Source organism: Hypanus sabinus, chromosome 4 (assembly GCF_030144855.1).
Source record: "Hypanus sabinus isolate sHypSab1 chromosome 4, sHypSab1.hap1, whole genome shotgun sequence".
Classification (NCBI taxonomy): domain Eukaryota; kingdom Metazoa; phylum Chordata; class Chondrichthyes; order Myliobatiformes; family Dasyatidae; genus Hypanus; species Hypanus sabinus.
The window spans coordinates 189,232,874-189,304,962 of NC_082709.1; the positions used below are offsets into that span (position 1 = coordinate 189,232,874).

The 72,089-nt window shown below is 44.5% G+C and overlaps 1 pseudogene; it reads left to right on the forward strand.

Annotated features, from left to right (window-relative positions):
• Window positions 1-35,491: 35,491 nt before the first annotated feature.
• On the forward strand, window positions 35,492-48,593 carry LOC132392201 (protein phosphatase inhibitor 2-like; annotated as a pseudogene).
• Window positions 48,594-72,089: the final 23,496 nt, after the last annotated feature.

Sequence of the window (72,089 nt, forward strand, 5' to 3'; positions counted from 1 at the left end):
CAAATATAGATTGCTCCCAACTCGCTAACCCTGACCTAGATGAGGGGAAAGCAGAGCACCCGAAGGAAGCTTATCATGTCACAGGGGGAACATATAAACTCTTTACTGTCAGTGGCGGGCATTGAATTCTGATCACTGGTGCTGTAAAGTATTACACTAGCTGTTACACTACTGTGCCGAGTCTTAGCCTGTACAGCAATACAGGCCCTTCAGCCCAACCAGTCCATGCTAACCATGGTGTCCACGTAGCTAGTCTCAACTTCCTGTATTTGGCCCATATCTTTCTGAGCCCTGTCCCTTCATGTACTTATTCAGGTGCTTCTTAAATTATACTATTATACCTGTCTCAATCACTCAGTAGTAAAGTCAGGCTATTCAATCAGTTACACTAGGGGAGGTTGTAGAGATGTAATGCCAGGCCACTGGGTTCAGTGGAAGAAGGTTATAGGTAGAGTGTAGGCATGGAGGGGACGTAGCTTAATGGATCACTCGGGTACTATCAATTACAGAGCCACAGAACATGCTGAAAATGAGATAGAATGAAGCACAAGGTGCACAGGTTTCAACTCCTCGACAAGAAGAAGTTTGAGGGGGAGATGGCTTAATGAATTTTGATTTTGAGTGCAAAACAACAACAGTGACAGGGAACATGAGGGATGAGTGAATTAATTAAAGTACACAGAACTCCAGAAATCTCTTGTAAATTCTGACATAATCTACTCAGTGAAATGAGGCCCAGCATGAGCGCTTGTCGTGTGATCTGGAACCCACATGTGTAAATATTGCAATAATGACACATACTCATTTCAAATCATAATGCCACTTCGATTGAAAAGAGATTGTTACACATTCAGTTATGTAGTTATAATTGGCAGAGTTTGTTACCTCGTTGGTAGTGATTGGCAGTTCTGGGAAATATTCCGTAGTGTGTTGAGATACATGAAGCATTTTCTCGAGATGCTGGGGCCAGGAGATGGAATTAAACAACGATCAATGGGTTGTTGATGCAGAAGAGGAAAAGTGTTTTATATTAATTAGTTCTGTGCCTAAGTCATTTTATGAGCAGGAGATTTCATTTTCTTCACTTGGGCATGTCTGTCAAAAAGATGTTTGTACAGACTCAGCAAATGGGAGCAATACAGGTGAATCTAATATCAAAGTTAATTTCTGACAAATCCTGAACCCGATCTCCTCAGAACTTCATATTACTCAAAACTACTTACCCATCTTCTCCCTGCATTCCTCAAACCTAAGACCTACTGCCTCCTTCTTTCACATAGCTCACCATCTCCCCAAAACAGAAACCCATATCGCAATATGCTTTAATATCACATTTGTTGTTTAGTGGCCCCAGTACAGTGCAATACATAATAATTTAAAAAACTGTAAATAACAAACAAGTAGTGCCAAAAGAGAGCAAAAAAAAGAAAAGTGAGGTGCTGTTTATGAGTTCATCGTCCATTCAGAAATTTGGTGGCAGTGGCGAAGAAGCTGTTCCTGAAATGTGTGCATCCTCAAGATCCGTGATGGTAGCGATGAGAAGATGGCATGTTCCGGGAGAAGGAACTCTTTAACAACAGGTCCTTCAGGGAAACCACTCCATGCCAGCTCATATCCCTCTACGTCCCACCCTTCCTTACACGTATCCGTGTCTCCTGAATGATATTGTGTCTATTTCACCTATTTCTTCATTCCATATACTCACAAGCTTCTGTGTGAAAATATTCTCCCTTAGGTTCCTCTTAAATCTCTCCACTCTCATTCTAAATCTATGCACCCTAGTTTTAGACTCCCCTATCCTGGGAAAATACTTGTTACCATCCATCTTACCCATGTCTCTCATAATTTTAAATACTTCAATAAGTTTACCCCTCATTCTCCTACATTCAAGGAGCAAAGGCCTTATCTAGTCGATCTCTCCCTACAACTAAGACCCTCCAGCCCCAGTAACATCCTTATAAATCTTTTCTTCACTCTTTCCAGTTTTATCATGATTTTCCTATAACAGGGTGATTAAAACTGTAGACATGTCTCCAAGTGTGGCCTCACCAACATCTTATACAATAGCAGCATTATTTCCCAACTCCCACACACAGTGTTCTGACTGATGAAGTGCCAAACATCGAAACATAGAAAACCTACAGCACAATACAGGCCCTTTGGCCCACAATGCTGTGCCGAACACGTCCCTACTTTAGAAATTACCTAGGGTTACCCAGAGCCCTCTATTTTTCTAAGCTCCATGTACTTAAACAGGAATCTCTTAAAAGACCCAATTGTATCCGCCACAGTCACTGGCAACTCAATCCACGCACTCAACACTCTCTGCGTAAAAAATTTACCCCAGCATCTCCTCTGTACCTACTTTCAAGCACCTTAAAATTGTGCCCTCTCACTATCTTCACTATACTTTCTGTGTAAACAATACCTACCTCTGACATCCCTCCTATACTTTCCTCCAGTCACCTTAAAATTATTCCCCATTGTATCAGCCATTCCTGTCCTGGGAAGAAGTCCCTGGCTGTTCACTTGATCAATGCCTCTGATCATCTTGCATACCTCGATCAAGTCACCTCTCATTCTCCTTTGCTCCAAAGAGAAAAGGCCTAGCCTGCTCATAAGACATGCTCCCTAATCCAGCAGCATCCTGGTAAGTCTCCTCCGCACCCTCTCTAAAGTTTCCCCATCCTTCCTATAATGAGGCAACCAGAACTGAACACAATATTCAAGATGTGGAACAGATCCAGACACCTTCAGAATCAGACTCAGGTTTAATATCACTGGCACATGTTGTGAAGTTTGTTGTTTTGCAGCAGCAGTACATTGTAACACATAATGATTTAGAAAACTATATATAAAATTAAATTAAATAAAATAAGTAGTGCAAGAAGAATTTGTGAGATCGTGTTCATGGGTTTTTTTTTTATCCATTAGATATCTGATGGCGGAGCGGAATAAGCTGTCCCAGAAATATTAAGTGTTTGTCTTCAGGCTCCTGTACCTCCTCCCTGATGGTAGCAATGAGAAGGGGGGGGGGATGTCCTGGGTAGTTGTGGGGGGGTCCTTAATGATGGATACAGCCTGTTGTAGGCATTGTCTTGTTTACAGATTTGACAACAACACTGAAGGAACTGGTCATTAACTTCAGGAATTGCCACAAACACCACTCCCCCCCCACACCCTGTCTGTATCAGTGCTGCACAGAGCCATCAAACACTTCTCATATGTTAATCCTTTCATTCCGGGGATCACTCTTGTGAATCTCCTCTGGTCTCTCTCTAATACCAGCACATATTTCATTAGGTAAGTGGCCAAAGCTACTCACAATACTCTGTGAGGTCTGGCCAATGCTTTATAAAGCCTCAGCATCACATCCTTGTTTTTACATTCTAGTCCCCTGGAAATGAATGCTGACACTGTACTTGTCTTCCTCATCACACATTCAAGCTGCAAATTAACCTTTAAGGAATCCTGCATGAGGATCCCAAGTCCCTTTGCACCTCTGATTTCTGAACTTTCTCGCTGTTTGGAATGCATCTCTCAAATGCTGAGGATGAAATCGTGATCTGCCAGTCAACTTCGTTGTAGTTATTACAGTTCATTTGACAACTCTTTCTGTCATTGTAGGACTCTATCTTGCACTGTTTTCTTTTTACTAGCTCAATGTATTGAATGATCTGCCTGGTACATAGGCAGAAGCTTGTGACAATACCAAATTTGTAGTAAAACCAATCAGAGGCAATTTCAAAGATATTCACCAGGCCAATTCCTGGGATGGAATGGTTACGCTAATAAACCAAATGTCCAGGCATCACTCATCACAAGCTGAAAGAGCTTCTGGAATCACTGGGTTTAAGTTTTTGTTTTGTATTTGTACTTTCTCTTCTCTTGTACACTGGTTGTTTGTCTTTGTGTGTAGTTTTTCATTGTTTCTATTATACTTCTTTGTTCTACTGTGAATGCCCACAAGAAAATGAATCTCAGGGCGTGATGATACTATGATGATAAATTTACTTTGAACTTTGATTACAGATTACATGGGGCACCAGGGTGGCGTAGCAGTAACCGTGACGCTATTACAGTTGGAGCATGGGGCTTAATTCCAGTGTTGTCTGTAGGAAATTTATACATTCTTCACACGAGCGTGTGGGTTTCCTCTGGGTGCTCCTGTTTCCAAAGAGTTCGTAATTAAATTGATCACTGTAAATTGTCCTGAGATTAGGCGGGTTATATCAGTGCAGCTTGTTGGGCCGGATGGGGCTGTCCCACCCTGTATCACCAAGTTAAAGGCAGAGAAAGTCATGGTTACCAGCAGAATAACACAAGAGAGTGAAGCCAGTTGTGATAAGTGGAAGTGTTGTTGTGCAGGGTGGACACCACAAAACAGAGACAGTGCAGTGACTTTCTAGTATAGGAATGAACTGTTCCAATACAATATTCACAATTTTCTTGTGGACATTCACAGTAAAGCCAAAGATAATAATAGAATTAGTGTAAAATCACACCCAACAGGATGGACACCAAGTGTGCAAAAGACAACAAACTGGAAATATACAAGAAAAAAAAATAAACAATACATATTGAGAATGTGAGATGAAGAGTCCTTGAAAGTGAGCCTACAGATTGTGGAAACAGTTCAGTGACGGGGTGAGTGAAGTTATCCCCTCTAGTTCAATGCCTGATGGGTGAGGGGTAATAACTCGTCCTGAATCTAATGGTGTGACTCCTGAGGATCCTGTACCTCCTTCCTGCTGGCAACAGTGAGAAGGGAGCATGTTCTGGGTGGTGGGGTCCCTGATGATGGACACTGCTTTCCTCTGATGATACTCCATGTAAATGAATTCAGTGGTGGGGAGGGCCTTACCTGTGACAAATTAATACCTCGTTAAGAGGTTGATGAGAGGGTGAGCACTAATGCAACAGGAAGAAAGTGTAACTGTGCTGAAGGGGACTTTCAACTGAAAGTCATAGGAAATATGAAGACAGGAAGGTTCCACATATGCCCAGCCATGCCAGGACCACCAAATTAAAAAACAGTCACTATTGCCCAGTCCATCACTGGCACCAACCTACCCACCATCAATGACATCGATACAGAAAAATGTCAGAAAATGGTCAGTAACATTATAAAGAATTCTAGCCACCCTGTCCATGAACTGCTTGCCCCAGTCCCATCAGGGAAGAGGCCATGTTGCATCCACTCCAGGAGTAGCAGATTCAAAAACAGTGACTTCCCCAAGCAGTAAGGCTGATCAACACCTCCACCTACTAACCCACTCCTCCACACCCCCACCACCACTACCGTATCACTTCCTGTCTACCACTTTATGTGCAGACACTCCTATGCCTAGTGTTTCTTTATGAACATACAATCTATGTATATAAGCTATCTATGTATTTGTATTTATTGTGTTTTTCTGAATTATTTGAAACATAGAAAATCTACAGCACAATAAAGGCCCTTTGGCCCACAAAACTGGGCCGAACACGTGCTTTCTTTAGAAATGACCTAGGGTTACCCATAGCCCTCTATTTTTCTAAGCTCCATGTACCTGTCCAGGAGTCTCATAAAAGACCCTATCGTATCCACCTCCACCACCATCACCGGCAGACCATTCCATGCACTCACCACTCTCTGAGTAAAAAACTTACCCCTGATATCTCCTCTGTACCTACTCCCCAGCACCTTAAACCTGTGTCCACTCGTGTTAGCCATTTCAGCCCTGGGAAAAAGCCTCTGATTATTCACACGATCAATGCCTCAATTATGATTCTTCCCTTTATCTTAGCGTGTATTTTTTCTGCTGCATCAGATCAGGAGTAACAATCATTTTGCTCTCCTTTCCACTGTGTGCTGGTAATGGCATGAAACAATCTTGAACGGGGACAAAGAGGACAATATTCCAAACAACTGAAAATAAACAGCATGTGAAAAGCAGAAGATAAATAAACAGGAAAATGAAGAGATTCCGAATTAAAATGTGTGTTACTTTGTACATAGAGAAATTGGGGAATGAGATTCATTAATTAAAATGTAATATTAAAAAATTGCAGCAGCTAAGTCATATTAATTTTGAAACTGTCAGAGCAAAAGGGACAGAAAGCAGCAGGGGTGGGAGTTGTACTAATTAGAAACAATATGATGCCATTCGAACAGAGGAATGTATGTAGAGGAACAGTCCCAAAAGAATTCCAAGTAATCCGAGTAACACTTGGGGATCTGTTATAGTACTGGGAGTATGTTACCAACTGTCAAACAAGAACAGCGATAGGCCATTCAGCTCCTTGAGAATCTCCCGTGATCCTAACCGACTGCAGCTGCTCTAAAACCTAAACCCATTTACTTGTATTTTCTTCACATCCCCTGAGACCAGTTACCAACAGAGGAAACAACCTTGCTAATTTAATTGCAGCAGCAATGTTTCCATCAGCTTTTATGTGGGGGAAAAAACAAGGAATGGAAACTAGGTTCTGTAATGAATCATGTCGTATCATCTGCTGGAACTGAAGGGCTTTTAATTATCCAAATTTAAACCAAGACGCAGATGATATTTGTGCTAAGCAAGGCTGGGTTGCCCCACAATATGTGCACTCGTGGTACAGGTCCCTGCTTAAAGTCCCACAGACCGCGATGGACTCGGTGCTGACAAGCTTCTAGGCTGTGTCAAAGCTGCTACACTACGGGTGGAGAGGGATTCAGGCTCACAGGGCAGAACATATAATGAAAGTTAATATCAATGGAGAGAATTTAGGAGAGGTATAAAAGGAAAGATTAGAAAGCCTAAGAGGAAATATATATAAAAGAGGTGGAAACCATTAAGAGGTACCCCGAGGCACATTAGTACCAGGGACAGATAATCAGAGTGGGAGTAGAGCTTCTGCAAGATAACAAGGTAATGTTGCTGCAGAGCACTAGGGATGCTATTGAAGTACTTTCTATCAAGAAGGTAGATATTGAAATTATGGAGTCACTGGGGGGGGGGGGGTTCAGTGAAGAGCAGTTAGTTAAGGCATCACTCAAAAAGATGAAAACATGTCTCTCAGCCTAGGGGACAGCAGATAACAGAACAGACATATAAAAATGTTCATGCCTTTATTTCCATGCCAAAGCTGAGGCTTCAAGTCCATCTCTGGCCCTCGGGGGATTGAGTCACACTCTCTCTGCTGCACCCCTACAAGGGGACACTCTGACCAATCTGAAAACATAACCATGCTGACAGGTGAAAGGAATCTACATTGGAATCCATGGATTTTTAGAATGTTTTGAAATGGAATGAGGCGCCACCGGGGGGAAATGAAAGGAAGACAGACTCAAAGTGAGACAGATCGATGAGACTTCACCCAGACACACCTCAAGTATGTCAACCACAACCACTGGTTACCTCAACCACTGCTCTACTCTCTCTGTATCTCTGACTGTGTGGCCAGGCACAGCTCAAATGTCATCTGTAAGTTCAGCATTCATACGTGTTGTAGGCAAAATCTCATATAGTGACAAGGAGAAGTGACTCTTTGAACAGTGTCTTACTCAGTGACAATAGACCAGGTGTTTGATTATGACCAAAAGTTTACGAAAGGTTCAAACAATTAGGTAGCGATAAAGATCAAGAAATTTATAAGGCTGGCAGGAAGGAGTTTAAGAATGAAATTAGGAGAGCCAGAAGGGGCCATGGGAAGGCCTTGGTGGACAGGATTAAAGAAAACCCCAAGGTATTCTACAAGCATGTGAAGAGCAAGAGGATAAGATGTGAAAGATTAGGATCTATCAAGTGTGACAGTAGGAAAGTTTGTATGGAGCCAAAGGAGATGGCAGAGGTACTTAATGAATACTTTGCTTCAGTATTCACTACAGAAAAGGATCCTGGAGATTGTAGGGATGACTTGCAATGGACTGAAAAGCTTGAGCATGCAGATATTAAGGAAGAGGATGCGCTGGAACTTTTGGAAAACATCAATTTGCATAAGCCTCCAAAACCGGACAAGATGTACCCCAGGCTACTATGGTAAGCGAGGGAGGAGATCACTGAACCTCTGGTGATGATCTTTGCATCATCAATGACAGGAGAGGTTCTGGAGGATTGGAGGGTTGCAGATGTTGTTCCCTTATTCAAGAAAGGAAGTAGAGATAGCCCAGGAAATTATAGACCAGTGAGTTTTAGTTCAGTGCTTGGTAAGTTGATGGAGAAGATCCTGAGAGGCAGGATTTATGAACATTTAGAGAGGCATTATATGATTAGGAATAGTCAGCATGGCTTTGTCAAAGGCAGGTCGTGCCTTATGAGCCTGATCGAATTTTTTGAGGATGTGACTAAACAAATTGATGAAGGTAAAGCCGTAGATGTAGTGTATATGGATTTCAGCAAGGCATTTGATAAGGTACCCCATGCAAGGCTTATTGAGAAAGTAAGGAGACATGGGATCAAAGGGGGCATTGCTTTGTGGATCCAGAACTGGTTTACCCACAGAAGGCAAAGAGTGGTTGTAGACGGGTCATATTCCGCATGGAGGTCGGTCACCAGTGGAGTGCCTCAGGGATCTGTTCTGGGACCCTTACTCTTCATGATTTTTATAAATGAGCTGGATGAGGAAGTGGAGGGATGGGTTAGTAAGTTTGCTGATGACACAAAGGTTGGGGGTGTTGTGGATAGTGTGGGGGGCTGTCAGAAGTTACAGTGGGACATTGATAGGATGCAAAACTGGCCTGAGAAGTGGCAGATGGAGTTTAACCCAGGTAAGTGTGAGGTGGTTCATTTTGGTAGGTCAAATATGATGGCAGAATATAGCATTAATGATAAGACTCTTGGCAGTGTGGAGGATCAGGGGGATCTTGGGGTCTGACTCCGTAAGATACTCAAAGCTGCTACGCGGGTTGACTCCGTGGTTAAAGAAGGCATACGGTGCATTGGCCTTCATCAACTGTGGGATTGAGTTTAAGAGCCGAGAGGTAATGTTGCAGCTATACAGGACCCTAGTCAGACCCCACTTGGAGTACTTAGCTCAGTTCTGGTTGCCTCACTATTGGAAGGATATGGAAGCCATAGAAAGGGTGCAAAGGAGACTTACAAGGATGTTGCCTGGATTGGGGAGTATGCCTTATGAGAATAGGTTGAGTGAACTCAGCCTTTTCTCCATGGAGTGACGGAGGATGAGAGGTGACCTGATAGAGGTGTATAAGATGATGAGAGGCATTGATTGTGTGGATAGTCAGAGGCTTTTTCCCAGGGCTCAAATGGTTAGCACGAGAGGGCATAGTTTTAAGGATCTTGGAAGTAGGTACAGAGGAGATGTCAGGGGTAAGTTTTTTATGCAGGGAGTGGTGAGTGTGTGGAATAAGCTACAGATGGTGGTGGTAGAAGTGGAAACGATAGGGTCTTTTAAGAGACTCCTGAATGCTTGGAGCTTAGAAAGATACATGAAGCTTAGAAAAATAGAGGGCTATGGGTAAGCCTAGGTAGTTCTAAGGTAAGGACATGTTCAGCACAGCTTTGTGGGCCAAAGTGCCTGTGTTGTGCTGTAGGTTTTCTGTGTTTCTATGTTTCAGGAAAGGCAAGTCAGAAGAACACACACTAGTCCTCATTGAGGGGTCAGTAGTGGAAAGGGTGAGCAGCTTCAGGTTCCTGGGCATCAGCCTCTCAGGGGATCTATCCTGGGCCCCAATACATTGATGGAATCATGAAGAATGCACAACAGCAGCTGCACTTCTTTAGGAGTTTGAGGAAATTCGGTGTCACCAAAGCTTGTAGCAAATTTCTATAGATGTACTATGAAGAGTATTCTGACTAGATGAATTACCATCTGACATGGAGGCTCTAATATAGACGCAGGATTGAAAAAACTGCAGGGGGTTAGAGACTCAGCCAGCTCCATCACGGCCACAAGCCTCCACTGAAGGATATCTTCAAAAGGCAGTGCTTCAAGAAGGTGGTATCCATTATCAAAGACCCTCACCATCCAGCACATGCTCCCTTCTCATTACTACCATCAGGCAGAAGGTACAGGAGTCTGAAGACACACGCTTGACATTTTAGGAACATTAGGAATAGCTTCTGCCCTTCTACCATCAGATTTGTGAACGGCCCATGAACACTACCTTCTTACTTCGTTCTCTTTTTGCACTACTTATTTATTTTTTACATATTGCAACTTATAGAAATGTATGTACTGCCCTCCACTGAACAACAAACTTCACGGCACACTGTATGTCAGTGGTGATAAACTGATGGCAATTCTGAGGGACGAGAACTTGAGGTAATGTTGACGGCATCAGAGAGGTCAGGGTTGTTCCCACTGACAGTGCTGGAAACCTTCATCTGGCTTCATGTATATTTCATGTACCAAGTCCTGTCTGGGATGCTTTGAGGTCTTTCATATGAGAGGTCTAGATGGAAGTCATCATTGGAATGCTACATCGAATGGTAGAAATACAGTGCAGGGGAAGGTCATTCAGTCCTTTGAATCCATGCTAGCCCTCTGCCTGTGGTTTGTGGTTTATCCCAGTCCCAGGCTTTACCCACAGTTCTACAATATTCAAGATTGTTTAATATTGTAAAGGAGAACAAAATAATTGTTATTCTGGATCTGATGCATAAAAAAAAGAAACAATAAGATTAAAAACACAGTAATACTAAAAACACAATAAATATAAATACATACGATAACTTATATACATAGATTGATTGTATGTCTGGAAATTGTCACTAGGCATAGGAGTGTCTGGACATAATGTGACTGACAGGAACTGATAAAGAAGTGGTGGTGGGAGGTGTGGAGGAGTGGGTTAGTGGGTGGAAGTGTTGATCAGCCTTATTGTTTGGGGAAAGTAATTGTTTTTGAATCTGGTGTTCCTTGCCTGTATGCTCTGTAACCTCCTTCCTGAAGGAGTGGTTTATTGTATTTTTCATGCACCATCTCAGTTCCCATGAGTGACTTTTCACCACCCTGATGGGGAATGCATTCTAACTGCTTGCACTTCGTGTAAAGCTGTTCTCAATATTTCAGTTCTTTTGCCAAATCGCCTTTGATTTGTGACCTTAGGCTGTCAATATTTCCACCAACAGGGAGAGTTTCTCCCTTGTTCAGGCCCCTTTGCTCTGAACACATTATACCTCTTCCTAGCCTTCCCTGCTCAGGGTGGGGCTTGGGGGGGGGGAAGGGATCAATTCCAGCTTTCTTGCCTTTCCCTGTAACCAGTTTATCGAATCAGAGGTCACCCCATTCAGAAATGGTCACATGATTACCACTTGACCTTTGAACTTTTCTATAATTTTTCCTGTAAGCCATCTGATAGCTTCTCATCCTATATGGAATATCAAACAGTATAGCACTGGATAGGCCACTCAGCTCACCATTATATTCCAATCTTGATGCCAGTATTTACTTATTTTTATTTGGAAGTTAACAGCTCAAAACAGGCCCTTCAATCACTTGAACTGGGCTGCCGGGCAACCCACCTACTCACCTGTAGCATAATCACAGGACAATTTACAATGGCCAATTGACCTCCTAACCAGTACGTCTTTGGACTGTGGGAGGAAACTGCAGCATCCAGAGGACACCAATGCGCATACGGGAAGGAATGTATAAACTTGCTTAAGAATGACGTTGGAATTGAACTCTGAGTTGTAAAAGGGTCACAATGACCATTACACCACTGTGGCAGTTCAATACATAGCTTCCTTCTCTTTTATATTTATTTATTTAATTAATTATTTTTTTGAAAATTACAAAGAATAAATGTAATGAAAAATTAGTAAGAAAAAGAAAAATAATATTAATCCTCTCCCTCCCCAACCCCCCCCCCCCAACCCTTATCTAAAGAAAGAAGAAAAAAGAAAGAAAGAAGAAAAAAATTGCCTGGATATCGGAGGATCCCCACATGCTCCATGGAGTTCAAAATAATTTTAATATTTATTTTTACTTTCCCCAATTACTTTATAATTTTATCTTCAAAGGACCTATATACTTAATCCCATCTTTTGTAGGTATTGGAGCCAAATTTTCAAAATATATCATATTCATTTCTTAGGTTATATGTAATTTTTTCAAGTGGAATACAACTATATATTTCATTATTCCAACGATCCATAGTTAAATATAAATCAGATTTCCAAGTAACTGCGATAACTTTTTTAGCTACCGCCAATGCAATTTTTATAATTTTTTTCTGATACTTATTCAATTTAAGTTTTGGTATTGTCCCTTCAATATCTCCTAATAAAAATAATACTGGACTATGTGGGAGTTGTACTCCAGTAATTTGTTCCAATAAAAGTCTTAGATTTATCCAAAATGGTTGAATTTTAAAACAAGACCAAGTAGAATGTAAAAAAGTACCAATTTCTTGATTACATCGAAAACATTGATCAGATATATTTGAATTTAATTTATTTATTTTCTGTGGTGTTATATATAATTGATGTAAAAATTATATTGTATTAATCTGTTGAACATTTAGTGTATTTATCATACTATCAGAACATAATCTTGACCAACTTTTTCCATCAATTTTAACATTCAAATCAGATTCCCATTTTTGTCTTGATTTATGAATTCCAGATTCAATTGTCTGTTTTTGAATCAAATTGTACATACAAGATGTAAATTTTAAAATTTTTCCTTTTTGAATTAATATTTCTATTTCACTAGGTTTTGGCATCAACTTTGTTTGACCCAGCTTTTCTCGTAAATAAGCCTTTAATTGAAAATAACAGAAAAGAGTGTTGTTTGATATTTTATATTTATTTTTTAATTGATCAAACAACATCAATATACCTCCTTCAAAACAAGCTTCCTTTTCTGTAGGATCCATATCCCTCCATCTCCTTCACATCCATGTGTCTATCTAAAACTTTCTTATCCACCAAAGTTCAAAGTAAACTTATTACCAAGTACATACTTGTCACCATATACAACCTTGAGTATTCATTTTCTTGCTAGAATACTCAATAAATCTATAATTGAATAATAACAATGACAGAACCAATGAAAGTCTGAACCAACTGTGTGTTCATCCAGCATGCAAAAGTGAGATTATGTCCTTTGGTTCACCAGACTGCTGATGCCACCACCATCACTCCAGGCACCTACGTACAATGGGTCACCGAGGGCTGTTGTGGAAGCCACCTGTTTAGGTCTCTGTGTAAAAAAAACTTAACTCTCACGCCAACTTTAAACTTCCCCCTTCTAATTTTAAAAATATGTCCTGTGGTGATTGACATTTCTACCCTGGGGAAGATTCACACTGTCTACCCTATCTATGTCTTTCATAATTTTAAAATAGCTTTCTCATCAGATGAGAACAACTTAAGTGCATCCAATCTTTCCTCATACTCTCTGATTCATCATGGTGAACCTTTCTGCACTCCCTGCATAGTCTATACATCTTCCCCATCCTCGTTCAGTTCAGAACAGAGAAGGCTTATCTGGGAAGGCACTGACCACTTCGAGTCTCTGTGATAGGGAAACATTTATGACTCAGACCATCACCCCATCAGATCAAATACCACCTGTTCTCCCTGTGGTAGGATACAGTGACCACAGAACTCCTCAAGACCTACAGAACCTGAGTGGAAATGAGTTAATCATGATTCCAAGATGGAGCCAGAGAAGATTAAGAGTGGTGTGTGTTTATCCGTGTGTGTGTGTGTGGTCACCTGCGCATATGCCTGTGTATTGTGTTTCAGTAGATCTAAAATAAATAAATTAGTTAAAACCAAAGTGGGTTTCAAAATTTTTTAAAATTATTTGTCACGTGCATCGAAACAGAGTGAAATGCATTGTTCGTGTAAATTAATTCAGCAATGATTGTGCTGGGCAGCCCACAATGCCTCAGGTACCAACATTGTCTGCCCACAATTTACTAATCCTAATTCATATTTCTTTGTAATGTGGGAAATAAAAATCACTGCACTCAGGGAAATTGACGGAGTCACAGGGAGAATGTATAATCTTTATATATTGGCAAGACCTTTGACAATGTGCCACACAAAAGGCTGCTTACTAAGTTCAGAGCCTGTGGTATTACAGGAAAGTTACTAACATGGTTATAATATTGGCTGATTGGTAGGAGGCAGCGAGTGGGAATGAAAGCATCCTTTTCTGGTTGGCTGTCAGTGACTAGTTGTGTTCCGCAGGGGTCAATGTTGGGACCACTTCTTTTTATGCTGTATATAAATGATTTAGATGATGGAATAGGTGGCTTTGTTGCCAAGTTTACAGATGATACGAAGATTGGTGGAGAGGCAGGTAGTGTTGAGAATACAGGTAAGATACAGAAGGACTTAGACAGATTAGGAGAATGGGCAAGAAAGTGGCAAATGAAATACAATGTTGGAAAATGCATGGTCATGCACTTTGGTAGTAGAAATAAATGTGCAGACTATTTTCTAAATGGGGAGAAAATCCAGAAACCTGAGATATAGAGGGACTTGGGAGTCTTTAAGCAGAACAACCCTGAAGGTTAACTTGGAGGTTGAGTCGGTGGTGAGTAAGCCAAATGCACTGTTAGCATTCATTTCAAGAGGTCTAGAATACAAGAGCAGGGATGTGATGCTGAGGCCCCACCTTGAGTATTGTGAACAGTTTGGGGCCCCTCATCTTAAAAAAAGATGTGCTGGCATTGGAGAGAGTCCAGAGGAAGTTCACAAGGATGTTTCCAGGAATGAAAGGGTTATCATACGAGGAACGTTTGAAGGCTTTGGGTCTGTACTCACTGGAATTTAGAAGGATGAGAGGGGATCTCATTGAAACCTTTTGAATGTTGAAAGGCCTAGACAGGGTTTTTGTGGAAAGGATGTCTCCCATGGTGGGAGAGTCTAGGACAAGAGGGCACAGCCTCAGGATGGATCGGCAACCCTTTCAAAACAGAGATGCGGAGAGATTTCTTTAGCTAAAGGGTGGTGAACTTGTGGAATTTGTTGCCTTCTGCAGCTGTGGAGACCAGGTCATTGGGTGTATTTCAGGCAGAGATTGAGAGGCTCCTGATTGCACATGATATCAAAGGTTACGGGGAGAAGGCCAGGAACTGGGATTGAGGAGGAGAAAAAAAAAGGATCAGCCATGATTGAATGGTGGAGCAGACTCAATGGCCTAATTCTGCTCCTATGTCTTATGGTCTATCTCTCATAGTCTAAACCCTTTACATTCAGTGGTGGGAATTGATCTTTGGTGCAGTAAAATCATTGTGCTAACCCATACCCTACTGTACTGTCCATTTACATTAGCTTTTGTTTGACGTCCAATGTGTACTGGATTTTTAAGGTTGTCACAGCTGGGGTGTCAGGGAGTGGTAATGGGGATAAACTTGCACTGCCCGTGAAATGCTCCCAATATCATGTGCCTCAAATAGCCTCTGAAAACAAAGTCCAACTCCTGGCCTTCATGTGTGACTTAGCTACTAAGCCCGGAGGAACTGCTTTTACTGACAGGAGAAGGGGCAATGGTGGATTACTGGCACCTTAAAGCCAGTCTCTTTGGAGGATGGGACTCATCCGCTGTGGTCGGCAGCTCATGTAAGAGAAGGAAAACTCTGATTTCAAACTTCCGCTACCTTGTGTCTACACTTACTCGTGGACTAGGCTTCAGGAGTAAATCCTAAGGAAAAATGCAGTGCCAGGATCCCTGAGGCAGTCCTACATTGAGTTCAATGCGAAGATGATGATACTAAACTATATCGGTCACTGCTGTTCCTTTGGATTCTTCAGCTGCTTGGAAAGCTGGAGCCTGTCATGGGCAACAGCTTGATCTCCATATTGTACTGCCCAGGCTTATGTAACAGAGCACCTCATTTTGTCATTAGTTATGACAGTACAAAAGTCTAATCAAAGTCTTATATTCATTCTTCATAACTTCATCATGTCCACAGTCTGCCCCTGATGCAGTATATTTAAATATCATTTTGAGCTTTTCAGCTGTACTTTTTCATGGAGACACTGCTTGTTCTGGCCAGAATTTATCATCCACCCCTGAGTGCATTCTAGGCTCTCAGTAAAGAGCTGACCACCACTGGATGAGGACAGCCACCAGGAGATGCTTCCACGAGAAGGTTGCAGAGCACATAGACCAGCACAGAGCGAGGAGCTTTGTTACTGTGGAGGTACAGCTGGGTTTAAATGTTATTGAGAAATCCTAATCATGGCCCAGTGGTGTAGAAAATGCAGAAGTTCTGACGTAGAGTTATGGTGTGGTACTGTTAAGTGAGAAGTGAAATTTCAAACATTTCTGTCAACTTTTGCAGTGTTAGCAGATCGGCTGATATTAGAGAATTTTGCTCCTGAATTTTTTGAAGGTAGAATTTGATGGGTTATGCAACTGGCAGCTGGAACCCATTAAAGGGACTCTTTACAAATTTGTTGTAGCCCCTTGGTAATTCCTTGTGTGAGGAAGAGAGTAATACACCTCTCCATGGCTGAAAACACAATGACAAGCTGTCAAACCTGTGATAAATACACATGAGTGTCAGGCCCACAGTTCAATGGATTTTTGTTTTTGCTTATTAATGGGGAAAGAGAACTGAACGGCTTCTTACTAGGGACTGCTCACCATCTAAATACAGTGCAGATCAAATGTTCACATTAATCTTTCTTACACACTCAGTGGCCAGTTTATTAGGTGCCTCCTGTTCTTAATAAAGCAGCCACTGAGTGTACGTTCATGGTCTTCTGCTGCTGTAGCCCATCCACTTCAAGATTCAACATGCTGTGTGTTCAGAGATGTTCTCTGCACACCACTGTTGTAACGTGTGGTTATTTGAGTTACTGTCACCTTCCTGTCAGCGTGAACCAGTCTGGCCATTCTCCTCTGAGCTCTCTCATTAACAGGACACTTTCACCCACAGAACTGCTGCTCATCAGGTACTGTTTGTTCCTCACCATCCTTTATAAACTCTAGAGACTGTTGGGTATGAAAATCCCAGGAGATCAGCAGTTTCTGAGTTACTCAAACCACCCCATCTGGCACCAACAATCATTCCAAGGTCAAAGTCACAGATCACATTTCTTCCCTATTATAATGTTTAATGTGAACAATAATTGAACCTCTTGACCATCTCTGCATGCTTTTATGCATTGAGTTGCTGCCACATGATTGACTGATTAGATATTTGCACTAACGAGCAGGTGTGCATGTGTAGTTAATAAAGTGACTCTTCACAAACCATTCCACAGCTATCTGGACTATATCTCTTCCTACCCAGTCACTCAAAAAATGTCATTCCCTTTTCTCAGTTTTTCCATCTCCATCGCATCTGTTATCAGGATGAGGATTTCCTTTCCAGAACAGGGGTTCCCTTTCACCACCATTAACAATACCCTCACCTGCATCTCCTTCATTTCCAGGACATCCACTCTCACCCAATCTTTCTGCCTCTGTAATAGTTATAGAGCTCCTCTTGTCCTTACCTAGCACCCCCACAAGCATCCGCATCCAACACATCATGTTCCACACCTTCCGCCATCTTTAACGGCATCCCACCAAACACATCTATACTCCTCCCAACCCCCCCCCCCCCCCCCGACCACTTACTGCAGGCATCGCTCTCTCCATTCATTCAAGTGATAATAAAACCGGGTTTGGAGTCAGATCCTGTAAGAGTAGCAAATATTCCCTTACAAAGGTTGCCGGTTAACCAGAATTGGGCAGTTCCAGTCCATGTTATCAGGAACATAAACTAGCTTTCTATTCTAACTTTATTTCATTCCTCAAATATAAATTTCCCAGCCATGGTGGGATTTGAACATGTATCTGATCAAAAGGCTAGGTGTCTGGATGTTGTACCCTTTCCTGTCATTGCTTTCATACCCTGGATGTGCCCTTAATCAAAGCTTGGAGTTCAGAGTCAGCAAGTTCTTAGGTATTCATGCAGAAAACACCATGAATGGTGTTCCTCAACCCAGCGCTTTCTGACCTTTTCTGTGTAGAGAGGACCCCTCTTGGGAACTACTCCAGCACCAACTGGCACCTTTTTAAACTGCTGGCAATCTGCCAGGGTCTCAGATCTGAAACAGGGAGAAAGAGTCTTTGTCTATATGCAGCTGAGGAATGAATAAGCGAATCAACAAATCTGGAGAAAGATTTGAAATGCAAAATTGACAGCAAACTATTTGGCACTCAGCTTTTATATACATCTTCACACCCCTCCTCTTCATTCAAATTCATAAACTCAGGATTTTAAATTAAAACTCTTCTCCTTGTTTCCTGTAGTAATGTCTTCTTGTCATTATTTCTGTAATTTTCCCTGTTCACTGTAGTGCCTTACGGCTGAGCACAGCATTTTCTCACACTGAATTGCCCACCTATATCTCTCAAAATGCCAACTTTCCATTTTAATATTTTGGTTATGACCATAACACCCATCTTCAGTGTAATTTTTCAAAATTCATTTATTCTTCTTGTGGTCAATTTGTGGCCTCCTCTCCCCACCTTTCACCTCAGGGGCAACAGCCTCTCAGTATTAGTCTTCCAGCTACTCCGAGCTTTGAATTTAAGTGTGCTTTTGACAGCCTCAGGACATTCAGATGACATTACAGCCAGCAAAGTCCTCCTGAAGGGAAATGTGATCATGATGAGATAATTTGTTTATCTTATGAGGCAACTAAGAAATTACTTCTTCACATTAGAACTAATCTGTTGTACAGGATCCAAGTTGTAGATCAGTGCAATTTTCTAATTGTTATTTCTAATGCCTGTGCTACGTGCAATAATTCCTTTCCGCGTTTTCAGCAGCAGAATAATGTACCGAGTGATTTGCGGTGCATTTTTAATTAGAACTTGTTAATGCATCATGTTGAGTCTCTCATGAATATCGGTGTGAATACAGTTCACATCTCAGTCAATTCGATCATGAGGACCAATGCCCTTCACAGACTGTAGAGTTGTGGTGAACTACATACACCTGTCTGGACATGCTCCCCCCCCCCCCCACTGACTGCTCCTGTGGCTCCTCCCACAGACCCCTGTATAAAGGCGATTGGAGGCACTGCTCCTCACTCAGCCTCCAGGATGTTGTGTGGTGGTCACTTGCTGCTGATGGTGCTTTCTTCCAGCTAATAAAAGCCTATCTCGACTCACGTCTCCGAGAGTTATTGATGGTGCATCAGGAGTGTTACTGATGCTGTGATACTATGAACTAGACACTGGCAGTTGCAAGTTTGAGATCATAACACCATAAGTTATAGGAGCAGAATTAGTCCATTTAGCCCAACAAGTTTGATCTGCCATTTTATCACTGCTGATCCATTTCCCTCTCAGCCCAAATCTCCTGCCGTCTATCCATAACCCAACATACCCTGACTAATCAATAACCTATCAACTTCTGCCTGAAATATCTGTGGCAAAGAATTCCACAGATTCACCACTCAATGGCTAAAGAAATTCCTCCTCATCTTGATTCGAAATGGACATCCCTCTATTCTGAGGCTGTGCCCTCTGGACCCAAGGTCCTCCACCATGGGAAACATCCTCTCCACATCCACTTTATCAAGGCCTTTCAACATTCGACAGGTTTCAATGAGATCTCCTCTCATTAAATTGAACTCCTGTGAGAAAACATACTTTTACAAGATAAATGGAGATCTCCTAAATATTTTGTGTTACATCCTTCGGCCAGATTAACCATGCTGTGCATGATGTGTGGACAGCCCTTTCCGTGGTGACTGCAAAATATTTCACCTGCTGTAAGTTACTTTGTGACATGTTGGGGGAAAGGTAGGTGAGGTATATACTGTATTTGAGGTGCTCTTTCAGAAGAGGCTTTCACCACACAATTGTGAGTAAGATTTTGGTTGATAAACAAAAGAGAATAAATGTCACTTGAGATCACTGTAGTGTGCAGCAGCTGAAAGATCTCTCAAGTAGCTGAGAAGTGAGAAAGAAGAGAGCCCGGGGTTCAGGCTAACAGTGTAGCAGCCCCTGTGGCAGAGAATGACAGCCCATCACACACTCCCAAACATTATCAGCACGTCTTCCCTGCCTACACTGAGTAGAATCAGCAGCAGTCTTTTCATGGGCTGTACATACCCAATTACAGCACTGCATGTAATCCCCTTCTATCTAATATTCCAATAAGGCCTCCTGCATCTCCGAAACAACATCACAATTACACAATTGAAAGCAGCTCCAGTTCCGCAGGATAATAAGCTGAAAGCTGTTAAATCGAAGCAAATGTGTAATGGGAGAGGTAAAAAGAAATTGCTACATTATGTGATGATAAACATGACATTAAAGAGATGACTTCCTGATCACACACTGAAGATAAAGATTAGCTTTACTTGTCACATGTACATCAAAACATCACAGTGTACAGTGAAATGCTTCATTTGCAGCAACAACCAACACAGTGTGAGGATGTGCCGGGGGCAGCCCACAAGTGTTCCCCTGTTTCCGGCACCAACGTAGCATGCCCACGCTCACTAACCCCAACACGTACATCCCGAAACATCGAAACATACAGCAAAATGTCTCATTTGCATCATGGGCTCCACAGTGGTTCCCACGATGCTCACCCAGACTACACCTCCATGATACTCACCCAGACAACAACCCGACCACACCTCCACAATACTCACCCAGACCACACCTCCATGATACTCACCCAGACCACACCTCCATGATTTACTCACCCAGACCACACCTCCATGATGCTCACCCAGACCACACCCCCACGATGCTCACCCAGACCACACCCCCACGATGCTCACCCAGACCACACCCCCACGATGCTCACCCAGACCACACCCCCACGATACTCACCCAGACCACACCCCCACGATGCTCACCCAGACCACACCCCCACGATACTCACCCAGACCACACCTCCACGATACTCACCCAGACCACACCTCCACGATACTCACCCAGACCACACCTCCACGATACTCACCCAGACCACACCCCCATGATACTCAACCAGACCACACCTCCATGATACTCACCCAGACCACACCTCCATGATACTCACCCAGTCCACACCTCCATGATACTCACCCAGTCCACACCTCCATGATACTCACCCAGACCACACCTCCATGATGCTCACCCAGACCACACCTCCATGATGCTCACCCAGACCACACCTCCATGATACTCACCCAGTCCACACCCCCACGATACTCACCCAGTCCACACCCCCACGATACTCACCCAGACCACACCTCCACGATGCTCACCCAGACCACACCCCCACAATACTCACCCAGACCACACCCCCACGATACTCACCCAGACCACACCCCCACGATACTCACCCAGACCACACCCCCACGATACTCACCCAGACCACACCTCCACGATACTCACCCAGACCACACCTCCACGATACTCACCCAGACCACACCTCCATGATGCTCACCCAGACCACACCTCCATGATACTCACCCAGGCCAGTTGAAAAGCTTGGATAGACTGGATGTGAAGAGGACATTTCTGATAGTGGGAGAGTCTGGGACTAGAGGGCACAGCCTCAGAACACAGGTAAGGAGGAACTTCTTTAGTGAGAGACCAGTGAATCTGTTGAATTCACTGTCATAGACAGCTCTGGAGGCCAAGTCATTGATTATATTGAAAGCAGAGGTTTGATAGGTTCTTGTTCAATAAGAGTGTTAAAGGTTATGGGCAGAAAGTACAAGAATGGGGTTGAGATGGATAATAAACTCAAAATGCGGTAGTAAATTGTATGAGACACTGGCTTTGTGGGAGAAGCCAGAGATTGGCAGTAGAGGATTGCCTCACTGACTGGAGGCCTGTGATTCATGGAGTGCCACTGTGATTGGTGCTGGGTCTGTGGTTGTTTGTCAACCATATCAATGATAATGCGGTTCACTGGCTGGCAAACTTAAGGATAAACACAAAGATTGAGGGTGTGGTGGATAGTGAGGAAGACTATCAGAGCTTGCAGAGGGAGCTGAACTAGATGGAAAATTGGGCTGAAAAATGGCAGATGGAACTTAATGCAGGCAAGTGTAAGGTGGACCAATTGGATTTTATATAGTGAATGGTAGAGCACTGAGCGGTGTGAGATCTGGGAGTACAGGTCCGTGGTTCAGTGAAAGTGGCATGATAGGTAGCTAGTGTCAGAAAGAAAGCTTTTGGTACATTGGCCTTCATAAATCCAAGTATTGTTTACAGGAGGTAGGATGTTATGTTGAAATTGTATAAGATGCTGATGAGGCCCAATTTGAAGGTGTGATCACCTTCCAACAGGAAAGATATAAATAAGGTTGAAAGAGTTCAGAGAAAATTCATAATGATGTTGCTGTGTTTGGAGGTTATAGAAACATAGAAAACCTACAGCACAATACAGGCCCTTCAGCACACAAAGCTGTGCCAAACAAGTACTTACTTCAGAAATTACCTCAGGTTACCCATAGCCCTCTATTTTTCTAAGCTCCATGTACCTTTCCAAAAGTTTCTTAAAAGACCCTATTGTATCCACCTCCACCACCATTGCCGGCAGCCCATTCTACACACTCACCACTCCCTGCGTAAAAAAACTTACCCCTGACATCTCCTCTGTACCTACTTCCAAGCACCTTAAACCTGTGTCCTCTCGTGTTAGTCATTTCAGCCCTGGGGAAAAGCCTCTGACTATCCACACGATCAATGCCTCTCATTATCTTATACACCTCTATCAGGTCACCTCACAACCTCCATCATTCCAAGGAGAAAAGGCCAAGTTCACTCAACCTATTCTCATAAGGTATGCTCCCCAATCCAGGCAACATCCTTGTAAATATCCTCCGCACCCTTTCTATGGTTTCCACATCCTTTCTGTAGTGAGGTGACCAGAACTGAGCACAGTACTCCAAGTGGGATCTGACCAGGGCCCTATATAGCTGCAACATTACCTCTCAGCTCCTAAATTCAGTCCCATGGTTGATGACGGCCAATGTGCCGTATGCCTTCTTAACCACAGAGTCAACCTGCGTAGCAACTTTGAGTGTCCTATGGACTCTGACCCCAAGACTTATCTGGGTTGACTCCATCTACCACTTCTCAGCCTAGTTTTGCATCCTATCACTGTCCCGCTGTAACCTCTGACAACCCTCCACACTATCCACAACACCACCAACTTTTGTGTCATCAGCAAATTTACTAACCCATCCCTCCACTTCCTCATCCAGGTCATTTATAAAAATCACAAAGAGTAGGGGTCCCAGAACAGATCCCTGAGGCACTCCACTGGAAAACCGGCCTCCATGCAGAATATGATCCGTCTACAACAAATCTTCTCCTCTGTGGACAAGCCAGTTCTGGATCCACAAAGCAATGTCCCCTAGGATCCCACGCCTCCTTACTTTCTCAATAAACCTTGCATGGGGTACCTTATCAATTGCCTTGCTGAAATCCATATACACTACATCTAGGGGAGGGTGGCTGAGGGGAGGTTTGTTTAGGGGTAAGATACAAAAGCAAAATGGAGGAAAATATAATTCATTATGTATTCTGTATTGTGTTATTCCTTCGATAAAAATATATTTCAAAAAGTTCAATGAGGTTCGTAAGGCATGCCTTTGACAAAGCCATACTGATTATTCCTAATTATATCCTGCCTCTCAGGATTTGTTCCATCAACTTACCAACCACTGAAGTAAGACTCACATGTCTATCATTTCCTGAGCTATCTCTACTCCCTTTCTTGAATAAAGGAACAACATTCGCAACCCTCCAATCTTCCGGAACCTCTCCCGTCCCCATTGATGATGCAAAGATTGCCAGAGGCTCAGCAATCTCCTCCCTTGTCTTCCACAGTAGACTGGGGTACATCTTATCCGGTCCTGGAGACTTAACCAACTTGATGCTTTCCAAAAGCTTCAACACATCCTTTTTCTTAATGTCTATATGTTCAAACTTTTCAATCCTCTGTAAATCATCCCTACAATCGTTCAGATCCTTTTCCATAATGAATACAGAAGCAAAATATTCACCTCTGTTGTCTCCTCTGGTTCCATACACACTTTCCTACTGTCACACTTGATTGGTCCTATTCTCTCACGTCTTATCCTCTTGTTCTTCACATACGTAGAATGTCTTGGGGCTTTCCTTAATCCTGTCCACCAAGGCCTTCTCATGGCCCCTTCTGCCTCTCCTAATTTCATTCTTAAGCTCCTTCCTGATAGCTTTATAATCTTCTAGATTCCTATCACTACCTAGTTTTTTGAACCTTTCATAAGCTTTTCTTTTCATTTTGACTAGATTTCCAACAGCCTTTGTGCACCATGGTTCCGGTACCCTACCACCCCTTCCCTGACTCATTGGAATGTACCTATGTAGAATGCCATGCAAATATGTCCTGAACATTTGCCACATCTCTGCCCTACATTTCCCTGAACACCTGTTCCCAATTTAAGCTTCATATTTCCCCTTAATCCAATTAAACACTTTCTGAACTTGTCTGTTCCTATCCCTCTCCGGTGCTATGGTAAAGGAGATAGAATTGTGATCACTGTCTCCAAAATGCTCTCCCACTGAGAGATCTGACACCTGACCAGGTTCATTTCCCAATACCAGATCAAGTACAGCCTCTCCTCTTGTAGGCTTATCTACATATTGTGTCAAGAAACCTTCCTGAACACACCTAACATACTCCATCCCATCTAAACCCCTTGCTCTAAGGAGATGTCACTCAATATTTGGGAAATTAAAATCTCAAACCACGACAACCCTGTTATTATTACACCATTCCAGAATCTGTCTCCCTATCTGCTCTTCGATGTCCCTGTTACTATTGGGTGGTCTATCAAAACACCCAGTAGAGTTATTGACCCCTTCCTGTTTCTAACTTCCACCCGCAGAGTCTCAGTAGACAACCCCTCCATAGCGTCCACCTTTCCTGCAGCTGTGACACTATCTCTGACCAACAGTGCCATGCCCCCACCTCTTTTGCCTCCCTTCTTGTCCTGTCTGAAACATCTAAAACCCAGCTCTCAAAGTAACCATTCCTGCCCCTGAGCCATCCAAGTCTCTGTAATGGCCACAAAATCATAGCTCGAAGTACTGATCAACTCTCTAAGCTCATCTACTTTGTTTATGATGCTTCTTGCATTAAAATAAACACATCTCAAAGCCTCAGCCTGAGCACATCCCTTCTGTATCACCAGCTTATTTTCTCTTTCGCATTGTCTCGAAGCTTTTTCTATTTATAGACAATAGACAATATGAGAAGGAGAAGGCCATTTGGTCCTTTGAGCCAGCACCATCATTTACTGTGATCATGGCTGATCATCCATAATCAGTACCCCGTTCCTGCCTTCTCCCCATATCCCTTGACTCCGCCAACTTTAAGAGCTCTATCTAACTCTTTCTTGGAAAGCATCCAGAGAATTGGCCCCCACTGCCTTCTGAGGCAGAACATTCCATAGATTCACAACTCTCTGGGTGAAAAAGTTTTTCCTCAACTCTGTTCTAAATGGCCTACTCCTTATTCTTAAACTGCGGCCTCCGGTTCTGGACTCTCCCAACATTGGGAACAATTTTCCTGCCTCTAACGAGTCCAATCCCATAATAATCTTATATGTTTCAATCAGATCCCCTCTCATTCTTCTAAATTCCAGTGTATACAAGCTCAGTCGCTCCAATCTTTCAACATATGACAGTCCTGCCATCCTGGGAAACAACCTTGTGAACCTACGCTGCACTCCCTCAATAGCAAGAATGTCCTTCCTCAGATTTAGAGACCAAATCTGAACACAATACTCCAGGTGTCGTCTCACCAGGGCCCTGTACAACTGCAGAAGGACCTCTTTGCTCCTATACTCAACTCCCCTTGTTATGAAGGCCAACATGCCATTAGCTTTCCTCACCGCCTGCTGTACCTGCACGCTTACTTTCAGTGACTGATGAACAAGGACACCGAGATCTCATTGGACTTCCCCTTTTCCTAACTTGACTCCATTTAGATAGTAATCTGCCTTCCTGTTCTTGCTACCAAAGTGGATAACCTCACATTTATCCACATTAAACTGCATCTGCCATGCATCTGACCCCTCACTTAACCTATCCAAGTCACCCTGCATTCTCCTAACATCCTCCCCATATTTCACACTGCCACCCAGTTTTGTGTCATCTGCAAATTTGCTAATGTTACTTTTAATCCCTTCATCTAAATCATTAATGTATATTGTAAATAGCTGCAGTCCCAGCACTGATCCATGCAGTACCCCACTAGTCGCTGCCTGCCATTCTGAAAAGAACCTGTTAGTCCCTACTCTTTGTTTCCTGTCTGCCAACCAATTTTCTATCCATGTTAGTACCCTACCCCCAATACCATGTGCTCTAATTTTGCCCACTAATCTCCTATGTGGGACCTTATCAAAGACTTTCTGAAAGTCCAGGTACACTACATCCATTGGCTCATCCATTTTCATTGTTACATCCTCAAAAAATTCCAGAAGATTAGTCAAGCATGATTTCCCCTTCATAAATCCATGCTGACTCGGACCAATCCTGTTACTGCTATCCAAATGTGCCATTATTTCAGCTTTTATAATTGATTCCAGCATCTTCCCCACCACTGATGTCAGGCTAACTTGTCTATAATTCCCTGTTTTCTCTCTCCCTCCTTTCTTAAAAAGTGGGATAACATTAGCTACCCTCCAATCCTCAGGAACTAATCCTGAATCTATAGAACATTGGAAAATGATTACCAATGCATCCACGATTTCTAGAGCCAGCTCCTTAAGTACCCTGGGATGCAGACCATCAGGCCCTGGGGATTTATCAGCCTTCAGTCCCAACACCATTTTCTGCCTAATGTGAATTTCCTTCAGTTCCTCCGTTACCCTAGGTCCTCTGGTCATTATTACATCTGGGAGATTGTCTGTGTCTTCCCTAATAAAGACAGATCCAAAGTACCTATTCAACTCGTCTGCCATTGCCTTGTTCCCCATAATAAACTCACCCGTTTCTGCCTTCAAGGGCCCGATTTTGGTCTTAACTAATTTTTTCCTCTTCACATACCTAAAGAAGCTTTCACTATCCTCCTTTATATTCTTGGCTAGCTTACCTTCATACCTCATCTTTTCTCTCCGTATTGCCTTTTTAGTAATCTTCTGTTGCTCTTTAAAAGTTTCCCAATCCTCTGGTTTCGCGCTCACCTTTGCTATGTTATACTTCTCTTTTATTTTTATACTGTCCTTGACTTCCTTTGTCAGCCACGGTCACCCCCTACTCCCCTTAGAATCTTTCTTCCTCTTTGGAATGAACTGATCCTGCACCTTCTGTATTATTCCCAGAAATACCTGCCATTGTTGTTCCACTGTCATCTCTGCTAGGCTATCCTTCCAGTCAACTTTGGCTAGTTCCTCCCTCATGGCTCCATAGTCCCCTTTGTTCAACTGTAATACTGACACTTCCGATTTTCCCTTCTCCCTCTCAAATTGTAGATTAAAGCTTATCATATTATGGTCACTACCTCCTAATGGCTCCTTTACCTTGAGTCCCCTTATCAAATCTGGTTCATTACACAACACGAGATCCAGAATTGCCTTCTCCCTGGTAAGCTCCAGTACAAGCTGCTCTAAGAATCCATCTCAGAGGCACTCCACAAACTGCCTTTCTTGGGGTCCAGTACTAACCTGATTTTCCCAGTCTGCCTGCATGTTGAAATCTCCCATAACAACCGTAGCATTACTTTTGCGACATGCTAATTTTAGCTCTTGATTCAACTTGCACCCTATATCCAGGCTACTATTTGGGGGCCTGTAGATAACTCCCATTAGGGTCTATTTGTGAGCCAACCACCTCTTCATCTGTCTCTTCAGTTTGTTTCCCACCCCCCAGCAATTCTAGTTGAAACTCTCCCCAATAGCCTTAGCAAACTTCCCTGCCAGGATGTTGGTCCCCCTGAGATTCAAGTGCAACCTGTCCTTTTTGTACGGTCTCTTGGTTGTACAACCCTATGACCTGGAATAATGTGTGCTAGTGATGCCATACACTGTGAATAGATTAACAGACCCACAAGAATATCAAGTCTCTCCCCATAATTGCAAAATTGCGCTTAAAGGCATTTTCCTTTTGGATGTGTTCCCAGAGAGGCTCTTCCCATCCTTTTGTTGAAATATCCTATGCCATTAAATTTACAGAAGACAGTCAGTCAGAGTTCAAGCCAGAAGGCTGTCAGATAGGTAACGTTGTTCCTTCATTTAAGAAGGGCTTCTGGGATATCCTGGAAATGACAGACTGGTGAGACTTACATCAATGGTTTAGAACAAAGAATGTTACAGCAGAGGGACAGGCCTTTTGACCATGATGTTGTGCCAAGCTAATTAACCTAGTAACCAAGTGCCCAATTAAACTAATTCCTTCTGCCTACACAATACCCATACCCTTCCAATTCCTCTGCATTCCTGTGCCCCTTTTGGAGCCTTTGGAATGCCTTGCTTCTGCTGGCTTCCACTGTTATCCGAGACAAAGCATTCCCGATGCCCATCCCCATCATACAAAGTACATTCCTGACTCTCAACTCCCATCCTCACCCGAGACAGTACATTCCCGACACATCCTGCTTCAACTACTGCACAGAGTCTTGCCATCTTCAGAAGTTTTCTGATGACTCTGCCATAGTTGGATGTATCAACAGGGGAGATGAGGCTGAGTACAGGGCTAAGGTGGGAAACTTTGTGCAAGCGGAATCATCTGCAGCTTAATGTGAAAAAGACTGAGGAGCTGGTAGTGGACCTGAGGAGGGCTAAGGCACCGGTGACCCCTGTTTCCATTCAAGGGGTCCGTGTGGACATGGTGGCAAGAAGAGAGACCCCGATGATCTTCTCAACTGACCTCACTATCCACTGCAGGGTCTTGCGATCCGAGATGGTGTGATTCCTGAATCAGGTAGTGATGGAGCTGCTCAGGATGCTCTCAATACAACCCCTGTAGAATGTGACGAGGAATGGGGGTGGGAGATGAACTTTACTCAGCCTTCACAGAAAGTAGAGACACCGCTGGGCTTTCTTTGCTATGGAGCTGGTGTTGAGGGACTAGGTGATATTCTCAGGTGAACACCAAGAAATTTGGTGCTCTTTACGATCTCTACCGAGGAGCCGTCGATGTTCAGCAGGGAGTGGTCTCTCTGTGCCCTCCTGAAGAAAACAACCATCTCTTTTGTTTTTGTTCACATTCAGAGACAGGTTGTTGGCTCTGCACCAGTCCGTAAGCCGTTGCATCTCCTCTCTGTAAGCTGACTCGTCGTTCTTGCTGATGAGACCCACCATGGTCGTGTCATCGGTGAACTTGATGATGTTGTTTGAGCTGTGTGTTGCTACACATTCGTGGGTCAGCAGAGCGAACAGCAGTGGACTGAGCACGCAGCCCTGGGGAGCCCCCGTGCTCAGTGTGATGGTGTTGGAGATGCTACTCCCGATCCAGACTGACTGAGGTCTCCCAGTCAGGAAGTCTAGGATCCAGTTGCAGAGGGAGGTGTTCAGGCCCAGTAGGCTCAGCTTTCCAATCAGTTTCTGAGGGATGATTGTATTGAATGCTGAACTGAAGTCTATGAACAGCATCCAAATGTATGTGTCTTTTTTGTCCAGGTGGAGGGTGGTGGCAATGGCGTCATCTGTTGAGCGGTTGGGATGGTACACGAACTGCAAGGGTCTAGAGAGGGGGGCAGCAGGGTCTTGATGTGCCTCATGACGAGCCTCTCGAAACACTTCATGATGATGGATGTGAGTGCAACGGGACAGTAGTCATTTAGGCAGGACACTGAAGACTTCTCTGGCATGGGCATGATGGTGACGGCCTTGAAGCACGTTGGAACGGTGGCGCTGCTCAGGGAGATGTTGAAGATGTCAGTGAGAACATCTGCTAGCTGGTCTGCACATCCTCTGAGCACTCTGCCAGGGATGTTGTCTGCTCCAGCAGTCTTCCGTGGGTTGACCCTGCACAGGGTTCTTCTCACGTCGGCCATGGAGAGACACAGCACCTGGTCATTCGCAGGAGGGGTGGATTTCCTCGCCGCCATGTCATTTTCTGCCTCAAACCGGGGGTAGAAGTTATTCAGCGCATTTGGGAGGGAGGCATCACCTGCACAGTCAGGTGATGTTTTCTTGTAATTGGTGATGTCCTGGATGCCATTCCACATGCGCCGCATGTTGCTGCTGTCCTGGAAGTAACTGAGGATTAGCTGGGCACGTGCGTGCTTTGCCCCTCTGATGGCCCGGGACAGTTTGGCCCTTGCTGTTGTTAGAGCTGCCTTGTCGCCTGCTCTGAAGGCGGAGTCACGGGTCCTCAGCAGCACACGCACCTCCGTGGACATCCATGGCTTCTGATTGGCGCGTATAGTGATGGTCTTGGACAGAGTAACATCATCAATGCACTTGCTGATGCAGCTGGTCACTGATGCTGTGTACTCCTCTAAGCTGGTAGAGTCGTCATCGGTTGCAGTCTCCAGTCAGTGTGCTCAAAGCAGTCTTGAAGAGCAGAGATGGCTCCTGCTGGCCAGGTTTTAAAAAAGACAATGCCTTTAAAAGGCAGCATCAGTCATCATCAAGGCATGCCTTCTGCTTATTGCCACCATTAAAGAGCCTGAGGACACACACTCAACATTTCAGGAACAACTTTTTCCCCTCTGCAATGGACAATCAGCCCAAGAATGCGACCTCGCCATTTTATTTCCATCTTTTGTTCTCTTTTTGAACTACAATCACACACGTAGCCCAGAAAAAGTATTCAGCACTCTTTGAAGATTATATGTTTCAGTGTTTTACAACATTGAAAAACAGTGGAGTTGATTCAGCCTTTTTTTCTGACATTGACCAACAAAAGAAGACTCTTTCATGTCAAAGTAAAAACAGATCTCTATAAAGTGATCCAAATTAATTACAATTATAAAACACAAAATAACTGATTGTAGAAGTATTCACCCCCTTCAAGTCAGTATCGAGTAGGACATCTTTTTCAGCAATTACAGCTTTGAGTCTGTGTGGAAAGGTCTCTATCAGCTTTGCACTTCAGGACACTGCAATTCTTTCCCCATTCTTCTTTACAGATCTGCTCAAGCTCTGTCAGATTGCATGGGGATTGTGAGTGAACAGCCCTTTTCAAGTCCAGCCACAAATTCTCAATTGGATTGAGGTCTGGAGTATGACTTGGCTATTCCAAGACAATAACTTATTGGTTTTTAAGCCATTCCTGTGTAGTTTTGGCTTTCTGCTTGGGGTCATTGTTTTGTTGGAAAACAAATCTTCTCCCAAGTTGCAGTTCTCTTGCAGACTACATCAGCCTTTTCTCCAGCATTTCCTTGTATTTTGCTGCATTAATTTTACCCTCTGCTTTCACAAGCCTTCCAGGGCCTGCTGCAGTGAAGCATCCCCACAGAATGATGCAGCCACTATCTTGTTTCACGGTAGGGATGGGGTGTTTTTAATGACACTATCCCTACCATGAAACAAAGCGTTTAGTCTGATGGCCAAAAAGCTCAATTGTGGTTTAATTGTGACAGAGACGGAGGTGGAGTTAAGATGGTGGTAAATGGTGACTCCTTTGCTTGCATCTTCAGAAATAGCTCTATTTTCATCTTTAATATCTTTATTTTCCCCGTCAGGGTTCTTGTGAAGCCCCTGAGCTGGAGTTACATGCTGACCTTGGTTCTCAGGACCGGCTGATGTTCAGCACACCGAGGGGTCGGCCTGAGAGGCGGCCTCGTGTTTGGAAGCCTCAGATCTCAGGGCTCTGGAGACGGGCAGATCGAGGGTCAATGTCACAGCCAGAGACGTGTGTCATCAGGGAAGTCGAAAAGCCCAAAGACCCAAGATCTTTGCGATATTCAGGCACAGAGCTCGTTAACAGTGACAAAATGAACTTTTTAACATTGTAAACCAGTAGGTTGTTGTTATGTCTCCCGCTTGCTGTAAAGATGGAGGACACCTTCCCCTCCCTTATTAAGAAGAGAGAGAATTTGTGGGTTGCCGAATGCCGGATGAATTGCGATAGTCTTTGGGGTAACTGTAAGGTCTGTGTCCTTGCTATCACTTAGCTCACTCTTGTTCTCGGTAGCAGGTGTACTTTTTGTTTTGCCGGTAGGGGGAGGGGGGCCGTTGCTTGCCAGCGCTTACATGTGGGAGGGGAAACTGGGGGGGGGGTACTTTGGGGTTCTCATATCTAACTGTCATTCATTCTTTGGGGCACTCCTCTGTTTTCATGGATGGTCGTGAAGAAAAGCTATTTCAGGATGTATTGTATACATTTTTCTGACATTAAATTGAACCTTTGAATCAAACCATAGAACTTTCTTCTAGCTGATTTCAGAGTCTCCCACTTGCCTTCTGGCAAACTCTAGCCAAGATATCCTGTGTTTTTTTTTCCCCCAACAGTAGCTTTGTCTTTGCCACTCTCCCATAAAGTTGCAATTGGTGAAGCACCCGGGCAACAGTTGTTGTATGTGCAGTCTCTCCCATTTCAGTCACTGAAGCTTGTAACTCCTCCAGAGTTGTCATGGGTCTCTTGGTGGCCTCCCTCACTAGTCCCCCTCTTGCATGGGCACTCAGTTTTTGAGGATGGCCTGTTCTAGGCAGATTTATAGCTGTGCCATATTCTTTCCATTTCTTTATTTTTCACTTAACTATACACCAAGGGATATTCAGTGACTTGGAAATTTTCTTGTATCCATCTCCTGACTTGTGCTTTTCAATAACCCTTTTGCAGAGTTGTTTGGAGTGTTCTTTTGTCTTCATGGTGTACTATCACCAGGATACTGACTCACCGGCAGTTGAACTTCCCAGCTACAATATTTTTACTATAATCAATTGAAGCAACTTCGCTGCACACAGGTCTCCAAGAAACATTTATTTAATTATGTAATCTCTAAAACTAATTGGCTTCACAAGTGATGATTTGGTGTATCATATTAAGGGGGGGGGGCACTAAATACTTAGGCAATCAATTATTTGTGTTTTATATTTGTAATTAATTTAGATCACTTTGTGGGGATCTGTTTTCACTTTGACACAAAAGAGTCTTTTTCTGTTGATCAGTGTCAAAAAAGCCAAATTAAATCCACATTCAATCCAAATTAAAGCCAAATTCAATGTTTTTAAACAATGGAACATGAAAACTTCCTGGGGGGGGGGGGGGAGTTGAATATTTTTATGGGCACTGTATATTTTTTCCTCATTCTTTATGGGTGGCGTGTATTTTTCCCACACTCTTGGGTCCTCTACCTGGGAGTTCGAGGGCTCGGCGCAGTGTCCCTGCAGTTCCTAGTAGAGCTCTCTTCTGGACTGAGATCGCAGATGCTGTTCCCAGGATTTGTTGGAGTCACTCTCACAGTCCAGGTGTCACAGCCCTAAGTGCTCCTATCACCACTGGGATTACTCTGACTTTAACCTTCCACATCCTTTCTATCTGCTCTTTCGAGCCCTGGTGTTTCTCCAGCTTCTCATATTCTTTCTTCCTGATGTTACTGCCATTTGGGATTGATACATCTATTACTATTGCTTTCTTTGTTCCTTGTCCAGTGTTACTATGTCTGGTCAGCAAGTCTGTGTCTATGATCTCAGCAATTGCATTGAGAAGGAAAAGGAGAAGGATATTGAATTGTGTAAGGTAAGGGAAACACGTAGGGAAGTTATGGAAACTATGATGATTAAAGAAGAGGAAGTACTGGCGCTTTTAAAGAATGTAAAAGTGGTTAAGTCTCCAGGTCCTGACAGGATATCTCTAGGACCTTGAAGGAAGTTGGTGTAGAAAAAGCAGGGGCTCTGACAGAAATATTTCAAATGTCATTAGAAATGGGATGGTGCTAGAGGATTGGCATATAGCTCATGTGATTCCATTGTTTAAAAAGGGCTCTAAGAGTAAACCTAGCAATTACAGGCCTGTCAGTTTGACGCCAGTGGTGGGTAAATTAATGGAAAGTATTCTTAGAGATGGTATATATAATTATCTGGATAGACAGGGTCTGATTAGGAACAGTCAACATGGATTTGTGCGTGGAAGGTCATGTTTGACAAATCTTATTGAATTTTTTGAAGAGGTTACTAGGAAAGTTGATGAGGGTAAAGCAGTGGATGTTGTCTATATGGACTTCAGTAAGGCCTTTAACAAGGTTCCACATGGAAGGTTAGTTAGGAAGGTTCAATCATTAGGTATTAATATTGAAGTAGTAAAATGGATTCAACAGTGGCTGGATAGGAGATGCCAGAGAAGAGCGGTGGATTGGAGGCCGGTGACTAGTGGTGTGCCTCAGGGATCTGTACTGGGTCTAATGTTGTTTGTCATTTACATTAATGATCTGGATGATGGGGTGGTAAATTGGATTAATAAGTATGCAAATGATACTAAGATAGGTGGCGTTGTGGATAATGAAGTAGGTTTTCAAAGCTTGCAGAGAGATTTAGGCCAGTTAGAAGAGTGGGCTGAAAGATGTCAGATGGAGTTTAATGCTGATAAGTGTGAGGTGCTACATTTTGGTAGGACTAATCAAAATAGGACTTACATGGTAAACGGTAGGGCATTGAGGAGTGCGGTAGAACAGAGTGATCTAGAAATAATGGTGCATAGTTCCCTGAAGGTGGAATCTCATGTGGATAGGGTGGTGAAGAAAGCTTTTGGTATGCTGGCCTTTATAAATCAAAGTATTGAGTGTAGAAGTTGGGATATAATGTTAAAGTTGTACAAGGCATTGGTGAGGCCAAATTTGGAGTATTGTGTACAGTTCTGGTCACCGAATTATAGGAAAGATGTCAACAAAATAGAGAGAGTACAGAGGAGATTTACTAGAAAGTTACCTGGGTTTCAGCACCTAAGTTACAGAGAAAGGTTGAACAAGTTAGGTCTTTATTCTTTGGAGTTTAGAAGGTTGAGGGGGGACTTGATAGAGGTATTTAAAATTATGAGGGGGATAAACAGAGTTAACGTGGATAGGCTTTTTCCATTGAGAGTAGGGGAGATTCAAACAAGAGGACATGAGTTGAAAGTTAAGGGACAAAAGTTTAGGGGTAAAACGAGGGGGAATTTCTTTACTCAGAGACTGGCAGCTGTGTGGAATGAGCTTCCAGTAGAAGTAGGTTCGATTTTGTCATTAACAAAAAATTGGATAGGTATATGGACAGGAAAAGAATGGAGGGTTATAGGCTGAGTGCAGTTAGCTGAGACTAGGTGAGAGTAAACATTCGGCACGGACTAGAAGGGCCAAGATGGCCTGTTTCCGTGCTGTAATTGTTATATGGTTAAATGGTTATATGATGACATCACTGTATCCAAGAACACGCACTAACCAGAAGCCATGGATGACCGCGGACGTGCGTGTGCTTCTGAGGACCCATGACTCTGCCTTCAGAGCAGGCAACAAGGCAGCCCTAACAACAGTGAGGGCCAAACTGTCCCAAGCCATCAGAGGGGCAAAGCGTGCACATCTCCAGCGAATCCACGGCCATTTCCAGGACATCGGAGACACGCGACGCATGTGGAAGGGCATCCAGGACATCACCTGACTGTGCGGGTGATGCCTCCCTCCCAGATGCGCTGAACAACTTCTACGCTCGTTTAGAGGCAGAAAAATGACATGGCGGCGAGGAAGTCCACCCCTCCTCCAAACAACCAGGTGCCGTATCTCACCGTGGCCAATGTGAGGAGAACCCTGTACAGGGTCAACCCATGGCAGGCTGCTGGACCAGACAACATACCTGGCAGAGTGCTTCGAGAATGTGCAGACCAGCTAGCAGATGTTCTTACTAACATCTTCAACATCTCCCTGAGCAGCACTGTCGTTCCAACGTGCTTCAAGGTCGCCACCATCGTTCCTGTGCCAAAGAAGTCTTCAGTGTCCTGCCTCAATGACCACCATCCCATTGTACTCACATCCATCACCATGAAGTGTTTCGAGAGGCTCGTCATGAGGCATATGCTGCCCCCCTCACTGGACCCCCTGCAGCTTGCGTACTGTCCCAACCACTCAACAGACGACACCATTGCAATCACCCTCCACCTAGACAAAAAAGACATGTACAATTGAATGCTGTTCATAGACTTCAGTTCAGCATTCAACACAATCATCCCTCAGAAACTGATTGGAAAGCTGAGCCTACTGGGCCTGAACACCTCCCTTTGCAATTGGATCCTAGACTTCCTGACTGGGAGACCTTAGTCAGTCTGGATCGGCAGCAGCATCTCCAACACCATCACACTGAGCACGGGGGCTCCCCAGGGCTGCATGCTCAGTCCACTGCTGTTCACTCTGCTGACCCACGACTATTCTGCAACACACAGCTCGAACCATATCATCAAGTTCACCGATGACACGACCGTGGTGGGTCTCATCAGCAAGAACGACAAGTCAGCATACAGAGAGGAGGTGCAGCGGCTAACGGACTGGTGCAGAGCCAACAACCTGTCTCTTAATGTGAACAAAACAAAAGAGATGGTTGTTGACTTCAGGAGGGCATGGAACAACCACTCCCCACTGAACATCGACGGTTCTTCGGTAGAGATCGTAAAAGGCACCAAATTTTATTGGTGGTCAACTGATGGAGAATCTCACCTGGTCCCTCAACACCAGCTCCATAGCAAAGAAAGCCCAGCAATGTAATGCAGAAATGGCTACTCTAACTCATATGTTTTGGTCATGTGTAAGTTTAAATAATTTTTGGAGGGATGTGTTTGGAATATTATCTAAAGTTATAGATATGGATGTTCAACCTAATCCACTTACAGCAATTTTTGGGATTATTCCAGTGGAAGCAAGCAAAGTGTCTGCTTCCGCCCAACACGTGATAGCCTTTTCAACTTTACTGGCTAGGTGAGCTATTTTGTTACATTGGAAAGAATCTAACCCGCCTACTCTTTTCAATTGGCTCTCCTCCATTATGTCATGTCTAAGCTTGGAGAAAATTAGAAGCCGGACATTTGATACATCCATTAATTTGGAAAAAATCTGGCGACCTTTTATTCAATATTTTCACACGATTTAATTTATTTTAATTTATTTTTCTTTATTCTCTTTTGGGAAAATCCTTATCCATGAAGATTCGGAGATGACTGGAAGGATGTGTTTTTTCTCCTCTCTCTCTGTTTTTTCTAATTTTATCCTCAATTGGACTGCCCAATCTTTCTTTTTCTCTTCTTTTTCTTTCCTTTTTTTCTCTCTTTTTTTTGTTTTTTGTTTCAGTTTAGTTAGTGGGTTTTTTTCCCTTATCAATAAAATTTCCAATCTTTTTTTTATGATTGTTATGAGGAGTTGTAGTTTTTGTTTTGACTATTGTATATATAACAGCATAATATTTTACTTATTTGATTTTGATATTATATACTTCTTGTTTTTACTGTTGCTGTTTATATGTCTTTTATATTATCTACTTGTTAAACTCCTCTTCCAATTTGTATATTCTTTATTTGGAAATCAATAAAAAAGATTGAAAAATGAAATGAAAAATGAGAAAGCCCAGCAGCATCTCTACTTTTTGCGAAGGCTGAGGAAAGTTCATCTCCCACTCCCCATCCTCATCACATTCTACAGGGGTTGTACTGAGAGCATCCTGAGCAGCTGCATCACTGCCTGGTTCAGAAACTGCACCATCTCAGATCGCAAGACCCTGCAGCGGATAGTGAGGTCAGCTGAGAAGATCATCTGGGTCTCTCTTCCCACCATTACAGACATTTACACCACATGCTGTATCCGCAAAATAAACAGCATTATGAAGGACCCCACGCACCCCTCATACAAACTCTGCTCCCTCCTGTCATCTGGGAAAAGGCACCAAAGCATTCAGGCTCTCACGACCAGACTATGTAACAGTTTCTTCCCCCAAGCCATCAGACTCCTCAATACCTAGAGTCTGGACTGACACTAACTTACTGCCCTATTGTCTTGTTTATTATTTATTGTAATGCCTGCACTGTTTTGTGCACTTTATGCAGTCCTGAATAGGTTTGTAGTCTCGTGTAGTTTTTTGTGTTGTTTTACGTAGTTCAGTGTAGTTTTTGTATTGTTTCATGTAGTACCATGGTCCTGAAAAACATTGTCTCGTTTTTACTGTGTACTGTACCAGCAGTTACGGTCAAAATGATGGTAAAAAGTGACTTGACTTAACTTGCTTGGTTGGCCAGAACCTGCTTCTCAGTCTGTATTTGGAAGTCCCACAGGATCTCAGCTCTGTCATTCTCCACTACCTTCTCAGGTGTTTCCCATTGGGACTTGGAGTATCCAATCCATACTCAGTGTTGATGTTCCTGTACACAGTTCCTGCAAATTGGTTATGCTGCCCCTGCCTGCAACTTGTACCCTGTGTTGGATGGTTTCCGCGGATTCCTTTCACCGTCTGTATCTTGGGTCTTTTCTGGTGTGATAGACCCCTGCTTCTATCACTCTTGTACGCAGTGCTGTTCTTGTGCAGCCATGATTGCTGTCCCTCAGTCCTGCCATTTCCAGCCATTGGTAGGGCTTCCTTATGTCAGTCACCTCTGATATCTGGCGGATACATCCCATGCAGGGGCTAGTCCTGCCATGGCCTCTGGTCCACTGACTCTGCTTCACCCACTTCCAGTTGCATGTCTCCTGCCTGCTATCTGAGGTATTCTCCTAGCAGGTCATCCTTGGGGGCCATCTTCCTGACATATTCATGGATGATTTGTATTTCTTCCAGGACTGTGGCCTTGACACCTCCAAGTCCCCGTCCTCCTTTATTCTGGTGGGTTACTCAACACTGGACTGTGGGTGGAATCCTCAATGTATTGTTAGTAGTTTCTGGGTGCTGGTGTCATCGGCTTCCAGTTGGTTCTTTGGCCAGCACACTACTGCAGCTGGGTATCTGATGACTGGTAGAGTGATGTTGTTCTTCCCATTCAACTGGCTTTTTAGGACTGTATACTGAACCAATCTCCACTTCCACCTGATAGGGGTACATCAAGTGGGCACATCCTGCATCTTCAAAAAGGTGATGCCTCAAAAAGGTGGCATCCATCATTAAGGACCCCCCATCACATGCCCTCTTTTCATTGCTACCATCAGGGAGGAGGTACAGGAGCTTGAAGATACACTGTTGCCCATGGTGAGTTTCCCAGCCTAGTTTGCCTGCCCTATGGTCAACAACATTCAACTCAGGAACAACTTCTATCCCGTCACCATCAGATTCCTGAATGGACAATGAACCTATGGACACTACCTCAGCATCTTTTCTCTTATCTGCATGACTTATTTATATAACAATTCTGATCGTAATTTATAATGCATGAAATGCATTGCTGCCACATAACAACCAACTTCATGATGTACGTTTATGATAATCAACCCGATTGTGATTCTAATTCTTCAGGGCCACTGAACCCGCCAACTTCTTAGTTGATAAAGTACTTACGAGGGGTGATTGATAAGTTCATGGCTTAAGGTAGAAGGAGCTGAGTTACATGCACATGCAGGTCAACTCTTTCAGCGAAATGCAGAAAATTTGAAGTTAATAACTCATCTCCTTCTACCTTAGGCCACAAACCTATCAATCACCCCCCTCTCCCCCCCCACCCCCCCCCCCCCCCCGCTGACACTTTCTGGAGTTCCAAGATCCGTATGCTCCATGACCACTAGACTAAATGTGTAAATATAGGAGGGGACTATGTCGAAAAATAAATGTGCTGGCTTTTATAAAATTGACTCCTTCTACCTTAGGCCACGAACATATCAATCTCCCCTTGTAAATGTCAGCATATACAACCCTGATATTCATTTCCTTCTGGGCATACTCAATAAATCCATAATACAGTAATAGACAATCTCACTAATTTGGATGTCCATCTAGTCCTCATAAACACTGTTGTCCATCTACTTGCTATCCTGATGATAACAGATCAAACAGAAACGTACTTGTTGACAAATACAACTGACTAATTTCTAGGCCAGGGTCAAGGTCAGGATGCTCTTGGCAATTAATAGCTTTGGGTACAAATCCACGTTTTGCCTCCAAGGCAGACCTCTGTCACCTTCTTCCCAATTCTGTCCAGTCACATCTGAAGCGTTTGTCACCTGTCACAACCACTTGAGGACTATTCCACTCCAGCACTCGCAGGGTGTGAAAGGGCAAGACCAGCCCAAACAAGTGTCCAAGACCAATGAAGAACATGAAACCATCTCCAGTAACAGCACAGTAGCTCCTGCAGTCACCGCCCTCCACAGTTTCACTGGTTCATTCCACACATTCAGAAGTTAGGAGAATCAGATTACTTCCACATTCTCGACATTTCTTACCACTCTGAAATAGCTGTGGCTGAATAATTTGTGTTAACTTTAGAAATTCAGCAACTTCACAATTTCATTAAGTTCAAAGGGGAACTTCACTGCCAGAATAAATTTTTAATTGGTTTTGGCAGGGTCTAAGATAGAGATCTGCGAACAGCCTGCAGTTGGGGAATTTGTCCTTGTGACAGGTTTCCTTATCCTCACTTTATTTGTTATGATTTAATAATGGTACAGCTCCTTGGCACTACATGGGTACTGACACAACAGTCTGGGTGAGTGGCCTCAGTGGGACTGACTGTACACCTTCAGACACCCATGTGTACTCACACAGCAGTCTGGGTGAGTGGCCTCAGTGGAGATCAGTCCTGTCTGACAGGGGCATTGGATCATGAAGAAGATGTGATGTACTCATTCATGTACAGGTTCAGTTTGAATCAACATTAGGACCCAGTTCAATCTCTTGTACAAATGTAGTGTCCACAGTTCTAGATTCATGGAGCAGAGAAAGCAAGGAAGCATTTAACATAAAATGCAAACAGATAGATTACTCTTTGCTGCACGTGCAAGATTAATCACTTCTTCAACAGCAAATGAAAACGTTCACTCTACATCATTTATTTGTAAAATATAATACAGGGGGAACATTTTTAACTTGCCAAGATGCAATTTTGGTTCTGGGTTTGTACTGAAATATCTCTCAGACCATGGCAGCCTACATGTATCATGTTGTGGTGAACTACATATACCTGTCTGGACACACCCCTCTGCTGACTGCTCCTGTGGCTCCTTCCACTGGACCCCGGTATAAAGGCGATTGGAGGCACTGCTCCTCCCTCAGTCTCCAGGATGTTGTGTGGCGGTCTCTTGCAGATAATAAAAGCCTATTGTTCGCCTCCCGTCTCCGAGGGTTATTGATGGTGCATGTGTATGCAGTTAAGGGGTTATTCTAGAGTTATGAAAGTATGGGTGGCAGATATCAATTAAACTGAGAACCAGTCTTCAGAAAATCAAACCAGTTCACTTTTTAACTGATTCATTGAGGACATGGGACATTCCTATTCTGAAATCACACAGGAGAAGACAACAGATATTCATGTTAGTTAGAAGTAATTGAAAACCAGGCTGTGGCTAGAGAAGGCATTAGGGTGTATTAACACTTGGTTAAAGGCACAAGGATATCCTTACCACTGTAAAAGGCTTTACAATACTTACTATGCTAGTTAGCTGTATACTCAGGGATACTCTGGATGTCTAGAGTTCTAGGATCATCCAGCAGGAAGGATTGAATATTCAAAGAGTTTTGTGAGTTGGGATGTGCTCTTAATACAAATATCTTATTGTTACCTTGTAAATAAGGCCATTGAAATGGTTAGTTAAATCACTTAATGTCCATGTATTCAGAAGTATAAAACAATGTGTTGGGAGGAGAAATCGAAATTCTCTCCAGAAGATTTACCATATCACAGCTCACTCACTGTTAAGACCCACACAAGTCTCACCTACAGAACATCTGATCAGGTTTGTGCTGAGGTTGGAGCAAAGGAGGATGAGGTGTACAAGATGATAAGAGACATCGATAGAGTGTGCAGCCAGAGACTTTTTCCCAGGGTGGAAGTGGCAAATAGAGGAGGCATAATTTTAAGGTGATTAGTATGGGGGGGATATCGGAGCATAGTCAGTGCATGGAGCACACTAACAGGAGTGGTGGTGCTAGAGGCAGACACATTAGGGATATTTAAGAAACTCTAATGCACATGGATGATAGAAAAATGAAGGACCTTGGGGGAGTGAAGAGTTAAATTGATTTTGGATTAGGTTAAACCCTTGGCTCAACATTGTGGGCCAAAGGACCTGTACTGTTCTATAAAAAAATAATGGAATCTGGCTGGAGGAGTGCAGAAGAGGAGACAAAAGCATACTTCACTATGGCCAGAGACTTTATCTTCATCTACTCTGAACAAAAGGGTGTGAGATGGGCAAGGCCCCACAGGGAGGACTGTTTGTGTTTGGAGGGATCACTAAATAGAAGACAGGACAATCTGTTTTTCCTTCTGGACCTGACTTGCCTTCAGCACATCGAAAACTGAACGTAGAATATCACAGCACAGGACAGGACAGGTCATTCAACCAAAGATGTTGTAGAGACCTCTTCATCTACTCTAAGATCAACCAAATCCTTCCCTCCCACACAGACCTCCATTTTTTCCCACCCATGTGCCTCTCTAAGAGTACCTTAAATGTCCCTATTGTACCACCACTGGCAGGAATTCCATACCTTTAAATGTCCCTATTGTACCACTATTGGCAGGAATTCCATACCTTTAAATATCCTTATTGTACCACCTCTGGCAGGATTCCATGTCCTTAAATGTCCCTATTGTACCACCACTGGCAGGAATTCCATGTCCTTAAATGTCCCTATTGTACCACCACCCCTAGCAGGAATTCCGTTCCCTTAAATGTCCCTATTGTACCACCACTGGCAGGAATTCCATGTCCTTAAATGTCCCTATTGTACCACCACCCCTAGCAGGAATTCCGTTCCCTTAAATGTCCCTATTGTACCACCATTGGCAGGAATTCCATACCTTTAAATGTCCCTATTGTACCACCACCCCTAGCAGGAATTCCATGCCCTTTAAATGTCCCTATTGTACCACCCCTAGCAGGAATTCCGTTCCCTTAAATGTCCCTATTGTACCACCACTGGCAGGAATTCCATACCTTTAAATGTCCCTATTGTACCACCCCTAGCAGGAATTCCATGCCCTTAAATATCCCTATTGTACCACCCCTAGCAGGAATTCCATGCCCTTAAATATCCCTATTGTACCACCCCTGGCAGGATTCCATGCCCTTAAATGTCCCTATTGTACCACCCCTAGCAGGAATTCCATGCCCTTAAATATCCCTATTGTACCACCACTGGCAGGATTCCATGCCCTTAAATGTCCCTATTGTACCACCCCTAGCAGGAATTCCGTTCCCTTAAATGTCCCTATTGTACCACCCCTAGCAGGAATTCCATGCCCTTAAATATCCCTATTGTACCACCACTGGCAGGATTCCATGCCCTTAAATGTCCCTATTGTACCACCCCTAGCAGGAATTCCGTTCCCTTAAATGTCCCTATTGTACCACCACTGGCAGGAATTCCATGCCCTTAAATGTCCCTATTGTACCACCACTGGCAGGATTCCATGCCCTTAAATGTCCCTATTGTACCACCCCTAGCAGGAATTCCGTTCCCTTAAATGTCCCTATTGTACCACCCCTAGCAGGAATTCCATGCCCTTAAATATCCCTATTGTACCACCCCTAGCAGGAATTCCGTTCCCTTAAATGTCCCTATTGTACCACCACTGGCAGGAATTCCATGCCCTTAAATGTCCCTATTGTACCACCACTGGCAGTAATTCCATACCTTTCAATGTCCCTATTGTACCACCACCCCTAGCAGGAATTCCGTTCCCTTAAATGTCCCTATTGTACCACCACTGGCAGTAATTCCATACCTTTCAATGTCCCTATTGTACCACCACCCCTAGCAGGAATTCCATGCCCTTAAATGTCCCTATTGTACCACCACTGGCAGTAATTCCATACCTTTCAATGTCCCTATTGTACCACCACCCCTAGCAGGAATTCCATGCCCTTAAATGTCCCTATTGTACCACCACCCCTAGCAGGAATTCCATGCCCTTAAATGTCCCTATTGTACCACCACCCCTAGCAGGAATTCCGTTCCCTTAAATGTCCCTATTGTACCACCACTGGCAGGAATTCCATGCACTCACCACTCTAATGTAAAAAGAAAACTTCCTCTCCTTTCCAGTTTCATTCCGTATGCCATCAGTCTTATGAACACTTGAATTTTAGTTTATTATAAATCAAGTCCACTTGTACACTCAACGAGGTGGACCTCATTGTATATAGTTTATGATTATTTGCACTACTGTTTTTGTTTGCTTTTAATTCTGTACAGAGAGAGCTCAGGGAAACGGGGATCAGATTCCCTGTATGTGTCCTCATACTTGGCGATAATAAAGCATTCTGATTCTACGTTCCTCCAAGCAGCTGGAAATTATACCCCGTTGTATTAGCCATTTCCACCCTGGGAGAAAGTCTCTGGCTGTCCACTCGATCTATACAACTTATCATCTTGTACACCTCTATCAAGTCACCTCTCATCCTCCTTCACTCCCCAGCTCACTCACTCTATCCTCATCAGACACACAGGAGTTCCTTTTCTGTTGTCCCTCTGTTTCCCTGTCAGACAAGCAGGTGAGAGGTAAGACCAGGTGAAGTGGTAGGTGGGTGGGTGGGTGAATAGAGAAGCTGCATCAGGATTGGGACAGGTGCATGAAATTGAGAGGAGATTTGATAGATGTATGCAAAATAATGAGGGGTAAAGATAGTGGAAAAACGACTGGTTGTATTTCCCCTGAGGTTGCGTGAGACTAGAACTAGAGGTATGGGTTAAAGGTGAAAGGTGAAATATTTCAGAGGAACTGGAGGAGAACTTTATCACTCAGAGGGCGGCGAGAGTGTGGAATAAGCAGCCAGCAGAAATAGTGGATGTGGGTTTAATTTTAATATTTAAGAGAAATTTTGATAAGCACTTGAACAGGAGGAGCATGGCCCAGGTGTGAGTCAATTGCAGCAAAACAGTACAGTGTAGACTAGATGAGCTGAAAGGCCATATTCTGTGCCATTCTCTCTGACTCTATGGACAAAGCTACAGGGTGAGCCTTAGCCTGCGTGAAGACTGGAATCTGGGAAGTGTGTTCCAAATGGAGGTGCCTGGGGAAGCTGAGGGATTGTGTGGCTGTGTTACACCTGAAAGCTGAGCTGTTGCCGAGGCACTGAAGATCAAAGTAAGGGGAACAAATGAATGTATGACAGCAAATGGATTATGGAGTGTGTTTTTGTTCTCCTGATAGGTTACACATTACAGTTGTAAAGCAGAATCATTTCAATACATGAACTGATAATAGAACAGAGGGATCCGGAGGCTCAGCCAGAGCTGCTTGTACAGGATTATTCCACATTGAGGAGATATCTGGGAGATTAAGTGGGGTGGATTTTGTGAAAATGGTTAATACATTTGTTATACACCATTAAGCTTCCAGAAATGTAATTTTTCACACTGTCATTTGCAAGGCTAATATAGTACAACATGCCACACGGTGTATTCTTTATTAAGCTTTGCTGTGTAAATAGTGAATGTATAAAGACACTTGAGCAGCAATGTCTCACTGCATGGCCGCTCCTGCCAGAGTGGTGGAATGCAATGGTAGGCAGAAGGGAGAAGGGTGCCCCTCCGTGTCGGTAGGCAGGAGGGAGAAGGGTGCTCCTCCGTGTCGGTAGGCAGGAGGGAGAAGGGTGCTCCCCGTGTCGGTAGGCAGGAGGGAGAAGGGTGCCCCTCCGTGTCGGTAGGCAGGAGGGAGAAGGGTGCTCCCCGTGTCGGTAGGCAGGAGGGAGAAGGGTGCTCCCCGTGTCGGTAGGCAGGAGGGAGAAGGGTGCTCCCCGTGTCGGTAGGCAGAAGGGTGCTCCCCGTGTCGGTAGGCAGGAGGGAGAAGGGTGCTCCTCCGTGTCGGTAGGCAGGAGGGAGAAGGGTGCTCCCCGTGTCGGTAGGCAGGAGGGAGAAGGGTGCTCCCCGTGTCGGTAGGCAGGAGGGAGAAGGGTGCTCCCCGTGTCGGTAGGCAGGAGGGAGAAGGGTGCTCCCCGTGTCGGTAGGCAGGAGGGAGAAGGGTGCTCCCCGTGTCGGTAGGCAGGAGGGAGAAGGGTGCCCCTCCGTGTCGGTAGGCAGGAGGGAGAAGGGTGCTCCCCGTGTCGGTAGGCAGGAGGGAGAAGGGTGCTCCCCGTGTCGGTAGGCAGGAGGGAGAAGGGTGCTCCCCGTGTCGGTAGGCAGGAGGGAGAAGGGTGCCCCTCCGTGTCGGTAGGCAGGAGGGAGAAGGGTGCTCCCCGTGTCGGTAGGCAGGAGGGAGAAGGGTGCTCCCCGTGTCGGTAGGCAGGAGGGAGAAGGGTGCTCCCCGTGTCGGTAGGCAGGAGGGAGAAGGGTGCTCCCCGTGTCGGTAGGCAGGAGGGAGAAGGGTGCTCCCCGTGTCGGTAGGCAGGAGGGAGAAGGGTGCTCCCCGTGTCGGTAGGCAGGAGGGAGAAGGGTGCTCCCCGTGTCGGTAGGCAGGAGGGAGAAGGGTGCTCCCCGTGTCGGTAGGCAGGAGGGAGAAGGGTGCTCCCCGTGTCGGTAGGCAGGAGGGAGAAGGGTGCTCCCCGTGTCGGTAGGCAGGAGGGAGAAGGGTGCTCCCCGTGTCGGTAGGCAGGAGGGAGAAGGGTGCTCCCCGTGTCGGTAGGCAGGAGGGAGAAGGGTGCTCCCCGTGTCGGTAGGCAGGAGGGAGAAGGGTGCCTCCATGTCAGTTGCTCTGATGATCATTCTGCTGAACCAGCCTCCGCTCCACAGACAGACAGGTAGCACTCCGCCTGGACATTCTCTCTTCCCTCCCCTTTCACCGAGAAGACACAGCAAAGCCTGAAAACACATACTCCAGGATTAAGGCCAACTTGGAAGCACCGTTAAGCAGGACTATGTACATCTGTAGTCATGTTTTTCTACAGATATGCAATACAGAGCAGCCTGACAAGCTGCATCACTGCATGGTAGACAAACTGCACTGTAGCAGACTGTAAAGCTCTACAACAGAACTGCCCACTGCATCACCAACAGTAGCCTACACACCACCAAGGACATTTTACAAAAAGGTGCTGTAATATGGGCAGTAACATCATATAGGATCTCACCCATCCTGCTCATGAACTCCTTGTCAGGAAGGAGGCTACGTAACATGCATGCCAGAACCACCAGACTCAAAACAGTTACTTTCCCCAAGCACTAACGCTGATCGACACCTCTACCCACTAACCCACCCCTCCACACCCCCAACCAGCACTAGTTTATCATTTCCTGTCAGTCACCTTATGTACAGACACATGTCTGTCTAGCAACACTTTATGGACATACAACCACCCTATGTATATAAGCCATCTTTTGTACTCTATCTATAATTACTGTGTTTTTTATTGCATCATAACTGGAGCAACAATTATTTTGCTCTCTTTTATACCTGCGTACTAGAAATGACATTAAACAAACTTCAATCTTGAATAGTTTACTTGGATGATGAACTCGTAACATCACAATTCACCTCCTTATGAACTTGCACTTTATTGTCTTCCTGCACTGCACTTGATCTGTAGCTGTCCTTGCTTTCCTTTGGACTACCTCAATGCATGGTGGACGGTGGTAGTGAAATGATCTGTTAGTGTGGCATCCAAAATGAAGTTTTTCAGGATGATAGACTAATTTACCGTTATTTCAGTCTACATGCATACACCCTGGAAAAAGCCATGTTCATTTATTAGAGATTTTGGGAAGCACCTACTGGAGACATGAATTCTGACTGGGAAAGTCCTGCCCAATATGCGACTAAGAGGCCAGGCAACGAATATCCTTGTTTAGAGCAATCTCAAAAACTCAGCTGTGAAGTGAAACACGAGGTTGTTTCATTCCCAAATAAGAAAAACCAAAAGGAATACTGTAGGGAAGTGTATTGTCATGCACTTTGGAAGAAGAAATAAAGGCATAAACTATTTTCTAAATGGGGAGAAAATTCAAAAAAAATCCGAAGTGCAAAGGGACTTAGGAGTCCTCGTCCGAAAGGTCAACTTGCAGGTTGAGTCAGTGTTAGGAAAGGCAAGTACAATACAAAGGAAAGTGCAACTAAAAAAAATCATTGGCAGGGAAAAGATGAACATTGGAGAGAAAACTGGCTGCAGCTGGCGGCTGCAACACCAACACCAACACCACTCTGCCACCCTTCTCAAAGGGATTTTAAAGAACAGGAGGTGGTGACGTATCAACAGAACTCGGCTTGAGATCTGCCTGTCAAGGAAGAGGAGGAGTACAATACAAAGGCACAAAAATGGGATGAGATGAACATTCTTGTGACTTATCATCCAGAAGGAAAGGATTATGAGTTAATGAAAATCAATGAGCCCAGTACACCATACAACAGGATAATAGGAGGTGGTGATGATGCTGATGAAGCTGCAATGAATGACTCTGAATTAAATATAAATATTACTGCAGAAATACTAGCTAAAGATAGCCGCTGAGGGAATTAATCCTAAAATCCTAGAACCAAAGGAAGAAAGTAGTGAAGAAGAGGAAGAATTAACAGCAGAAGAACAAGAAAACAAGAAACAGTTTGAAATGAAGAGGAAAATGCACTACAATGAAGGCATGAATTTCAAATTAGCAAGACAGTTAATAGCCAAGGAACTTGAAGATGAAGATGAGGATGACTTGAAAGAATCCCGTTTTAAAGGACTTTTTGAAGTTGATACAGATGAAGAACATTTTGAAAATGAAGATCCAGAATCATAGAACAAAGCCATTCTTAAACTTTGACATAAAATATTCCAGTTAACCGCATTAGCTATCATAGGCTTTTAACCTATTGATATGCTGTTGTGTTTTGTGGACAATTGAACTTAAAATCAGAGGAGTTTCATCTGTGCAGTCAGAATTTGGCAGTTCATGTATTTCTACAGTAATGTAAATAAAATATTTTTGAGAGGTGAGCGGTAAGTTGCCATTTTGCCTGTACTTCTGCACTTGCGCTAGAATTAGAAAACTGATGAAACACTTTTCTGGAAATCGCAATACTGTAGTAGTATATTTATTGCTTGATGCATAAAACAGAACATATTTCAGCTCCATACTTTGATCAGCTTGACATATTTCCATATATGTGATACTGTGTCACTGGGTTAAGTTCTATTGATACCTGTGTGGTATCGTTTGTTTGCTGTTTATTTTGATATCTGATTACCAGTTCTAGTTTGTAACATTTTTTTTTATTTGGCTATGGAGCTTGCCTTTTGAAAAGGGTTCAAAGAGGAAGTCTTGACTGGGGATTATCTTTCTTTGTTAAGATAATTTCAATGCTGCTGATGGTGTAAATTAAAACAATTGATAGTTGATGTTAACAAATGTACTCTGGCTCTGTTTTTTTATAAGGAATCTTATCAATTGACAGGTGTAAAATATTTTAATAGCACTAGCACCAACAATAACACAGCTATAGTTTGCTGTGGGTCAGTCTGTAAAACAAATGTCCCAGCAAATAAAAACACAAAATACTGGCAGAACTCAGCAGGCCAGAGAGCATCTATGGGAGGAGGTAGTGACGACGTTTCGGGCCGAAACCCTTCATCAGGAGGGCTAACAAAATTGTTTCATCATCTGTTGTAATAAACTGTTTGCATCAGGGAATGAAAATAGACAATAGGTGCAGAAGTAGGCCATTCGGCCCTTCTAGCCAGCACTGCCATTCACAGTGATCATGGCTGATCATACACAATCAGCACCCCGTTCCTGCCCTCTCCCCATAATCCTTGACCCTGCAATCTATAAGAGCTCTATCTAACTCTCTCTTGAATGCATCCAGAGACTTGGCCTCCACTGCCTTCTGGGGCAGAGCATTCCACATATCCACCACTCTCTGGGTGAAAAAGTTTTTCCGCATCTCGGTTCTAAATGGCCTACCCCTTATTCTTAAACTGTGGCCTCTAGTTCTGGACTCACCCATCAGCGGGAACATGCTTCCTGCCTCCAGCGTGTCCAATCCCTTAATAATCTTATATGTCTCAATCAGATCCTCTCTCATCCTTCTAAATTCCAGTGTATACAAGCCCAGTCGCTCCAATCTTTCAACATATGACAGTCCCGCCATTCCAGGAATTAAACTTGTGAACCTATGCTGCACTCCCTCAATAGCAAGAATATCCTTCCTCAAATTTGAAGACCAAAACTGCACACAATACTCCAGGTGGGGTTTCACCAGGGCCCTGTACAGCTGCAGAAGGACCTCTTTACTCCTATACCAATTCCTCATGTTATAAAGGCCAGCATGTCATTAGCTTTCTTCACTGCCTGCTATACCTGCATGCTTGCTTTCATTGACTGATGTACAAGAACACCTAGATCTCATTGTACTTCCCCTTTTCCTAACTTGACTCCATTTAGATAGTAATCTACCTTCCTGTTCTTGCCACCAAAGTGGATAACCTCACATTTATCCACATTAAACTGCATCTGCCATACATTTGCCCACTCACCTAGCCTGTCCAAGTCACCCTGCATTCTCATAACATCTTCCTGACATTTCACACTGCCACCCAGCTTTGTGTCATCAGCAAATTTGCTAATGTTACTTTTAATCCCTTCATCTAAATCATTAATGTATATTCTAAACAGCTGCGGTCCCAGCACCGAACCTTGCGGTACCCCACTGGTCACAGCCTGCCATTCCGAAAGGGACCCGTTAATCACTACTCTTTGTTTCCTGTCAGCCAGCCAATTTTCAATCCATGTCAGTACTCTGCCCCCAATACCAAGTGCCCTAATTTTGCCCACTAATCTCCTATGTGGGACTTTATCAAAAGCTTTCTGGAAGTCCAGGTACACTACATCCACTGGCTAAAAGGGGTAAAAAGCTGCATGTCTATAATCTAAATGATGGCAGAGTTTTCAGTAAAAGTGTGCAGTATATATCTCCACAAATTTTGATTTCAGAAGTGCATCGGATTTGGTTTTGAGTGGCACAAGGTTACAAAGCTTTGAAAGCAAAACAAATAAGAGAAAAAAAAATCTCCTTGGAGTGACGGAGGATGAGAGGTGACCTGATAGAGGTGTACAAGATGATGAGAGGCATCGATCGTGTGGATAGTCAGAGGCTTTTTCCCCAGGGCTGAAACGGCTAGCACAAGAAGGCTTAGTTTTAAGGTGCTTGGAAGAAGGTATAGAGGAGATGCCAGGGGTAAGTTTTTGACTCAGAGGGTGGTGAGTGAGTGGAATGGGCTGCTGGCGGTGGTGGTGGAGGCGGATACGATAAGGTCGTTTAAGAGACTCCTGGATGGATACATGGAGTTTAGAAAAATAGGGGGCTATGGGTAAAGCCTAGGTAGTTCTAAGATAAGGACATGTTCAGCACAGCTTTGTGGGCGAAGGGCTTGTATTGTGCTGTAGTTTTTCTATGTTTTTATATCAAATATTGAAAGGTCTGAATAGAGTGAATGAGGACATGATGTTCCTTTTGTGGGAGAGTCTAGGACAAGAGGGAACTGCCTCAGGAGGAATTTCTGGATGCCAGATTATTATATTTAAAATAGTTGATAAGATCAGGGATTCAAAGGTTATGTGGAAAAGGCAGGAGAATGGGACTGAGCAGGATAATAAATCAGCCATGATAGAAAGGTGAAGCACATGTGTTGGATCAAATGGCCTTTTTCTGCTCCTATATTTTATGGTCTTATGGACTCACAAGATCTGTTCTCCACAGGTTGCCTGTCAGTCCAACATCCACATGGTAGGAACAACCTCATCAAGGAAGATACCACAGTACAGTACAGGCCCTGCATCCCATGAAATTGTGCTGCCCTATATAAACATACTCAAAGTAACCCTTCCCTTCTACAGAACCCTCCATTTTTCTTACATATTTTAAATGCCCCCAACATACAGTATCTGCTTCTATCACCATCCCTGGTAGCACATTCCACACACCCACCGCTCTCGGTGACATCCCCCACCCCCAAGATCCTGTGCTCTTTTTCATTCACTGTGGAGGAGTTCATTGCTGTACAGGCTGAACAGCCTGTTCACTGCTACTTTCCAGAACCCAACACGTGCACTGCCTTACAGCGCCAGTGGTCGACAGAGAGGACCCACCCACTGTATCACTGTATTTTGGAATCCCTCACCCACAGCATGTCCTGCACACATCGACTGCCACTGTAGTGTTTGTGGGCATCATTGTGCTGCCGTTCAGTGACAACCCTCAGCGTATATAGTGAAACAGCAGCAGCGTTTGGAGCAATATGCAACACGAGTCATAGCATATGATACAAACTAGTTCATCAGTGAGACAGATGGCAGGGGCGCTATGTGGCATACCCCAGGCCCTAAAACTGTGGGGATGCCAGTTGCAGCTGCCCAGGGAAGGAGGCTTTTGAGGCTGTGTGGGAGAGAGCTGGAGTCCGTTGTAGGCTCGCCCCTCCCATCGGAGCCGCCCTCCAGTGTTTGCTCAATGGAAGACAAGCTGGATGTATTTGTCTGCAGCTGCACCAGCGCATGATAAGGAACTACTGAACCACCAGTCTGCAGGCCATGACACTCAGGGCCTTGCGCTATATTATATTTAACACTAATCAACAGGAAAGTCTCTTTTGTGTCAAAGTGAAAACAAGTTTCTACAATTATTAAACACAAAATAATTATTTGCAATAATTACTCACCACCTTCAAGTCAGTATTTAGATGCATCTTTGGCAGCCTTGAGTCTGTGTGGACTCAAGTCTTCAAAGTCTCCATCAGCTTTGCACATCTGGACACTGCAATTTCCCCCCATTCTTCTTTATAAAACTGCTCAATCTCTATCTGATCGCTTGGGAATTATGAGTGAATAGCCTTTTTCAAGTCCAGCTACAAATTCACAACTGGATTGAGGTCTGGACTCTGACTTGGCCACTCCAGGACATTAACTTTGTTGATTTTCTTGTGTAGGTTTGGCTTTATGCTTGGGGTCATTGTCTTGCTGGAAAACAAATCTTCTCCCAAGCTGCAGTTCTCTTGCAGACTGCATCAGGTTTTCCTCTAGGATTTCCCTGTATTTTGCTGCATTAATTTTTTCTTCTACCTTCACAAGCCTTCCAGGGTCTGCTGCAGTGAAGCATCCCCACAGCATGATGCAGCCACCATCTTGCCTCACAGTAGGGATGGTGTGTTTTTGATGATGTGCAGTATTTGGCTTATGCCAAACATAACATTTATTCTGATAGCCAAAAAGCTCAATTTTGGCTTCATCAGACCATAGAACCTTCTTCTGGTTGACTTCAGAGTTTCCCACATGCCTTCTTGAAAACTCTAGCTACGATTTCATGTGAGGTTTGTCAACAGTGGCTTTCTCTTTCCCACTCTCCCATGAAGCTGTGACTCTGGTTAAGCACACAATCAACTGTTTTTGTATGTGCAGCCTCACCCATCTCAGCTACTGAAGCTTGTAACTCCTCCAGAGTTGTCATTAAGTCTCGTGGTGGCCTCCCTCACTAGTCCCATTATTGCACGGTCACTCAGTTTTTGAGGACGGCCTGCTCTAGGCAGATTTACAGCTGTGCCATATTCTTTCCATTTCTTGCTGACTGGCTTAACTGTACTCCAAGATATTCAGTGACTTGGAAATTTTCTTGTATCCATCTTCTGACTTGTGCTTTTCGATAACCTTTTTGTGGAGTTGCTTGGAGTGTTCTTTTGTCTTCATGGTGTAGTTTTTGCCAGGATACTGACTCACCAGCAGCTGGACCTTCCAGATACAGGTGTGTTTTTACTACAATGATTGAAACACCTTGACAGCACACAGGTGATCTCCATTTAACTAATTATGTGACTCCTGCAACCAACTGGCTGTACCAGTGATGATTTTTGCCGTGCTGTATTAAAGGGGTGAATACTTATGCAATCAATTATTTTGTGGTTTATATTTGTAATTAATTCAGATCACTTTGTAGAGATCTATTTTCACCATGACACTAAAGTCTCTTTCTATTGATCAGTGCCAAAAAAAGCTAAATTAAATCCATTAAATTCAATGTTGTAAAACAATAAAACATGAAAACTTCCAGGGTTGAATACTTTTTATAGGCAGTAAGTATACATATATTTTGTGATTGTATGTATTTTCTGCTTTCGTAACTATATATGCTCTGTGTGGCCCCAGAGAAAAGCTGTTTTGCTTATGTTCATGTCACGGTTAAATGACAATTACACTTGAACTTGAACTTGAATTTTCAAAGGCCCCCTACATATGCTTTGGCAGTGCCCTTCACAAAGGTGCATTATCCTGATCAATTAATATTATTCTCAACAACATTTCCCATCTGTTACAACCGAGTTCTTAATTAATATGTGTGGAAGTAATTAATAAACACTGCTGGAATGCCCCCAGCGCACCCTTGGGTGTGCTGGTCTTTAATGCAAATGATTCATTTCACTGTATGTTTCGATGTACATGTGATATATAAGTTTAAATCTTGAATATTGACTTTAACAAAGAGATTGATTCTCATGTGTTAAAGATGGACCTAAGGCCTTGCCTATGTAAAAATGATAGACAGTATATGTACCATGATAATAAATTTGCTTTGAACATTGATTTGTTTTCCCTCTGAACCATATTCTCTTGCCTTCTCCGTGTAACCTTTGACACCCTGACTAATCAAAAACCTATCAAACGTTGCCTTAAGTTTACCCAATGATTCAGCCTCCATAGCCAACAGCGGCAACGCACTCTACAGATTCAGCTGAAGAAATTCCTCCATCTCTGTTCTGAGGAACGTCCATATATTCCAAGGCTGAGCCCTCTGGTTCTAGAATCTTCCACTATCAGAAACAGCCTCTCCACATCCAGTCTGTCCTGGTCTTTCAATATTACAATCAGTTGCAGCAGTTATTGATCATCCTTCACTGCCCTTGAACTAGGAAACCCGCCAAAGAGAGGTTAAGGTAGGAGAATGGGGTCGAGCCATGATGGAATGGTGGAGCAGCCTTGAAGGGTGGAAAGGCCGAATTCTGCTCCTGTGTCTTATGGTTTCTACCAGTCTGCACGTTTAATTGAGTTGACACTCTGCAGAAGTGTCAGAACTTGAATTTGAACTTCAGCCCTACTCCAACTCCAAATTATTAACCACACTGCACCACACCCAACCCTAAACTGTGGAACAGAGGAAACTTCTGCAGGCTACATAGGAAGATACAGCGGTGAGTTTAATTGGAAAGCTTTTTCAGAGACCTGGCGCAGAGTCAAGGCAGAGAATGGCCTCCCGATTTGCCACGAGATTACATGATTCTACACAGTCAATTGCTGCAGTTCAGTTAACAGGTTAAATTGAATGTAAACTAGTTTCAAATGCACTTTAAATTGCCTTTTACTTCATTATGTTGTCAGTGCAGAAGTCAAAACACATTTTTTGACACAACTTTCAAAGAAGAAGGAAATCGTCACCTACACAGATGAGAAAGTGACATATTTTGAAGATCAACAAATTTCCAACATCCTGAATCAATTTAAATTGATTCTGTTCAGATGATTAATTAAGTATATTTTTGAGTTCCTGTAATATGTTACTCTGAATCCAACGAATGCGTTGCGGTGAAATGAAAATGTCATCAAAGCACACAGGCAATATTGAGAGGAAACTTGCGTATGAATATTCTGAAAGAGCCATAAACAGTTTTAAAGAATACCCATCACTGTTGTGCTAAATAATTACCTATTCAAGCTATTCAGTACAGGATTATGGTTATAATGAAACTCATACAGAGGTTAGGAACATATCAATCTGTTACGTTAATGCAATAGCTAATGTCTTCAAGCCAGGAAGATTAGGAAGTGTGTTTGTTAGTATGTCTCACCCAGGGACCTGCAGTGAGGAGTGTGCCGGACCCTTTGGCAGCTCCCACTGGAGCCGGGGATGCACACCTTCTATTGGCTCACGGAAAGAGCTGGAATGTTCACCCTGAGGCTCACTGCCTGACTTGGGCAGGCCACCAAGGTGGGGCTCTCAGCAATGCATTTTAGCACGGTAGCATCGAGGCCAATGTGATACTTTACAGCATCAGTGATTGGGGTTGATTCTCGCCGCTGTCTAGAAGCAGTTTGTATATTCTCCCTGTGACCATGTCTGTTTCCTCCTGCACTTCAAACATGTACAGATTACCGTTAGTAGGTTGTAGATACGCTACCTTGGTGCTGGAAGCATGGTGACATTTGCGCGTCATTGATGCAAAAGATATCTGACTGTATGTACGTGTGACAGGTGGAGCTCATCTTACCACTGTAACCTCCTGTGGCCTCCACAGGCCAGGAACTGCTTCCCAACAGAAAGCGGCACTGAGGGAACATTCACCCCACTAAACCTCACACGTCAACTCCAGTGGACACGCAGCTAACCTGGACCTAGTCTCTCCGTGCAGATGGCTGGAGGTCATTTTGCCAGACTTGTAAGTTAATTGTCCTTGTGAAGCAGGAATGGGGTGGGGGGGAGTTTCCCTTTTCAGCTGCTGTAGACTTCAGGTGAAGATTTTCCCACTGTGCTAGGGATATCAGAATTAGGTTTATTATCACTGACAGATCTAATGGCAGAGGAGAAGCTGTTCCTAAGATATTGAGTAGAGGTCTTCTGGCCCCTGTATCTCCTCCCCTCTGATGGTGGTATGAGAAGAGGGCGTGTCCTGAGTACTGAGGTTCCTGCATGATGGACGTGGGGTGCCATAGTATACCATGCCACTGCAGCTCAACGTGTTGCAATTCAGAGTTCAATTCCAGTGTCCAATGCAAGAAAAGCGTGTTTGTCCTTCCTCCTGCTCCGGGTTCCAGAGGTACTGGTTAGAAGGTTAACCGGTCATTGTAAATTGTCCTGTGATTAGACTAGGGTTAAATCAGGGGGTTGCTAGGCAGCGTAGCTTGTTGGGGTAGAAGGGCCTGTTCAGTGCTGTCTCATTTTACTTGTAAATAAAAAATGAACACCAGTGAAGAACCAGTTATACAATTCCAGGAGAGTGCGGTACAGGCTCGGAAGGGAAGCTGCAGAGGGTGGTATAGACTGGGAGGGGAAGATGGAGGGGAAGACGGAAGGGGTGATGCGGACATGGGGAAGATGGAGGGGAGGACGGAGGGAATGGTGAGGATGTGGGAAGGACGGAGGGAGTGGTGCAGATGTGGGGAGGACGGAGGGGGTGGTGCGGATAGAGGGGAGGACGGAGGGGGTGGTGCGGACAGTGGGGATGACGGAAGGGGTGGTGCGGACAGTAGGGGGTGGTGTGGACATGGGGAAGATGGAGGGGGTGGTGAGGATGTGGGGAGGATGGAGGGAGTGGTGCGGACGGAGGGGAGGACAGAGGGGGTGGTGCGGACAGTAGGGAAGACAGAAGGGGTGGTGCAGACGGAGGGGATGGTGCGGACAGTGGGGATGACAGAAGGGGTGGTGCGGACAGTAGGGGGTGGTGTGGACATGGGGAAGATGGAGGGGGTGGTGAGGATGTGGGGAGGATGGAGGGAGTGGTGCGGACGGAGGGGAGGCCGGAGGGGGTGGTGCGGACGGAGGGGAGGACGGAGGGGGTGGTGAGGATGTGGGGAGGACGGAGGGAGTGTGCGGACAGTGGGGAATATGGAGGGAGTGGTGCGGATGGAGGGGAGGACAGAGGGGGTGGTGCGGACAGTAGGGAAGACAGAAGGGGTGGTGCAGACGGAGGGGATGGTGCGGACAGTGGGGATGACGGAAGGGGTGGTGCGGACAGTAGGGGGTGGTGTGGACATGGGGAAGATGGAGGGGGTGGTGAGGATGTGGGGAGGATGGAGGGAGTGGTGCGGACGGAGGGGAGGCCGGAGGGGGTGGTGCGGACGGAGGGGAGGACGGAGGGGGTGGTGAGGATGTGGGGAGGACGGAGGGAGTGTGCGGACAGTGGGGAATATGGAGGGAGTGGTGCGGATGGAGGGGAGGACAGAGGGGGTGGTGCGGACAGTGGGGAATATGGAGGGAGTGGTGCGGACGGAGGGGAGGACAGAGGGGGTGGTGCGGACAGTGGGGAATATGGAGGGAGTGGTGCAGACGGAGGGGAGGACGGAGGGGGTGGTGCGGACGGAGGGGAGGACGGAGGGGGTGGTGAGGATGTGGGGAGGACGGAGGGAGTGGTGCAGACAGTGGGGAATATGGAGGGAGTGGTGCGGATGGAGGGGAGGACAGAGGGGGTGGTGCGGACAGTGGGGAATATGGAGGGAGTGGTGCGGACAGAGGGGAGGACGGAGGGGGTGGTGCGGACGGAGGGGAGGACGGAGGGGGTGGTGAGGATGTGGGGAGGATGGAGGGAGTGGTGCGGACAGTGGGGAATATGGAGAGAGTGGTGCGGACGGAGGGGAGGACAGAGGGGGTGGTGCGGACAGTGGGGAATATGGAGAGAGTGGTGCGGACGGAGGGGAGGACAGAGGGGGTGGTGCGGACAGTGGGGAATATGGAGAGAGTGGTGCGGATGGAGGGGAGGACAGAGGGGGTGGTGCGGACAGTGGGGAATATGGAGAGAGTGGTGCGGATGGAGGGGAGGACAGAGGGGGTGGTGCGGACAGTGGGGAATATGGAGGGAGTGGTGCGGACGGAGGGGAGGACAGAGGGGGTGGTGCGGACAGTGGGGATGACGGAAGGGGTGGTGAGGATGGGGGAGGATGGAGGGGAGATGGAGGGGGTGGTGCGGATGTGGGGAGGACGGAGGGAGTGGTGTGGACATGGGGAAGACGGAGGGGGTGGTGAGGATGTGGGGAGGACGGAGGGGGTGGTGCGAACGGAGGGGAGGACGGAGGGGGTGGTGAGGATGGAGGGAGTGGTGCGGACAGTGGGGAATATGGAGGGAGTGGTGCGGACGGAGGGGAGGACAGAGGGGGTGGTGCGGACAGTGGGGATGACGGAAGGGGTGGTGCGGACAGTGGGGATGACGGAAGGGGAGGTGAGGATGGAGGGGAGATGGAGGGGGTGGTGCGGATGTGGGGAGGATGGAGGGAGTGGTGTGGACATGGGGAAGACGGAGGGGATGGTGAGGATGTGGGGAGGACGGAGGGAGTGGTGTGGACAGTGGGGAAGTCGGAAGGGGTGGTGCGGATGGAGGGGAGGACGGAGGGGGTGGGGCAGATGGAGGGGAGGACGGAGGGGGTGGGGCAGATGGAGGGGGTGGTGAGGATGGGGGGACAGGGGGAGGTGAGGATGGGGTAGGATGGAGGGGAGGACGGAGGGGATGGTGCAGATGGAGGGGAGAACGGAGGGGGTGGTGCAGATGGAGGGGGTGGTGAGGATGGGGGGGAGGACGGAGGGGGAGGTGAGGACGGGGGGAGGATGGGGGGAGGACGGAGGGGGAGGTGAGGACGGGGGGAGAAGCTGATAGAATGAGTCTTCATTCTTCTGGATTGCTCATCGGGGGAAACAGTCTAATTTACCCTCCCCCACCCAACTGACTAATCTCATTCCCCCCTCAGCCAAACTGTCCAATAGCTGGGTATAAACCTATTTCCCCTCCTCCCTTACCAATCTCATTTCCCCAATTCCAACTGGCTCTCACCTTGTCTAATAATAACATTAAAAAAGTGGACAGGAAAGGTTGCATGGGCTACTGGCCAACGGTGGGATCCGTTCCAACTGGCTTCTGGGATGATTTGAGATTCAAGATTGTTTAATGCCATTTCCAATACACAAGTGTAAATGAGAACAAAATAATTTTAACTCCGGATCTGATGCAGAACAAAAGCCAGTAAGATAAAGAGCATAATAATAATAAAGGAGCACAATAAATATAAATATGTAAGCTGGCCTATCTAGCCCCCTCACCAGGTGAACGTTGTGTAAATACAGCCCATACGCAATTATCTGACAGCAAGGAATAACAGATCATACACCACACACCAAAAGAAAATATATTTACTAATCTCAGCTTCATCAAACAGTTAATAAGAGAAAAAAAGGAAGAAAAGTAAGAGAAGAGCCTATTCCAGCTGAACCAGTTTAAATGCGCACATGGCGTTGGAGCTCACATTGTCCTAAAACGTGGTATGACCATTACTCATGGTGCTTAATTCTCATCACCAATCACCAGTAGAGCTCCCCGTCTTAAACTCTGTCTCATGAAGCACTCCTTCCAATTGCGTCTTCCCATCAAATCAAATCCATGGCATCACTCCTGATCATCTTCTCTCTGCATCTCCCAAGAATCCCACCAGAGTCCATCACAAATCTCTCTCCGCCCAGCTTTATTTAGAACCTTCTCCCAATTCTACCATCCTGACTGGCTGACAAAACAATCCTAAGGTGAACATCATAGCCCCTTAACCTTAGCTAAAACCAAAACATTTTACTGCTTTTACAAAAAACTACTAAATAAAATACCCCACAGCATTAGTAGTAGAAACCTCAACCAGGGCATTACACTTATATACATTGATTGTACGTCCATAAAGTGACACTAGGCACAGGAGTGTCTGTACATAAGGTGACTGACAGGAAATGATAAAATAGTGGTGGTTGGGGGTGTGGAGGGGTGGGTTAGTGGGTGGGGGTGTTGATCAGCCTTACTGCTTGATAAAAGTAACCGTTTTTGAGTCTGGTGTTCCTGGCGTGGATGCTACATAGCCTCCTCCTTGATGGGAGTGAGAGAAGTGGTTCATGAACAGGGTGGGTGAGATTCCTCATCATGTTACTGGCCCTTTTCCAGCAACTTTCTATTTCTGTGTCCTTGATGGCTGGTAGGCTGGTGCCGGGGATATGCTGGACAGTCTTGACTACTCATCGGAGAACTTTCCAACATCTAAAAGACATGAATGGAAAAGGTCTAGAGGGATAGGGCCTAGCAAGAGCAAATGGGACCAGTGTAGATGGAGGCTTGGTTATCATAGATGACTTTGGCCAAAGGGCCCATTTCTATGCTGTATGTTGTAAAACAGCATGAAAAATGGCCATTTAGGTCAACAGCTCCATACTGACCACAGCTTTCTGCCTGCTGGTCCCAGTTTCCCATGCTTGGTCCTGTACCTAGCTAAATCTCTCAAATGATGCAATTGTTCTGCCTTCCTGTGGCAGCTCATTCAAGATACACACTATCATCTGTGTAAAGAAGTTTCTTCTCAGGTCTCTTTTAAATCTTCCCTCTTTCCCTCTAATCACCTCTGGCTTGGCTCTCTAATTCCGCTTTCCAAACACTCCTGCCTGACTGTTCCAACCCTGACTGTCAGCTCTCTGGGCGAAGGCTGACAAAACCAAATTTGTTAACTTGACTTTGCAATTTATGTGATTCATTTCCTGTAAAGAGCACCAGTGGAATTCTCCTGGTTTTAATGCATATTTATCTGAAAATCAATGAAATTTCCCTCAACTTCTTTGAATGTTACAAACCCATTGCAATTGAACCAATTTAATGAGGCCTCTTGCTTTTTGAATTATGCAGTTACTTTGATCTTTCACAGAGTAACACAGTTACGTAGCTCCCAGTCTGTTTCTGCGATGACACTTAAGGTAATGAGCACATTCAGCGCACTGTGCACAATTAAACATCATATTCATCAGCCCACAGTCCCTCATTCACCACTAATTGGTACTAAGTTGGCAAATTCACTCATACTCGTTGAGAGAGCAAAATGGATGCCTGAAACACTGGAACACTGTCCAGTGTTTGGGATAAAAAGAAGTGGCTCAGATATTTGTTGGAGACAGGAAGTCCTGGAGTTGGTGTGTGTGTGTGTGTGGAAAGGACTTGTTGCTTCTTGTGTTGTGTGTCCTTCTGCTGAACGTTGTGGACATGCATTGTTGGTGCCAGATGATCTGAGCAATGGGATCACCATGCACGAAACAACACACCCGAATGCCTTCACCATCGTTCTGGGAGATTTTAACAAGGCCAGTCAGAAAATAATCACTAAGCAACTACCATAAACAGATCACTTGCAATACCAGAGGAAACACACACCAGACCATTGCCACACCACCATCAAGAACACCTACCGTGCTATTCCACACCCTCACTTCGGGAATTCTGATCACCTGACTGTACTTCTACTCCCTGAGTATAGGCAGAGACTGAAGACTGCAGCACCAGCAGCGAGGACCAAGAATGTTTGGACAAGGGAAGCACAGGAGCACCTACAGGACTGCTTTGAATCGGTGGACTGGACTGTAGTCAGGGATTCATCATCTTTGTGTTGTTCTGCCGAGGGTTGTGGGCATGCTATGCTGGTGCTGGAAAGTGTCATTGATATTTATGGGTTGCTCCCAGCATACCCTCAGTGTTGGTTGTTAACACAAATGAAATATTTCACTGTATCATAAACACAAAAGATGCTGGAAATCCAAAGCACCAGACATAAAATGCTGGAGGAACTCAACAGAAGAGACAGGAGAGGAATAAACTGTCGACATTTCAGGCTGAGACCTTTCATCTGGACTGGAAAGGCAGGAGTAAAAAGGTGGGGGAGTAGAAGGTGATAGGTGAAGCATTCTCAATGTATACATGACAAATGAATTTGAATCTTGAATCTTCTGTTCTGTTAGAGGAACAAATTTGTAAAGAGATTTCAGACTGTTGCAAGAAACACAAGGTTGTCATAGTAGGTGATTTAAAATTTCCTCATATTGAATGTGAATTCCACACTGTAAAAGGACTTGGTGGGATAGAGTGTGCCAAAATGTGTTCAGGAAAATTTCCTTCATCAGTACGTAGAAGTCCCAATGAGAGAACTTGCAATGCTTAATTTGCTATTAGGGAATGAGACAGGACAGGTGATAGAAGTTTGTGTAGGGGAACACTTTGTATCCAGTGGTCACAACACCATTAGTTTCAAAATATGAGGAAAGATAGATCTAGTCTTCAGGTTCTAAATTGAAGAAAGGCCAGTTTTGATGGTATCAGCAATGATCTGGTGAGTGTGAATTGGGACAGGCTGTTTTCTGTCAAAGGTGTACTTGGTATGTGGGAGGCCTTTAAAAGTGAAATATTTGGAGTACAAAGCTTGAACTGTATGTGCCTGTCAGAATAAAAGGTAAAAATAACAAGAGTATGGAATTTTGGTTTTCAAGAGATATTGAGGCCCTGGTTAAGAGAAAAAAGGAGGTGCATTGCAGATATAGACAAGCAGGATCAAATGAGGTGCTTATGGAGTACACAAAATGCAAAAGAACACGAAAGAAAGAAATCAAAAAGGCTAAAAGAAAGCATGAAGTTGCTCCAGCAGACAAGGTGAAGGAGAATCCTAAGGGATTCTACAGATACGTTAAGAGCAAAAGGATTGTAAGGGACAAAATTGGTCCTCTGGAAGACCAGAATGGTGATCAATGTGCAAAGCCAAAACACATGGGGGAGATCTGAAATGAATTCATGCATCTGTATTTACTCGGGAGATGGACACAGAGTCTACAGAAGTGAGGCAAAGCAGCATCAACTTTGGGAGGTGGGGGATAAACTAGTGTTGCAGGGGGATGGGAGCCAGACTGCCAGAATAGAAACATAGAAACATAGAAAATAGGTGCAGGAGTAGGCCATTCGGCCCTTCGAGCCTGCACTGCCATTCATGGCTGATCATTCAACTCTAGAACCCTGTATCTGCTTTCTCTCCATACCCTGATCCCTTTAGCCAAAGGGCCATATCTAACTCCCTCTTAAATATAGCCAATGAACCGGCCTCAACTGTTTCCTGTGGCAGAGAATTCCACAGATTCACATCTCTCTGTGTGAAGAAGTTTTTCCTCATCTTGGTCCTAAAAGGCTTCCCCTTTATCCTTAAACTGTGACCCCTTGTTCTGGACTTCCCCAACATCAGAAACAATCTTCCTGCATCTAGCCTGTCCGATCCCTTTAGAATTTTATACGTTTCAATAAGATCCCCCCTCAATCTTCTAAATTCCAGCGAGTATAAGCCCAGAGAGTGGAGAAGTTGTGGAGACGGACATTGTTAAGACAAAGTCAGGAACCCTAAGGTTAAGCATGGCGTGACTAAGCTGCGCTGCGTATATTTCAATGCAACAAATATCACAGGAAAGGCGGAAGAGCTCAGGGCATGGAGCAACTCCTGGAGTTCAGGTATTGGAGCCATTAGTGAGACTTGGTTGCAGGATGGGCAGGATGGAAGATCAATGTTCTGGGGCTCTGTGGTTTTCCTTGCACAGAGGAGGAGGTGTTTGCTACTTTGAGACAAATCCCCAGAGCTTGACAAGGTGTTCCCTTGAAGGCAAATTCAGATATTGCCAGGGCCCCAGCAGAGATAATTAAATCATCCTTAATGACAGGAAAGGTACCAGAGGATTGGAGGATAGCCAGTGTTCTTCTGCTCTTTAAAAAGGCTTTAAACATAAGCCAGGAAATTATAGGCCAGTCTGATATCAGTTGTGGGAAACTTATTGGAAGATATTCTAAGGGACCAGATATATATAAGTATTAAGGACAGTCAGCATGGCTTCATACACAATAGGTCATGTAGAGCTTTTCAAAAGAATGTAGCTGAAGGCAAGGCCTTCATGTTATCTACATGGACTTCACTGAGGCATTTGAAAAGGTCCTACATGGGGGGCCCATCCAGAAGGTTCAGTCGTTGGGCATTCAAAATAAGGTAGTAAATTGGACAGAACATTGAGAGAGGACAGAGGGTGGTAGTAGAGGGTTGCCTCTCTGAGTGGAGACCTGTGACTAGTAGAGTGCCACAGGGATTGGTGCTGGATCGTTTGTTGTTTGTCATCTACTTGAATGATATGGATATGTCCTCTTTTGGAAGAGGACAGCGAGGCTTGAGAGGAAGTGCGGCGGCGGCCATTTTCAAATTGCCCAATTGCTTCTCAGATCGGAGTTCTGAGAGGCGGGACTGCGCAGGCGCGTGAAGGAGGCCCGGGAAGGAGGGAAGATATATAAAGAACGCCGCCTTAAGAAGCGGGCAGCGGAGTGAGCCGGGCACAGAGTGTAGGGCTTGGGCTCAGAGGGCTTAGGCGGAAGAGGGCACAGCAGGCTTATCTTTTAGTTCTTGTATTTTCAGTTATTTGGGAGGTATGAGTGTGAGGGCAGCTTGTTGTTCTCGGTGTCGGATGTGGGAGATCCTGGAGTCTCCGAGCCTCCCGGACGTCCACATCTGCGCCAGGTGCGCCGAACTGCAGCTCCTGAGGGACCTAGTTAGGGAACTGGAGCTGCAGCTCGATGACCTTCGCCTGGTCAGGGAGGGTGAGGAGGTGGTAGAGAGGAGTTACAGGCAGGTGGTCACTCCGGGACCACGGGAGGCAGATAGGTGGGTTACAGTCAGGAAGGGGAAGAGGCAGGTACTAGAGAGTACCCCAGTGGCTGTACCCCTTGACAATAAGTACTCATGTTTGAGTACTGTTGGGGGGGACAGCCTACCTGGTGGGAGTGACAGTGGCCGAGCCTCCGGCACAGAGGACGGCCCTGTAGCTCAGAAGGGTAGGGTTAGAAGAAAGAGGTCCATAGTAATAGGGGACTCAATAGTCAGGGGCTCAGACAGGCGTTTCTGTGGAGGTGACCAGGAGTCCCGGATGGTAATTTGCCTCCCTGGTGCCAGGGTTCGGGACGTTTCTGATCGCGTCCAAGATATCCTGAAGTGGGAGGGTGAGGAGCCAGAGGTCGTGGTACATGTAGGTACCAATGACATAGGAAGGAAAGGGGAAGAGGTCCTGAAATGAGAGTATAGGGAGCTAGGAAGGCAGTTAAGAAGAAGGACCGCAAAGGTAGTAATCTCGGGATTACTGCCTGTGCCACGCGACAGTGAGAGTAGGAATAGAATTAGGTGGAGGATGAATGCGTGGCTGTGGGATTGGAGCAGGGGGCAGGGATTCAAGTTTCTGGATCATTGGGACCTCTTCTGGGGCAGGAGTGACCTGTTCCAGAAGGACGGGTTACACTTGAATCGTAGGGGGACCAATATCCTAGCGGGGAGGTTTGCTAGGGCTACAGGGCGGACTTTAAACTAGTAAGATGGGGGGGTGGGAGACTATTTGAGGAGACTATGGGAGAGGAGGTTAGTTCACCAGTGGAGCAAGTAAATAGACAGTGTGTGAGGGAGGAAAGGCAGGTGATGGAGAAGGGATGCGCTCAGCCCAAAGATGTAGGGGAGAAGAAAGAAAAGGATAATAAATTTGAATGCATTGTTAGGGATGGAAAGAGAGGAGGAGATGGAGAGTATCTTAAATGTATCTATTTTAATGCTAGGAGCATTGTAAGAAAGGTGGATGAGCTTAAAGCGTGGATTGATACCTGGAATTATGATGTTGTAGCTATTAGTGAAACATGGTTGCAGGAAGGGTGTGATTGGCAACTAAATATTCCTGGATTTAGTTGCTTCAGATGTGATAGAGTAGGAGGGGCCAGAGGAGGAGGTGTTGCATTGCTTGTCCGAGAAAATCTTATGGCGGTGCTTTGGAAGGATAGATTAGAGAGCTCCTCTAGGGAGGCCATTTGGGTGGAATTGAAGAATGGGAAAGGTGCAGTAACACTGATAGGAGTGTATTATAGGCCACCTAATGGGGCGCGTGAATTGGAAGAGCAAATGTGTAAGGAGATAGCAGATATTTGTAGTAAACACAAGGTGGTGATTGTGGGAGATTTTAATTTTCCACACGTAGACTGGGAAGCTCATTCTGTAAAAGGGCTGGATGGTTTAGAGTTTGTGAAATGTGTGCAGGATAGTTTTTTGCAACAATACATAGAAGTACCGACTAGAGATGGGGCAGTGTTGGATCTCCTGTTAGGGAATGCGATAGGTCAGCTGACAGATGTATGTGATGGGGAGCACTTCGGGTCCAGTGATCACAATAGCATTAGCTTCAATATAATTATGGAGAAGGACAGGACTGGACCTAGAGTTGAGATTTTTGATTGAAGAAAGGCTAACTTTGAGGGGATGCGAAGGGATTTAGAGAGAGTGGATTGGGTCAAGTTGTTTTATGGGAAGGATGTAATAGAGAAATGGAGGTCATTTAAGGGTGAAATTATGAGGGTACAGAATCTTTATGTTCCTGTTAGGGTGAAAGGAAAGGTTAAAGGTTTGAGAGCACCATGGTTTTCAAGGGATATTAGAAATATGGTTCAGAAAAAGAGGGATGTCTACAATAGATATAGGCAGCATGGAGTAAAGGAATTGTTCGAGGAATATAAAGAATGTAAAAGGAATCTTAAGAAAGAGATTAGAAAAGCTAAAAGAAGATACGAGGTTGGTTTGGCAAATAAGGTGAAAGTAAATCCGAAAGGTTTCTACAGTTATATTAAAAGCAAGAGGATAGTGAGGGATAAAATTGGCCCCTTAGAGAATCAGAGTGGTCAGCTATGTGTGGAACCGAAGGAGATGGGAGAGATTTTGAATGATTTCTTCTCTTCGGTATTCACTAAGGAGAAGGATATTGAATTGTCTAAGGTGTGGGAAACAAGTAAGGAAGTTATGGAACCTATGACAATTAAAGAGGTGGAGGTACTGGCACTTTTAAGAAATTTAAAAGTGGATAAATCTCCGGGTCCTGACAGGATATTCCCCAGGACCTTGAGGGAAGTTTGTGTAGAAATAGCAGGAGCTCTGACGGAGATCTTTAATATGTCATTAGAAACGGGGATTGTGCCAGAGGATTGGCGTATTGCTCATGTGGTTCCATTGCTTAAAAAGGGTTCTAGAAGTAAGCCTAGCAATCATAGACCTGTCAGTTTGACATCAGTGGTGGGTAAATTAATGGAAAGTATTCTTAGAGATAGTATTTATAATTATCTGGATAGACGGGATCTGATTAGAAGTAGCCAGCATGGATTTGTGCGTGGAAGGTCATGTTTGACAAACCTTATTGAATTTTTTGAAGAAGTTACGAGGAATGTTTACGAGGGTAAGGCAGTGGATGTAGTCTATATGGAGTTCAGCAAAGCCTTTGACAAAGTTCCACATGGAAGGTTAGTTAAGAAGGTTCAGTCGTTAGGTATTAATGCTGGAGTAATAAAATGGATTCAACAGTGGCTAGATGGGAGATGCCAGAGAGTAGTGGTGGATAATTGTTTATCGGGATGGAAGCCGGTGACTAGCGGGGTGCCTCAGGGATCTGTTTTGGGCCCAATGTTGTTTGTAATATACATAAATGATCTGGATGATGGGGTGGTAAATTGGATTAGTAAGTATGCCAATGATACTAAGGTAGGAGGTGTTGTGGATAATGAGGTGGGTTTTCAAAGCTTGCAGGGAGATTTATGCCGGTTAGAAGAATGGGCTGAACATTGGCAGATGGAGTTTAATGCTGAGAAGTGTGAGGTTCTACATTTTGGCAGGAATAATCCAAATAGAACATACAGAGTAAATGGTAGGGCATTGAGGAATGCAGAGGAACAGAGAGATCTAGGAATAACTGTGCATAGTTCCCTGAAAGTGGAGTCTCATGTAGATAGGGTGGTGAAGAGGACTTTTGGAACGCTGGCCTTTATAAATCAAAGCATTGAGTACAGAAGTTGGGATGTAATGCTAAAGTTGTACAAGGCATTGGTAAGGCCAAATTTGGAATATTGTGTGCAGTTCTGGTCACCGAATTATAGGAAAGATATCAATAAATTAGAGAGAGTGCAGAGACAATTTACTAGGATGTTACCTGGGTTTCAGCAATTAAGTTACAGAGAAAGGTTGAACAAGTTAGGTCTCTATTCATTGGAGCGTAGAAGGTTGAGGGGGGATTTGATCGAGGTATTTAAAATTTTGAGAGGGATAGAGTTGACGTGAACAGGCTGTTTCCATTGAGAGTAGGGGAGATTCAAACTAGAGGACATGATTTGAGAGTTAGGGGGCAGAAGTTTAAGGGAAACACGAGGGGGTATTTCTTTACTCAAAGAGTGATAGCTATGTGGAATGAGCTTCCTGTAGAAGTAGTAGAGGCCAGTTCAGTTGTGTCATTTAAGGTAAAGTTGGATAGGTATATGGACAGGAAAGGAGTGGAGGGTTATGGGCTGAGTGCGGGTAGGTGGGACTAGGTGAGATTAAGGGTTCGGCACGGACTAGGAGGGCCGAGATGGCCTGTTTCCATGCTGTGATTGTTATATGGTTATATGGTTATATAATGTGGTTAACTGGATCAGCAAATTTGCAGATGACTCCAAGATTGGGGGTGTAGTGGACAGTGAGGAAGGCCGTCATGGATTGCAGAGGCATCTCCATCAGTTGGAAAAATGAACTGAAAAGTCGCAGATAGAATTTAATGCAGACATGTGTGAGGTTTTGCACTTTGGTAGGACCGACCAGGATAGGACTTCACAATGAATAATAGGGCACTGAGGAGCATGGTAGAACAACTGAGAATACAGGTCCATAATTTGTTGAAAGTGGCATCAAAGTTGATAGGGTCATAAAGAATGCTTGTGGCACATTGGCTTTCATAAATCAATGTGTTGAGTGCAAGAGATGGGATGTTATGTAGAAGCTGCATAAGACATCTTGGTCACCTACCTACAGGAAAGATATAAGCAAGGATGAAAAAATACAGAGAGAAATGACAAAAATGTTGCTGGGTCTGGAGGACCTGGGTTATAAGGAAAGATTGCATAGGTTAGGACTGTATTGTTTAGAATGTAGAAGATTGAGATAAGATTTGATAGAGGTATACAACATTTTGAGGGGTTTAGATAGGATAGGTGCAAGCAGGTTTTTTTTACTAAGCACAAACAAGAGAAAATCTGAAGATGCTGGAAATCAAAGCAACACACACAAAATGCTGGAGGAACTCAGCAGGCCAGGCACTCAGTCAGAAACTTCGACTGTACCTTTTTTCCATAGATGCTGCCTGGCCTGCTGAGTTCCTTCAGTACTTTGTGTGTGTTGCTTTCTGTACTAAGTTCGGGTGGGACTACAACCAGAGGTCATGGGTTAAGGGTGAAAGATGAGAAGTGTAAGGGGAACACGTTGTGGGAGTGTGGAACGTGTTGCCACCATACATGGTGCATGGGGGCTAGACTTCAACACTGAAGAGAAGTTTGGATGGTAGGGTATGGAGGGCTGTGATCCCAGTGCAATTCGATGGGAGTAGATAGGCAGCAAGGACTAAATGAGCCAAAAGACCTGTTTCTAAGCTGTACTTCTCTATGACTCTATGTAAGTTCAAAATATTTAACCATATAAAACCTCTCATTTGTCAAATACACATGGGAGTGAAACCAGGATGAACAGCATTCCTCTGCACATGGTGGAAAGCTGGCTGCAGTTTGTGGCAGTAATTTGTACAGAATCACAGCACTGCATATTGTAATGAGGTCTTGTGTAAATTCCCTCCTTATTAACACCACATCACACAGCACCCTCATTATGGGCTCTTTGTTATAACACTCACACTGTAACATCGTGCACTCACAGCAAGGTTATCAGTTATAACACTGACATGCCATCCAACTGTTATTTTGATAGCTCTGTTGTACATTGCTCTCATTAAAAGATTTCTAGTAGCAATACCCTGCATGCATCTGCTTTTTATATAGTATTTTATAATAATATTTTAAAAAGTTGTAATTAAAGAAGCCCAGTTTTACCACAATCAGGGGTATTTATAGAATAACTCAAGCAGGCTTTTTCCACTGAGATTGGTAAGATTCGCACAGCAGGTCATGGGTTAGGGGTGAAAGGTGAAATGTTTAAGGGGACCGAGAGAGGGAACTTCTTCATTCAGAGGGTGATGAGAATGCAGAGCAAGCTGCCAACAGAAGTGGTGGATGTGGGTCAACTGCAATGTTTAAGAGAAGTTTGTATAGGTATGGAGGCCTGTGGTCCAGGTGTGTTGATGGGACTAGGCAGAATAAGAGTTTGGTGTGGACTAGATGGGCCAAAGGAGGTGCTTCTGCTCTATAATGCTCTATGACTCTATGGAACTGCTCCCACTGTTCTGAGGTTTTTGAGATACCAGGCCACAGGGCCTTTCATGGCCAATGTGAACTTCCCGAGGTGTTTGATAGTAAGCATAAAATAGCAAGACTGAAGGCTGTGTGTGACACGGAAAGGAACCAAGACAGCGTGATTCTGAAAGGTGTTTCTCAGACTGGAGAGACATCAGCTTGCAACTTCTGTATTGGAACCACAGCTGTGTGTGATCGATCTGGGGGTGTCGGAGGGGCAGTGAGATGCCATTTCAAAATCTGCAGAAGACTGAGACTGAGGAGTGCAGTGAGCTGTGGGGAGAGCAGCGATAGACTACAAAGATAAATGTAGGCTGTTATAAGGACAGATGCCCTTATGTGGAGATACAAGATGTCCTTTTGAAGACGGTTTGTGTGTTAAAGAATGTGAAGATGATAGATATTGTAAATACAGTGTTCCGTTCTGGTTGCCCCATTATAGAAAGCTTTAGTCAAGCCTAGTCAAGTCAACTTTTATTGTCATTTCGACCATAACTGCTGGAACAGTACATAGTAAAAATGAGACAACATTTTTCAGGACCAGGGTGTTACATGACACTGTACAAAAACTAGACTGAACTACGTAATAAAAAAAAACACAGAGAAAGCTACACTAGACTACAGACTTACACTGGACTGCATAAAGTGCACAAAAACAGTGCAGGCATTACAATAAATAATAATTCAGCATCCTGGTTTTCTGAGGATAGGTCAAGCAAGCTCGGGCTTTGTTCTTTGGAGCAATGGCTAATGCAAAGAGGCGTAATTTTGAAATGATTTTGGAGATAGTAGAGGGGGGGATGTCAGAGGTAAGCTTTTCTGCAGAGCGTGGTGTTTACTGCTGGGGTGGTTGTATAGGCAGGTACGTTAGGGACATTTAAGATACTCTTAGATTGGCACATGGATGAAATAAACATGGAGAGCTATGTGGGAGGGAAGGGTTAGATTGATCTTAGAATAGTTAAAATATTGATACGATGTCGTGAGCCGAAGAACCTGTATTGTGCTGTATGTTTCTATGTCTGATGTTCTCAACAGGTGACAAAGCTGTCAATATTTCATGTATAAACCTAAGATTCTCCTGATGCTGAAAATCCAGAGCAACACACACAAAATGCTGCAGGAACTCAGCAGGTCGGGCAACGTCTATGGAAAGGAATAAAGAGTTGACAGTCTGGACTGAGGCCCCTCATCAGGACCTTGAAACGTTTACTCCTTTCCATAAGTGCTGTCTGACCTGCTGAGTACCTCCAGCATTTTGTGTGTGTTACTCTGGATTTCCAGCATCAGCAGAATCTCTTGGGTTTATACATTGACAGCTTTGACACCAGTTGACATGGAAATGTACAGCACAATGCAGGTTCTTCAGCCCTCTCATACATTATGAGTAAAGTTGAACTTTAAAAACTGGGGCAAT